This window comes from Quercus suber, unplaced genomic scaffold, assembly GCF_002906115.3.
Source record: "Quercus suber isolate HL8 unplaced genomic scaffold, Cork oak 2.0 scaffold_304, whole genome shotgun sequence".
Taxonomy (NCBI): Eukaryota; Viridiplantae; Streptophyta; class Magnoliopsida; order Fagales; family Fagaceae; genus Quercus; species Quercus suber.
The window spans coordinates 423,501-494,113 of record NW_027069760.1 but is presented as its reverse complement, the minus strand read 5'-3'; the positions used below and the strand labels follow the sequence as shown (position 1 = coordinate 494,113).

Sequence of the window (70,613 nt, the reverse complement as noted above, 5' to 3'; positions counted from 1 at the left end):
AAGTTTATCATAATAGAGCAATTTCATCACCTATAAAAATATATATTTTTTGATGGAAATCTATAAAAATATTTGATATAGAAAAAGACTAAAACATAAATAACCTTCACCTAAGAACTAAACTAATTTCTAAGTTTTATTTCCTATCCTATCTTTACAAACAAAAATACAATAACACAATCACAAAAATTAAAAGGAGAAAAGTTAGAAAATCATTCTCATTAAAGTCACACTAAAGAAAATAAATAGAGAAAGAACACTCTACATTCTATTTTATTTTATTTTTCTCAAAAATCAAACATAGACCACAATAAGAAAACGATGGGATCATGATGTAACTTATTGAGGTAATTTAGTCTAGGTTGGAACAGGAATATGAAAGGTAAAATTCAGTGCAAAAAAGTGAGCTAATGTTATAAGCAACAACATAAATTAACAATTACACTAAAAGTTAATGCTCATAAGTTATATCATATACAATACAAAGTTAATGACTATATGGATGACTATATACGTGTGACAACTAACAAGATTATGGTTTTAGATTTGTGACTATACTATATAGTATGGGGCATTTTTTTTAATACAAGTATAGGGCACATTTAGCAAGATGAGACTTTTAGGAATTTTGTTGCCTTCCCTCAGCATGGTTCAAGATTTAGTAGGATGAGACTTTTAGGAATTTTAGTAGAGGTTCAAGATTTTTAAGCTCAAACTGAGGTTGAATCGTAATGACGTAATAATTAATATAATAATAATTTAAAATATAAATAAATATATTAAATTGATAAAAAAATAGAAAAATTGACTAAAATTTCCAATTAAATGTATTTTTTATATCATAGCTCCCATAAGGCAAATATAAAATATAAAATCCTAAGCAAAAATAGATATTGAGTTTCTTAATTCTTAAAAGTACAAAATACAATTGCATAAAATAAGCAAATAAACTCCAAATTACCTTTTTTTTTTTTTTTGAAAAAAGACACGTATTGCATATAATAATAATAATAATGATAGAAGTAGATAACTAGATAACTAAATATGGGGCGTTTTATTTTGTTTAAGAAGTATAGTAGTCCTATTTAAAAAAAAAAAGTACAGTAATTAGTAGATAGTTAGGGTTGGGACCTCTATAGCTACTGAAAAAATATTATAAATAATTTCGGGATGGCGAGGAGGATCCACTAAAGAGTCTCATCTATCAAGACTGAAGTCGTAAGCCATGGCCCAAGGTTTGTTTTCTTGATAACCACCTAGGCAATAAAGCTTATTGCCAAGAAAAAGGGCATGTGCTGATGACATGCCATTAGGCATTGGAGGACAAAACTCTTGCCTAGATTTTTTGGCATTGGTAAGGTAAAAGCAAGACACTAAATTGCCACATCCAGAAGCACAAAGACGGTGTCCAGTTATATGGTATAAAGTGTTGTTGGATCCTAAAACGGAACACTTCCTTCCTGAAGGTACAATCACTGCGAGTTTGATATGCTGCTACTGGTAGGAGTTTATAGTAAAATGATGAAATATTGCTTGTAGAAATAGACTAGGAACAGAAGGAGGAAGAGCCTAATTGTGCTCAACATTGTTGAAGATGTTAAAGACGTACCACTCCAAAGCCACACGAGAACCTTGTACGAGAATACAAGTAAATTTATGGTATGGAAGAGACTCTTCATCACTCGATGGTAGTGAGAATGAAGATGAAGAACATAAATAACCTTCACCTAAGAACTAAACTAATTTCTAAGTTCTATTTCCTACCCTATCTTTTCAAACAAAAATACAATAACACAATCACAAAAATTAAAAGGAGAAAAGTTAGAAAATCATTCTTATTAAGGTCAAGCTAAAGAAAATAAGTAGAGAAAGAACACTATCCATTTTATTTTCTCTTATTTTTCTCCAAAATCAAACATAAACCACAATAAGAAAATGATGGGATCATGATATAACTTATTAAGGTAGTTTAGGCTAGGCTAGAACAGGAGTATGAAAGCTAAAATTCAGTGCAAAAAAAGTGAACTAATGTTATAAGCAACAACATAAATTAACAATTACACTAAAATTTAATGCTCATAAGTTATATCATATACAATACAAAGTTTTTTGAGGGATGTACAATACAAAGTTAATGACTATTTAAGTGACTATATACATGTAACAACTAACAAGATTATGGTTTTAGATTTGTGACTATACTATATAGTATACGGCATTTTTTTTTTTTTAATACAAGTATATGGCACGTTTAGCAGGATAAGACTTTTAGGAACTTTGTTGCCTCCCTTAGCATGGATCAAGATTTAGCAGGTTGAGACTTTTAGGAATTTTAGTAGAGGTTCAAGATTATAGTTTGTTTAAGAAGTATAGTAGTCCGATTCTTAAAAAGAAAAGAAAAAAAAGAAAAAAGAAAAGTATAGTAGTCCTATTAAAAAAAAGTATAGTAGTTAGTAGATAGTTGGGGTTGGGACCTCTATAGCTACTGAACAAATATTATAAGTATTTTCAAGACGACGAGGAGGATCCACTAGAGAGTCTCATCTATCAAGACTCAAGTTGTAAGCCATGGCCCAAGGTTTGTTTTCTTGATAACCACCCAGGCAATAAAGCTTATTGCCAAGAAAGAGGGTATGTGCTAACGACACACCATTAGGCAATAGAGGAAGAAACTCTTGCCTAGATTTTTTGGTATTGGTAAGGTCAAAGCAAGATACTAAATCGTCACGTCCAGAAGCACAAAGACGATGGTCAGCTATATGGTATAAAGTGTTGTTGGATCCTAAAACGGAACACTTCCTTCTTGTAGGTACAATCACTGCGGGTTTGATATGCTTTGTTGGTAGGAGTTTATAGTAAAATGATGAAATATTGCTTGTAGAAACGGACTAGGACCAGGAGGAGGAAGAGCCTGATTGTGCTCAACATCGTCGGAGATGTTAAAGACATACCACTCCAAAGCAATACGAGAACCTTGTACGAGAATACAAGCAAATTTATGGTATGGAAGAGAATCTTCATCACTCGATGGTAGTGAGAATGAAGATGAAGAATATAAATAACCTTCACCTAAGAACTAAACTAATTTCTAAGTTTTATTTCCTACCTTATCTTTACAAACAAAAATACAATAACACAATCACAAAAATTAAAAGGAGAAAAGTTAGAAAATCATTCTTATTAAGGTCACGCTAAAGAAAATAAGTAGAGAAAGAACACTATGCATTCTATTTTCTCTTATTTTTCTCAAAAATCAAACATAGACCACAATAAGAAAATGATGGGATCATGATGTAACTATTGAGGTAGTTTAGTCTATGTTGCAAGAGGAATATGAAAGGTAAAATTCAGTGCAAAAAAGTGAACTAATGTTACAAGCAACAACATAAATTAACAATTACACTAAAATTTAATGCTCATAAGTTATATCATATACATTACAAAGTTTTTTGAGGGATGTGCAATACAAAGTTAATGACTATATAGGTGACTATATATGTGTAACAACTAACAAGATTATGGTTTTAGATTTGTGACTATACTATATAGTATAGGGCATTTTTTTTTTTTTAATACAAGTATAGGGCACATTTAGCAGGATGAGACTTTTTAGGAATTTTGTTGCCTCCCTCAGAATGGATCAAGATTTAGCAGGTTGAGACTTTTAGGAATTTTAGTAGAGATTCAAGATTTTTAAACTCGAACTGAGGTTGAACGGTAATGATGTAATAATTAATTTAATAATAATTTAAAATATAAATAAATATATTAAATTGATAAAAATAGAAAAATTGACTAAAATAGTCCAATTAAATGTATTTTTTATATCATAGCTTCCATAAGGCAAATATAAAATATAAAATCCTAAGCAAAAATAGATATTGAGTTTCTTAATTCTTCAAAGTACAAAATAATACAATTGCACAAAATAAGCAAATAAACTCCAAATTACACATTATTTTTTTCGAAAAAAGACACATATTGTGTGTATATATATATATATAATAGTAATAATAAAAGTAGATAACTAGATAACTGTAAGCCTTTTTTTTTTTTTTTTCTTTTAATAATCTATTAATCATCACTAGATAACTAAATATCGAGCTGTTTAGTTTGTTTAAAAAGTATAGTAGTCCTATTAAAAAAAAAAAGTAGAGTAGTTGATGTGCATGAAATATAAATAATAAAGTACTCTCACATTTACATTTTCAACCTTATTTTTATGCTATTTTGTGGCTGATTATAAGTTGTCTAGGTAATTTTACATACAAAGTGGACAAGGCCAATTGTCAAGCTAACTTGAGACCTAAATGTGAGGCACGAAAGGAAAATTCAGCCCAAAGTAAAGATCTAGCCTAAGCGTGAATTCAAGATAAGACCGAAAGCCCAAAAAAAGCCCAAGATTCAATCCAACGTGGATGTAGCGTGCAAGGAAACAAAACTTAAGTCAAGCAATTCTTACACAGTCAACTTGGTGGGCTTTAGAGTCCAAATCAATATTTGTACTGTTGTTGTGGGCCTCTTGCTTTGTTCACCGAAAGATCTACCTAGTAGTACTTGGGCCACGTCGGTTTTAATAAGAAGCTTTTACGTCTTACCCACATAGCTGAATGTAGGTATAAATAGTGGGAAATAGAAACAGAGGGGCAGCCGAGAAGGAATCTGAAACCCAGGCGAGAAGAGAGCTGAAACAGGGGACGGCGAAGGCTGAAAGGCAGGAGCAAAAGGGCAGTGCCGCATGTGGCTTTTTCTTCACCCTTTCTCTATGCGCACTGTAACTTTTCTCTTCCACTCTAGTTAGCAGTTTAACTGTCTAGTTTAATGTTTAATATTTATTTTGTGTGTTTTATTTCAAGTCTTACTAGTAGCTAAATTTTCAATTAAGGTTGAGGATGAAACTTTGTTAAAGATTATTAGTAGTATTTATGTAATTTGATTTTTTTCACAATAGCTCTTTTTTAATAATTTAAATTGTTTTCGCATCAATCCACTAAAATAAAATTTTAGATATGAGTTCAATCATTTTTTATAGATATAATTGATGATTTGATTTTAAACTTAAGAAGCGAAGAAGAACATGTTTTTAATTTTTAAAATAAAAATTTTAATGATAATATTTTTAATGATAACAAAATTAATTTTTAGAGTATCATATAGTGGTTGAGAAAAATTAATGATTATAATCATATGCTGATATGAATTAACAAGGCAAATTTTAAAACCTTAATTTATTTTTTCTTTTACATCTTTTTATTGTTTTATATCTTTTGCTTAGTGTATCTATTTGCTTAATTTTATTATTTTCTTAATTTATTTTATTTCAAAACAACTAATTTTTATTAAACTAAATTAAGATTAATTTAATTAAGATTTGATTAATTTTTCCATATCCATACACATCTTCGTAGGTTCGACCTCATTCTGCAACAATATTTTGGTATGATTCACAGTACTTTAAAATTTCATAACAGTTACTAGGTAACCAAATAAAAATTTACTCAAAAAAAAAGAAAAGAAAAGAAAAGATAACCAAATAAAAAATATTATGTAATGGAAGAAGACAAAGACAAAGTTTTGAAAGCTACTTTAGCATCAATAAAAGCTATTTTATAATTTTACCTATCTAGCATCAATAAAAATTACTTTATCTATTTTACCTACACACATACTGCAGCAGTGGTTCTATTTTAGCTTTCAACACAATAAAATAATATAAATATCACAATAAAATAATACACCCCTACAATAAAATAATATATCACATTACCCCAAAAAAATCAACAAACCAACCACAACCACCTCTGCCATCACCACAGCCACAGCCACAACCCCAACAACCACCACCACCACCGGCCACAACCACCACTCTACTTTGGCAACCACAACACAACATAAAAAAAAATAAAAAAAAAAAAAAAAAAAAAAAAAAAAAAAAAAAAAAAAAAAAAAAAAAAAAAAAACAAAACAAAAAAACAAAACCACAACCACAATCACAAATTCCACAAACACCATTTCTATTCTCAATTCATTGAATCAATCACTTCTAAACAATGATTCCAGGCACTGAGCTCTCGGCCGGAGCTGTGGGACCCAGATTCTCGATCTTAACCGTGGCGGAGGAGCTCAGATTCTCCGTCTTGATCTTCATGTTTCGAGCAGAGCCGAATCGGAGCCTCCACCTACGTTGGCGGCGTCGAGGCGAGCTTTGGGGAAGGTGCGAATGGAGGAGTCGTCTTCATCGGAGTTTCAGCGTTTGCGGCTTCGAGGGCTTCGTCGTCGAAATCAATGTGGGCGATGGGGCTTGGGGTGGGTCGGCGAGCTGGGTTGGGGGAACAGATCGGCGATGAGGGAGTTGACCGGTGAGCTGAGGGATGTGGGAGATGAGGGAGCTGGCCGGCAAGCGAGAGAGAAAAAAAATTTGAGGAAGAAAGAAGACAGAGGAGAAGCCGGAGAGAGAGAGAGAGAGAGAGAGAGAGAGAGAGAGAATAGGAAATATGTATTTAATGAGAGAGGAGAGAGAATTGTAATAAAAAAGTTTTTTTTTTTTTTTTACCTGTGTGCTACAGTTTTAGATGTGCACCGTAGCTGAGGAGCTAAATCTTTTTAGATTTAGCTCCACTGCTGCATGGTGTTTTTTGTGAATAAGAGCTAAAAAAATAGCATTATACCTTTATAGCACCACTGCTGCGAATGCTCTAACTTTAACTCAAACTTCTTAAACATGTTTAGGAGTTAATAAAAGCCGTCTTTTCAATTGACGTGTAGTGGTAGACTAGTGGGTAGGTGGCGGATAAACCGATAATTAAAAAAAAAAAATTCAGAGGGAGACTGAGAAGAGTAAAAAATAAAAATAAGATCGTAGAAAATGGGTCTCACTTATGTCCAGTGATTAGTGATTACTAGATTCATTAGAATACGGACACTTATTCAATTTTAGACATGTACTCGCATCGCAATATGTTCAATGGCACTGGCCACTAGACACAAGCTCCACTGGAAAAAATTGAGTCTATTTTTAGAGGTAGCGGTAGAAGTGTTGTGAAGAAGAGAAAAAGAAGCAACGTTAGGGAGAGAAGAACATGCCATAGAGATGACATCAACAACGTGGTAGTAATCAGGTAGGTGATGGCAAGCGACGACGACTTTTTGGGCTTTTTTTACTTGGGCATTTCATATATATATATATATATATAGGTCGAAATACCCAAATTTTCCACAGAAAAAGGAACCGTTCAAACCACAAGAACTGGGCATGGTTCTCAAAACCATGTGGTTGGACCTCGATTCCAATGGTTCTTTTTATTTATTTATTTATTTATTTATTTTTTCATAAAACAAGTTTTTAGATTAAAAGAATTGTTTTTAGAGAGGTTTTTGGTTAACTCGGTCGGACCGTACGGTCCGGTCCAGGTTTGAAAACCATGTCCCCCGGTGGAATCAATTGCAAGGTAATTGAATAGTAATTTACTAATTTCCACTCAATTACATACTCCTATTAATAAATCTGAACAAGAGGTAGGTATATACCGTATGTTGACAATAATTTTCTTTCAAATCCAAATCCACTTACTAAAAATAATAATAAGAAAACTTTTTCAACAACTTCTTTTATTGAGATTAAAAGAGCTTGGCTATCGGAAAAGTAATAAAATTTTTTTTTTGATTAATTGTAATAGTATGTATTATTGAGATTAAAAGGAGTTTGGCTATCGGAAAAGTAATAAAAATAATTTTATTTATTGTAATAGTATATACCACAAGAAAATTAAGTAGGTAAATTGATACCTTTGTATGTATATATATATATATATATACAATATAGAAATTCTGCTTTAGAATAATTTAAGTGTATATGTGTGTGAAGCTCACTCTTGGAGGTTTGAACCCCGGCCTTTGCTCTCTCCAACATCTCATAAGCAGTTATACTTATAAAGTGATCATCGCACCAAAGATGTACAGTGAATTATTAAAAGTATGATGACTAACATAAATACGTAATAAACATTCAATGTATATGTTTTTTTATTCTAGATTCTAGTAGTCACCAAGGGCATTGTAGCTAAATTGGCATATTCTCATATATAAGGTGCTTGGGGGTTTAGAAGAAAAAAGGTTCGAACTTCGGGTAATAGCATGTTGTAATTATTTCTCTCAAAAAAAAAAAAAGATTCTAGTAGTCATATAAACTGAGAAGGAAAATATCTAGGTAGTTCAAAATTCAAATTAATTCCAGTTCCCCGGTTTTCTTACCTTAATTTGTTCAAGAGAATTAGAATAATAATTTTTTTTTTAAAAAGAACTGTACGGCACCCTACACCAAAGCCCATTTGGGCCTGGGGACCCAGTATGGGTGAATGGCCTATGGGCCGCGACCCTTTTCTGCCGAGAATCACGTCCTGCAGCCACACAGGTCGCAGGCCCATAATATACCACTTCAAAGTTTCTCGGCAAGTTGTCTGTCCCGTTCCCCGAGCATATATGGACCACCGACATTTGCCCGACCGTTGCATGTTCGGTGGTTCAGACAGCACCTCCGCCGAGGACACATGCAGATGGGGAAGAGCAAGTTCCTAAGTCACTTGCACCGCCTCCCACTACCACCTAACCACCCACTTATGAACGATAGCATTAGATCGCTTGGGGCACTAAACCCGAAAGTAATCATAGCCACTCCACACAGTATGAGCTATAAATAGAATGGACAAAGGAACGAGAAGAGGTTGTTGAAGGTGGAGAAAAGGGAGCCAAGTAGAGAAAAGAGAAAGAGAGAATAAGAGAAGCAATAAAAAGAGGGGAGTGTTTCTGGCAGGACAAGAGAGAAAAGTGACCTCATTGGGTCTTAGTATTGAGAACTACCCCATGTAGGAAACCCAAGCCCACCACACAAATAAGTTGTCAGCCCAAGTGAGCCTCAGCCTAGTCCAGTGGTCTTGCTTTCGGTACGCATAATTGGCGTCGTCTGTGGGAATCTCCTACAAAGCCGTAGTTCCAACGAGACTCGCGCGAGGAAATGGCCGGGAGACATTCCGTAAGTGGTGCGGAAAGTGGTTCGACGGGATCTTCTCGGGGATCTTCCTGGCGAGAACGAAGGCAGAAGCGACTAGAAGATAGAAACCACGAACGGGAGAAAGGCAGGTTCGGTCTCAGTGAAGGATCTTTCCAAACGCAGCGAACGGCGTCAGTAGCATTAGCGCACAGATTGCGTGATGACAGAGACGAAGAGCTTGAACAGTTGCGCAGGTTGGTGAGGGATTTGGAGTTGGAAGTAGAGAATATGCACCGCAAAAGGGCTCGGGATGACCAAGGAAGAAGGTCTGATGTCGGGGAAAATAATCAGGGGGCAGGGTCCAATCAGTCTAGATCCAACCACCGCCGCGAGCGGTCCCATTCATGGGAATCTCGTCAGCGAAGAGAGCGTTCACATTCGCAGGAATCCTATAGCCATCGAGATCGTTCGCGGTCGAGGGGATATGCGGATCGAGGCTCGAACTCCCTCGAAGAGCGACGTCCCTGTAATGCAGCCATGGACATAATGAGTCGTGCGCTACGGAAAGCTACAAGGTCACCATTTTCGGCTGGCATCGAACGGGCACCAATGCCGGACAGGTTCATGCGACCCCCGTTCAACTCATATGACGGTAAAATTGACCCTATAGAACACGTTAGCCACTATATCCAGATGATGTCCTTGCATACTCACAATGACACGCTGATGTGTAAGGTTTTTCCCTCGAGCCTCAGCCCTACCGCATTGAGGTGGTTCAACGGTTTACGAAAGGGATCTATTCACAACTTTGCCGAGTTGGTACAAGAGTTTAGGATACGGTTTGTGAGTTGCAACCGAGTCCCACAACTGATGGATGCATTATTGTCCATGAAGATGAAGGTAGGAGATACCCTCCATAACTACGCCGCCCGGTATTGGGAGCTTTACAATGAGATTGGTGGAGGGAACGAAAAGATTGCCGTAAGCACTTTCAGGATGGGCCTGCCCAAAGACTCTGATCTTCGGGAATCATTGACCAAGAAACCCCCCAAAGATATGAGACAACTGATGAGGCGCATCGAAGAGTATAAATGACTGGAGGACGACTAGCTTCAAAGCAAGGGAAAAGCGCCTGTGTTGAATCACCCTCGTCAGAATGTCTATCCACCCAGAACCAAAGGAAACTTGAGGATATAGGAACCGGAAGCACAAGTAGGGGAGGTAAATCTAACGTTTAAAGAGCCAGTGCATAGGATCGTTGACAAGATTAAGCATGATCCGTACTTCAAGTGGCCGAACAAGATGGGAAAAGACCCGTCTAGGAGGAATCAGAGTTTATATTGCACTTACCTTAAGGATAAGGGCCACACCACTGAGCAATGCCGAGTGTTGAGGGACCATCTCGGACAGCTGGTCAAGGCTAGACACTTAAAGGAGTTCGTAATGGACGGAGGAGACCGAGGAGCAGGGCAAGGCGCCCCACAAAGAGGCAATCTCCTTCCACCTCCTCTTGGGATAATCGAGGTCATCCACGTTGCCCCTAAGGGCCTCACTGCAACTGGAGGAAAGGGGATGTTGACCGTGGCCTCCATAGGAGGAAGCTCAGTCGCGCCTCTCACGAAGAGGATAAAACTGACCCAAAAGCTGATCGTTTTCGACGATAGCGATTTGGAAGGGACGATTCAGCCGCACGACGATGCATTGTTGGTCACGGCCCGCGTAGGAGGGTTCGTTGTGAAGAGAATAATGATAGACTAGGGAAGTGGTGCTAAGGTTATGTACTCGGACCTATTCAGGGGGCTCGGGTTAAAGAATGAAGATCTCTCGAAGTATAGCACGCCGTTGGTCGGGTTCGACGGTAAAGTGGTGGTTCCCGAGAGGCAGATATCCCTGCCCGTCAATATGGAAGGCAAGGAGGTGGTGGTGAAGTTTATAATGGTTGCTTCGTTCTCTCCATACACAGCGATACTGGGAAGGCCATGGATTCACGCGATGGGGGCCGTCCCATCCACTTTACACATGAAAGTGAAGTTTCCTACTGATCATGGTATCACTGTGGTGCGAGGAAGCCAATGGGCAGCTAGGCAATGCTTAGTCGTCGTAGTCAATTGTAAGAAAAAGCAGACCAACCAAAAGGAGGAGGCTGAGAGTAGCGACCCTTCTTCAGGAGAGCCCTTATAGCAATTACAGAATTCACGGGAGAGAGGGGAGGCATGTGCCAGGAGATGCTCAAGGTGAAGATATTGCCGGATGGAGACAAGTACTTCCGCATTGGGGAAAGCATGGATGATCGGGAAAAGGTAGAAATGTTGTTGGTCCTAATACAAAATGTAGACGTGTTTGCTTGGAGCCCGTACGAAGTACCAGGAGTAGACCCCGAGTTCATAGTCCATAGACTTGGGGTCGATCCCTTGTTCACTCCTAAGAAGCAGAGGTCGAGAAGGTCATCCTGAGAGCACCTACAAGCAGTGAATGAGGAAGTCCGAAGGCTGAAGGATGCTGGGGTAACAAGGGAAATCTTCTTCCCAGATTGGTTGGCTAACACCGTGGTGGTGAAAAAGAAGAATGGCAAGTGGAGGGTTTGCGTGGACTTCACCGACCTGAACCGGGCATGTCCAAAAGATCCTTTCCCTGTGCCAAAAATTGATCAGCTGGTGGACGCCACGTATGGGCATCCAAGGATGAGCTTTCTGGACGCTTTTCAAGGGTATCACCAAATCGCCTTGGCTCCTGAGAATCAAGAGAAAACGGCATTCATCTTCCCAGAGGCCAATTACCATTATACGAGGATGCCTTTCGGACTAAAGAATGCCGGGGCCACGTATCAACGAATGATGAAAAGAATGTTCCGGGGCATGATAGGGCAGACGGTTGAAGTATACATTGATGACATGGTGGTAAAGAGTAAGCAAGTAGCCCGGCATGTGAAGGATCTTCGGGAAGTATTTGAGGTTCTCCGGCGGCACAAGTTGCATTTCAATGCCGAGAAGTACGCATTCGGTGTAGGGGCGGGAAAGTTCTTAGGGTATCTAATCACTAGCCGAGGAATTGAGCTCAACCCCGACTAGATCGAAGCAGTAAGAAGATTGAAGCCACCGAGCAGCCCAAAGGAAGTGCAGGTGTTAACCGAAATGCTGGCTGCCCTGAACCGATTCATCTCCAAGTTCGCGGACCGCTGCCGACCATTTTACCAACTTTTGAAGAGATGGACCGGATTTCACTGGAGTGAAGAGTGTAACAAAGCCTTTAGAGACCTTAAGGACTATTTGGTGAAGGCACCCGTGCTTACGGTGCCAGAGCCCGGTGAGGATTTGTTCATATATCTGGCAGTATCCAAGCACGCTGTAAATGCTGTGTTACTGAGGGATAAAGGAATACAGCAACCTGTGTACTACATCAGCAAGACTCTGGTCGATGCGGAGACGAGGTATTTACCCTTGGAAAAGCTTGTATTGGCCCTAATACATGCCACCAGGAAACTGCCGCACTACTTTCAAGCACATACGGTATACGTCTTGACCGAGTATCCCTTACAGTCATTATTGAAAAGATCAGACTTCACGGGTCGAATAGCAAAATGGGGGACTAAGCTTGGTTCGTTCGACATACGGTACAGACCACAGAGCTCGGTGAAAGGCTAGGTCCTTGCAGATTTCATCGCCGAGTTTTCACCAAAGGGGAATAGGTAGATAGTATGCCAGTTGGAAGTTCGCCCATGGAGGGTGTTCGTGGACAGTGCATCAAACTACACGGGGGCTGGCGCAAGGGTCATAGTGATCACCCCAGAAGGAATACGGCTGAAACACTTGTTTAGATTGTGTTTTAAGGCGTCCAACAACGAGGCAGAATACGAAGCCTTTTTGGCAGGGCTAAGGACAGTTTCGAGCTTGGGTGCACGGGAAGTGGAGGTGTACTCAGATTCGCGTCTGGTGGTCAATCAGGTGCAAGGCAGTTTTGAAGCCCGTGATCCCCGGATGAAAGCATACCTTGAACAAGTGAAACAGGTCATAACCAGCTTTAGCATAGTAAAGGTATCCCAAATAGCTCGGACACAAAACCGACACGCCGACTCACTCACCACGATGGCATCATCTGTGGCCGAAGAGATACCCCGACTAGTTAAGGTCAAGCTTGTTTGTGAGCCGAGCGTCAAGGTGGTGAATAGTTTGGTAACTGCGGGAATCCATGTCTCGGCAGTCACAACCCTAGAGCCGTGCTGGATGGACCCCATCATTGACTTCCTTGCAGAAGGCTGGATCCCAGATGATGAAAAGGAGGGCTGCAAGGTACGTAGAATGGCTCCCTGATATTGGCTGTCTGAGGACCGAATTTTATACCGAAGATCATACGGAGGACCGTACCTATTGTGTTTACACCCCGAGAAGGTGGGTGAGCTTCTGGCGGATCTACATGATGGGGTGTGTGGTAGCCATGTAGGGGGACGTTCATTGGTGTACCGGGCAATGACCCAAGGGTTTTGGTGGCCTCAAATGCAGAAGGATTCTGCCGAGTACATACTTAAGTGCGAACAATGTCAGAAGCATGCACCTTTTGATCCATCAACCCGCCGGTTATTTAAACCCGATCAGCAGTCCCTGGCCTTTTGCACAGTAGGGGCTAGATATCATCGGCCTGTTCCCCCGAGCGACGGGAAATCGAAGATTCGTTCTTGTAGCCGTCGACTATTTCACCAAATGGGCAGAGGCGGAAGCTTTGGCCAACATACAGGACGTTGATGTGAAGAAGTTCATGTGGAAGAATATAGTAACAAGGTTTGGGGTGCCGAACTCCCTCATATTAGACAACGGGCTGCAATTCGACAGTTGGGCATTTCGAGGGTTCTACCATGAACTTGGTATAAAAAACAGGTACTCGACTCCAGCTTATCACTAGAGTAATGGTCAGGCCGAGGCAGTAAATAAAGTGATTGTGGACGGGCTGAAGAAGAGGTTGGTGGGTGGTAAAGGGAACTGGGCTGAGGAGCTGCCCAAAGTCTTGTGGGCTTACCAGACAACTCCCAGAAGGTCTACCGGGGAGACTCCTTTTTCTCTCGCATACGGAGCGGAAGCTGTTATACCAACTGAGGTAAGCTTGTGCAGTGCACGAGTCACAGGGTTCGACCTTGCCCGGAACGACGAGGTGATGGTGGGATGCCTAGACAAGTTAGAGGAATACCGTGAGATGGTGACCATACGGCTCGCTGAATATCAAGAGAAGCTCGGCCGGAGATACAACCGAGATGTAAGAACGAGGGAATTCGTAGCTGGGGATCTGGTTCTCAGAAGAGCCATGGGGAACATGCGAGATGCTAACGCCAGGAAATTGGCGCAGACATGGGAGGGGCCTACAGGGTGATCGCGGTGGCCGGCGCCGGGGCCTACTACTTAGAAGACCTAGACGAGAGACCATTGCCTCGACTGTGGAATGTTCATAACCTGAAGAAGTACTATCACTGAAGGTGTGGTGTCTTGTGTGTATGTGCTTTGTTAATAAAAGAAAACGATGTTTGTCCATGCATATTGGCATTATTCTACATTAAACTCTCGGTTCGATCTCACCGAGTAGGTTGAACCTAAATTACTTCCAAGGACAGAAACCTGACTCTCGATTCGATCTCATCATTGAGAAGGTGGAAACCTAAATTATTTATAAAGACAGAAGCCTGACTCTCGGTTCGATCTCATCACCGAGCAGGTTGAACCTAAATTACTTCTAAGGACAGAAGCCTGACTCTCGGTTCGATCTCATCATCGAGCAGGTTTAAACCTAAATTATTTCCAAGGACAGAAGCCTGACTCTCTGTTCGATCTCATCACCGAGCAGGTTGAACCTAAATTACTTCCAAGGACAGAACCCTAACTCTCAGTTCAATCTCATCACCGAGCAGGTGGAAACCTAAATTATTTATAAGGACAGAAGCCTGACTCTCGGTTCGATCTCATCATCGAGCAGGTTGAACCTAAATTACTTCCAAGGACAGATGCCTGACTTTCGGTTCGGTCTTATCACTGAGCAGGTGGAAACCTAAATTATTTCCAAGGACAGAAGCCTGACTCTCGGTTCGATCTCATCACCGAGCAGGTGGAAACCTAAATTATTTCCAAGGACAGAAGCCTGACTCTCGGTTCCATCTCCCCACCGAGCAGGTGGAAACCTAAATTACTTCCAAGGACAGAATCCTGACTCTCGATTCGATCTCATCACCGAGCAGGTGGAAATATAAATTATTTCCAAAGACAAAAGCCTGACCCTCGGTTTGATCTCATAACCGAGTAGGTGGAAACCTATATTATTTCTAAGGTAAGTTCTTGGCTCGATTCCTATCACCGAACAATAAAGAAATGACTGGCGAAAATAGGTCGCTCGGCCGAAATGAAAACATCTGATAATAAAGCATTCATAAACATAACTCAGGACAATATTTAAAGATTAAACTGATGTCTAGTTGCCAAAAATCGGGCGGCTCAGAAGACAAATAAAAGTGTAAAGGAAATAAATTGTTCTGTCACCACAGCCCGGTGACATAGGCAATTCAGTTCGCTTAAAAACGGTAAAGGAAAAATAAAATAAAATAAAATGGAAGAAACCCGGTACGGTTGTCAACATCATAGATCTACTACTTGAACAAAAGATGGATCCTCGGGAGCTGAAGATGCTTGCAATTGGGCATCCCCTCCAGCCTGAGGATGGCTAGTCACCTCCATGTCAACTAGCTCCGCGTGAGAATCGATGGCGTTCACCAGTTCCCTCATGCTAGTTGTCTCTTCCTTATTAATCACCAAAAGGGCGTTCTGCGCAGCAACTGAGGGGTTCGGGAAGGGGATTTTGCCGCGATCCCTGAGGGAAGAATCCTCGGGAACTCCCATGGCTTGGAGGGCAGCGAACCAGCCTTCTTCGAAACCGAGCAGGTGAGCCTGGCGAATGACTAGCTCTACCGAGTTCTCCGCATCGGCGAACCCTTCATTGTACCACTTGCTTTCGTAAGCTTCCAACGCCGCCTTCGAATCGGCTAGTTGTCCCTCCAGCATGACGTTTAAACTCTGGGCTTCGGCCAACTTAAGCTCGGTCCCTCCCAACTGCACTTCAAGCTCCGTGGACCTCCCTTCGGCTAGAGCCTAGGCCTTCTCTGCAGCAACAACTTTTTCCTCTGCGTCCTCGGCAAGTTTCATCTTCTCCTTGGCCGTGGCCTCAGTAACATCTTTCAAAGCTTTTTCCCGCTCAGAATCTTCAGCAAGCTCCTTCATCCGCCCGTCCACAATATATAATAATTGCGCGGCTTGCCCACAATAACGATATTTATAAGGGGAAATAAAAAGTACAAGATTAGTAGTAAACCAGGAACGATAAAAAGGACGGGACAGTTACTGCTTTAGTGTGCCACTGCAACCGCCTTCCTAAAGACTCATCCGTTCCTTCCGAGAAGGCGTGCAAGGCTTCGGGCAAAAGAAGGCCGCGTGCCAGGCTTTAAGCAACACAACCCCCGTGACCTTTTTCCCACATGCGAACGAAGGCTGTCGCAGGAAGGGGCTTGCCGTCTAGATGGAAAGGGGGCTGCATTCTGCCGAGGCTCGGGACGAAGATGCCAAGTTCCCCGAGGTGGGTGTTGTCTGCTCTCGAATTACGATGCCAGATGGCGGCTGGAGAAATGGCCTAGAAGGCGCATCGCCCGAGCTTGTCTGAGTTTGCTCGGTTGTGCGCTGCTTCTTTCGGGCACGGCCCACGGGGGCAGGGGGAGGAGTGGGATCTGGGCCAAGGGATTACTGCTGCTATTGCGCGGGTTGGGTGCTCGAGATGAAGCGGTTGATCGTCATTCTTTTCCTGACCACCATGGCGTTGCCCTGGTCGGATTCTGTTTCGGATGAGCTTATTGATTCTACTGCTGCACCTTCAACCTCCTGAGCAAGAGCCCTGAGTTCTATAGGGTCCTCGGGCGGAAGGGGATTTTCCTGCTGAACTTGCTCGCCAGCTCTCTCTTGACGCGCTCGCGACACGCGTTCGGCGGATTTGTCACGAATGGGCAGTCATTCGTCCAAACAAATAAACCTGGGACCGAGAGCACGTGCTCCACCAACGGTAAACTTGGGAGGGAGGAAGTTTGCGTGCCGTACGTCTACGTATGGAAGGAGCGGGTTGTCCACTAGCAAGGCTTGGCTAAACCCCTGCCAAGTCAAGTAAACGGGATCTACGCCGAGGATAAGGTGAGATGCCCATAGTTGCCCATCGGTGTGAACAAAAATTTCCGACCTGAGAATAAAATTTAGGTCCCGAACATGTACCACCTTGAGATCTGGCTTGAATCTTTTACTCTCTGCACGGGAAATAAGAGTTAGACGGCAGTTATACACAGACCGAAATCAAGAGATAAAATGAATAGTGCATGGTACCGACCAACATCGCGCGGCAAAAATGCGCATGGGAGTTCCTCGGCAAACCAGTTGCCGCTCACCCGAGCAAAGTCTCTAGCCGAGTTTCTATTTAAGTCCGGTAGGCACGAAATGAGCCGTACCCTTACGTCTCTTGTTTTTAGGTAATAATCTAATTCAATATTGCCACATAAACTATACATGAAATTAATGTCATGGTGATTTAGTTGTAACCCGTACAACTGGTTCAACCTACTCACACAACTCACTACCCGGTAAAAGTTTGGAGGGAGTTGGTTCGGGCAAAGGCCATGAAACCTAAGGGTACTAAGGATCAAGAGGTCAACCGGGAACCTAAGTCCGCCCTTTAAAATAGCCATCAAGGGAAAGAACACCGTATTTACACCACGACGCCTTTGAATGTCAATATCGCCCATTTTACAGTAGGTAATGTCAACGTCCCTAGGAACATTAAAGGCATCCCTAAAACTAGCCAAAGCATTGGCAGAAGAAAGGAGGTGGGAGTAACCCATTCTACAAGCAAAGATGCTAGGAAGAAAAGAAATAGAGTATTGAAGAAACAAAATGAAATGGAACAAGCAGGAAGAAGAGGAAGAGGGAAAGGAACTTACTGGGCTCTAAGGAGGAGGTATGTTCTGGGCTGGGAAATGAACCTTGAAGGAGTATTGCTCTACAGAGAAGAAGGATGAATAGTGAGAGATGCAAAAGTGAATGAAAGAGACAGGAGTGGTTATTTATAGGGATGAAGGAGCAAGGCGAGATGCATTAAATGATCCGCTAATAGGGAACCACGTGAATCGCCGTCTTAATTGCCACACACATGACGCCTCGATTCACGAACTGTCAGACAATAATGACGGCTATACCATCAGTCAGGTTTGGACGCGTCTTTTGATAGGCGCATTAACACGTTCCTTAGTTGACGGACGCAGACTCTTCGGTTTCCTGGGAGGATTACCACCCTTTGAGATCCTTGATTCTCCCCGAGAGCGGGGACAAATCAAGGGGGGGCTAATGTACGGCACCCTACACCAGAGCCCATTTGGGCCTGGGGACCTAGTATGGGTGAATGGCCCATGGGCCGCGACCCTTTTCTGCCGAGAATCATGTCCTGCATCCACACAGGTCGCAGACCCATAATATACCACTTTAGAGTTTCTCGGCAAGTCTTCTGTCCCATTCCCTGAGCATATATGGACCACCGACATTTGCTCGACCATTGCATGTTCGGCGGTTCAGATAGCACCTCCACCGAGGACACATGTAGATGGGGAAGAACAAGTTCCCAGGTCACTTTCACCGCCTCCCACTACCACCTAACCACCCACTTATGAACGATAGCATTGGACCGCTTGGGGCACTAAACCCGAAAGTAATCATAGCCACTCCACACAGTATAAGCTATAAATAGAATGGACAAAGGAACGAGAAGAGGTTGTTGAAGGTGGAGAAAAGGGAGCCAAGTAGAGAAAAGAGAAATAGAGAATAAGAGAAGCAGTAAAAAGAGGGGAGTGTTTCTGGCAGGACAAGAGAGAAAAGTGACCTCATTGGGTCTTAGTATTGAGAACTACCCCATGTAGGAAACCCAAGCCCACCACACAAATAAGTTGTCAGCCCAAGTGAGTCTCAGCCTAGTCCAGTGGTCTCACTTTCGGTGCGCACAAGAACAGTAAACAAACAGGTTCCAAATAAGAATAGTAACAAAACACATGAAATCCAGTTAACTATCACGACCAGAACTAGAAGAAATTCATCATAACATAAAATAATAATAATAATAATTAAAAAAAAAAAAAACCAAAACTCGATCGTTACCTCTATTACGACTGCTGAATGCTGGCGCCATGTTCAGAATTATTTGTAATCTCTCAAAGTCGTTCTCCTCAAATTTTCTTTCCATTGCCACACAATCACAATCTCTTCTACTACTACTATAGAGAGTTAAGTGCGCAACAAGTTAGTTTAACTCAAAACAAAAACACACAGAGAGAGAGAGAGAGAGAGAGAGAGAGAGAGAGAGAGAGCGAAGTAAAACAAATAAACAAAAAACAAACAACATTACTCAGTACCTTTGAATGGCGGTGTTACTTTGGCTTAGAGAGAAGAGATGATTGTTGAATGTATGAGACTATGGGTTTGTATAGAGTGGTGGCCTAATAACTACGTCAGTCCCGTTGTCCATAACAAATCCTAATAAGTTTTGGATTTTAGTCCAAATAATAAGTTTTGTATTGTGGGCAAAAAAAGAAATTTCATTAATAAATTTAAATAGAATTATTAGCCAAGACTTTGATCACACTTTCACAATAAATCTTAATAAATTTAGGATTGTGGGCAAAAAAGCAAATCCTAACACTAACAGGTTTAGGATTATGGGCAAAAGTGTAATTTTACTAATAGATTCAAATTAGAATCATTAACCTAAACTTGAGTCCTCACCTCACAAGAACTTATATTTGTAGAATATCATCACACAAAAAATGCACAATAGTATAAGTGGACAAAATGTTTTTTTTTTTTTTAATTGATCCAGTATTGCATGTGATAACATAACAGAGGAAATCAGTTTGCACACTAACTTAAGACAAATCTTTTTTAATCAGACAGATATTGCATAACACCTTTTATTAGCTCATTTTAAATATAGAAAATTTTTAAGGTAAACATCGTTACTGTCGATTTAAAATTTCCAAAACTAGCAGTACTAAACATATATTGATCTAAGGTCAATTCTAAGCAAAAAAGAAAAGCCTTGCTACATAACTTATCCAATGATAGCATTGGATACAAACTTAGAAACTGTACAAACTTTCACCAGGCAATGTCACGCATACAGATACAGCCATGTCAACTGTCTAACTTCCAAAAAAAACCTTTCAAAAAAAAAAAAACTTCCATAAAAAAAGGCCAGCCCACACACCCTTTCACGTTCACGCATGAACACAAAAAGACACTGCAGTTCTGAGGGTGATTATTAAAGCGTCATCATGGGGTTGGATGGTTCCAATCTTGTCTTCGTCCGAGAACCCTAAAACCGGTTAAGTATGCGGTCTAGCTCTCTTCGGACCTTGGCCAAAGTCCCCTGCAGGTAACCCAGCTACCGACATAACCTTGGACGGCCAGGATCCTGTTCTCCCTAGTACGGCGAAGATGACGTTGATAGTTCCCAATGGAGGCTTTGAAGAGTCATCTCTTTGGGGATCCAAGTTCATCTGACTTCCTCAGCCACTGGAGTGATGCAAGAGGTTTCTCAATTTACCTTCGCGGACTAGTTGGTCCAAATGATCCCACAGGCTCCTGCAATCCTCTCTGGTATGCCCATGATCTTGGTGGTATTGGTAATAGAGATTATGATTACGCCTCTCAGGGTTCCCCACCATCTTATTTGGCCACTTAAAGAATGGTTCATTCTTAATCTTTTCCAAAACCTGGTGTACTGGCTCTTTGAATACAGTGTTAACTGCCTGAAGGTTTGTTGATCCTGACTACCCAGCAAAATCTCTCCGTGGTTTGTTGTTATTGTAACGGTCCGACCTAAAATCCCTCCTCTCTTGGGGGATAACCTTATCCTTTCCCTTCCCTTACTGTTGATTTTCTTCAACTCTTTTATATTTTTCGATACGGTTTATGAGCTGACACATGTTAGTAACTAGCTTACCAGTTAAGGACTTCCTTAACCCATGGTCAGTGGGGAGGCCGAGCTTAAACGTGCTAAGGGCCATTCCATCAAAATTGCCCTCCATATTATTAAACATCTTCCAGTACCTGTCTGGATATATTTTCAATGTCTCACCCTCTTGCAAGCTTAAGGATAGCAGTGAAGACAGAGGCCTGGCCACTCTTTGGCATTTGACAAAACGGGAACCAAATGCTTGAGTGAGCTCTCTGAAGGAGTCAATGGAGTCTACTTCTAGGTTGTCAAACCATCTCATTGCAACCGATCCAAGACTAGAAGGGAAAACTTTACACATCAGAGCTTCATCTCTGGAATAGACAGTCATTCTTTGATTGAAGTGACTCACATGTTCCACAGAGTCCGTTTTACCATTATAGATGGTGAAGATCGGCTGGTTAAAACGTCGAGGAAGTCTCGCTTCTTTAATCTTGCGCATGAAGGGTGACCTAGAGATTTGATTCAAGGCCTTACTCATAGCATCGTTCCCTACGCCTCTACATGATGGGCTTCGAGGTTGCCTTTTACGATGATGCTCTTCTTCATAGGAAAAGGATTCGCTGATTGGTGTCTGAGATCTCTGCTTGTAAGTGACATCCTGCTCGTCACCGAAATCTTTATCAGAATGCAAAGAAATCCGTTTCCTTTTTGCATGGCGCAACTCCCTCTTTAGCCTTTCAATTTCTAGTTGCATATCCTAGTTCTTCTCTGCATGAGACACGTGACTTTCACTATGTGCTGGCTTCGATCAGTATGCGTAGTATGCATACTACCTTCACGATATTGTCTCTGTTCCAAATTGAGAAAAGGGTCTACATGTTGGGATGCCCTAGATTCTGCTAGTTGTTGCCCTGGTTCAGCTATTATCAACTGTTGCTTCCACTTTTACTCAAGCTCTCCCCACAAACGGCATCAATTGTAGGGTCAGTTTTTGTAGCCCAAGCCCAAAAGGTTTGGATTATGAGCCCAACGAACCTAGAATAATGAATTTGTAGAGAGTGGGCAAAAGAGCTAGGCTGGTTATGAACTAAACAATAGTTAACTATAGTGTTTAAGAATGAACTGACATAAAAACACACTTAAAAGCCCTTCAAATTGATGTCCGAAGAGGTATATTCTTAAATGAAAGATGAATACAATTCTTAGAGCTACAGTGAACTTCCTTTCTTTTTCTTCCTCCTTTTTTCTCTCTTCATATCAAAGGATTTTTTCCTTTACATAGCATCCTTCCCCCTCATCTTCATCGTCCGCTTGTTCTTCATCTAAGTATCCACTTGAATATATGTCACATCAGGTCTCCTCTTTAGCTTTCTGTGAGTGGTAGTAGCTAAGATTACATTGTTCAGGGGTCTTCTCCACATTAATGCGGTCAGAAAAGCAGATGCAGTGCATTTAATGTGGTGGTAGCAACTTTTTCTTTTAGATATTTCTCCGTTCTTACCATCTCTAGGCATACCTAAAACTTATCATTATCATTGAAATTGTTAGGAAGATCATTCGAATCCTCCAAATATTTGCTTGACTAAGAATATTTGCATCCGAGGAGAATGACCTCTTCGGACCACTGGTGCTCTCTTCGGACTGTACCCCTTCATTTTTAGGTATCTTTCTTTCATACGGACTCCTTCTTAACCGCTTTCATTTCTTCGGACACACAGTAACCCTTAAATAGGGCCCTAAGCCCAATACATAAGGTTGGGCTTTCACCCCCCACAATAGCCCCTCAAAATTTTAATTTTTCCTTCGTATCGAAGGAGAAAAAATAGGATTTTGATTTGTTACGGAATAAAAGCTTAAAGTACAAAAATATCTGAGTTCACACGTGTATGGGCATACATTTAGGTGCTTCATAACTGCTGCTACCGTTTCAATATTCCCAAAGCACTATTAATTACTCTAGGCGGCGTTTTGTCTTTGGTATCCAATGGTGGACTACTGGTCCAACGGATGTGGTTCTTCCTCAGAATTTAGGCAAGATGACTCCTACCCCTTCATTTGTCCCTATATAAAGCCCCAGAAGAGGTTTTTTCTCCTTTACTTTGTAGATTCTCAGATATTCCAACGAACTAAAGCACTCAAATCCATCGAGCTCTTCAATCATCAAACCTAAAATTTGCAAGAATCTCTACGAGTTTAAAGATCATTCCCTGACTTAGTTTGTGTAAGTTCTCATTTATTCAAACCTTTCATCTTCTCCTCAGCTTGTTTCCTCAGCCTTCGAGTAGTCACTCCCCAGTCATTGCATTTAGAGTTTCCTCTTTCTTGTTTAACTGAGATGGGTAGATTTCAGTATATAGTGGATAGCCCTGCCCAGATGGAGGAATTTAGGGCCACATATTGCATATCTCAAGATGTGGGTTTGAGATATTGCCTTCCAGAAAGAATACTAACAGATCGAAAGGCAGGTGAAGTTATAATCCCCATCATCACCTTCTTGGAAGGAGGAATGACTATCCCTATGGGCCTCATCACCAGTAGTTACCTTCAAAACCATAGGCTTAGTCCTGAACAATGTGCGCCTAACGTCTTTAGAATCTTAGGAGTAATTGACGATTTGAACTGTCATCTAAGATTGGGACTCACTTGGCTCAACGTGGTACATATGTACAAGTGTCATAGTAAAAAAGGAGCAGGATATTATCTTAAATCCTGATCCGACGCTGTTAGGCTCGTCTCCTGCCTTCCCAAATCTAACAAAGGGATGAAAGACGACTATCTGATCGTCTCAGGCATGTGGCATGACGGTCTTCACTGCCCAACTCGACCAGGAGAGCTAGGTGGGGACATCCTAGATTTATGTTTGCTAACAGTAGATTTAGGATCTCCGTTTTTTAACAATTTTGTCCTCTCTTTGTGTCATTATTTTCAAGTTTTTGATTAAGTTCTGTTGTGATGTTGACAGATAAAGAACATGTTTCTCCTCGGCTGAGTCTCACAAACACTGCCGCGCTCAATTATTTACTACAATCAGAAATTTTTGTAAGTGAAGGCGGGCAACTCTGGTCGGTTCCTCTTATTCTTGGTTACATGCCTAAACCGACTGATTTTCAGCCATTTGGTAACGCGATAAGACAGGGAGATTATCGCATCAACCGCATAGAGGTTGCTCGAAAAGACTTTTTGGCTTCATTTGATCTTCCCCCCGTGCCATATCCAAATCTGCAAGGTGTACCGTTCCTCATCCAGTCCGTTCAACAGATTCCCCTCGAACCAGCAGCAGAAGGCGAGGGTGTTGCTTCTTCGAGTGACACCTTCGACTTCTTCACTCGAAGAGCAAATTGATAAATTTACATTTGGAGGAGAGGCTTCAGAAGAGGTTCGAGAGATACACGTTTCGGACGCCGAGGAGGAAGTTGACAGGCAATCTAGTGTCCGCCCTCCTGTCTTGATAATAGCTCTTCCAGAAGACTCTTCGGAAGAAGAAGAAGACATGGCGAGCTTGAAGGATTTGATGAAGAATAGGGATAAAAAAGCTGGGCCCAAGGAGACTGGTACATCTTAGCCAGTTGTTAGTCTTCCTCCACCACCTCCTCAAGTTCCTTTGGATCTCGGTGCCAAGCCATTGCCAGATCCGAAGAAGAAAATACCCCTCACCGACAAGGAAGAAAGGGAGGTAGCACCTACGAAAGGAACCAAACAACAGAAGGTGGCCAAAGACCACCGAAGTAAAAGGGCCTCGTCTACAGAGAGCCGTGATAACGCCCTCGTGGTTGATGTGCGTCGAGGACCTCGCACTTGGTCCCCGAGGCTGGAGTTGGATGATGCTCCAATCCCCTAGGAGACTTCTCTCAGAAATTATGATGGAGGGAAGGCAGGTCTCGTTGCTGAAGCTTTGGAGCAACCACTGCTCCTCCCACGAGACATGGATTCCTACAAGCGTTTCAGCCAATACGAACTCTTTCTATCCCTAAAGAGGGATTTAGCCATTGTAAGTAAATTAATCCGCTTCTTCGGCTGATGTTTTTTTTTTTTTTTTTTAATATTGTAATTTTTCCTTCTGTTACGCAGCTTACCCAATAGGTTTATGTGGTCGAGGAGTGGAACAAAAAGGTCTACACCGAAGCCCTAGCAGAGGCCCACTCCCGATTTGAGGCAGAAAAGACGCTGGGTAATTTAAAGGACGACTTTGCTCACCTGTCCGAGCAATTAAAAGAGGTGACTAGGGAGAAGAACAGCCTAGATGCTGGTCTCCAAAATGCCATGAAGCAAGCCAAAGACCAACGCCAGTTGCTGAATTTGACCGAGATCAATCTGGAAACAGAAAGAGTGCTAGTGAAGGATCTGCGGATTGAGCTTCAGAAAGCCAAGAAGACTGCCACCTTGGCCAAGAAGAAAGCTCAGTTGGCCAAGGAGGCGGTCGAGGCTGAAAGGCAGGCAGCGTATAAGCTAGGGATGGAGGAGACCCAAACCAACCTCACTGAGCAATTTGTCGCAGTCTGCCGAGAGTACTGCGATGTAACTTGGGGAAAAGCATTGGATGTTGCTGGGGTTTCTGCGGACTCTGACTTGAGGCAACCTGGGAGTATCTATTATGATCATGATATTCGTGAACTCCCAAAGTCTGACTCCTCTCCCCCCACACAACTCCAAGAGACCTCGGAGCACTCCTTGATCGGCCAAGTCCCTCTTATCAACCCTGAGGCCCCCAAGGAGTTTGGTCAACCTGGTAATTAGAGCAAGCCAGTTGAGGCTCCCCAGGATAAGGGCAAAGGCTTAGGAAAAGAGAAGTCCCTTCCAAAGTCTAAGGAACAAGCCTTAGAAGTTGCTGCTGCTCAGTCCAGTCAGGCTGCTAACCCTTCAGTTCCTTAGGAGAAGGCTTAGACATTTAGGAGTTTTTATTTCATACTTGTATTTTTTTTTTATTATTATTTTTTTATGTAAGGAATTGTGAACTGCCTTCTTTTGATTAATGAAATCGTTTTTCTTTTATTCTTAGTGTCTTTGTTGCATACCTTATGATACTCATTATTATTGTGAATAACTATAACTTGTAACTATAGTAATATAGGCAGACTTAACAATGATATCATGCCAGTGATGCAAACACCTTATTCAAATACTGGAAGAAGTAGGTCATACAAGAGTTATTAACAAACATAAAATGCAATGAATGATGTGAATGTATTACATGTTTTCTTGGATATCCACAAGGAGTATTGCTAAGCACTAATTTCGAATATTCCAATATTTAAGACTACGAGACGAAGTTATTTATGATGATTTGTTAAATTTAAACTTTGATAATGACTACAAGACAGTGTTAACTAACCCATATCATTTGGTCCAAGAACTTCGAGCATAAGTAGATTTAAGTTTAAACATTTAGGCGAAATATGAAGAAGTGTCAACTAACCCAAATCATCTGGTTCGAGGACTTCAGGCATGATTGGATTTAAGTTTAAATACTTAGGAGAATTGTAAACGAGTGTTAACTAACTCAAATCATCTAGTCCGAGGACTTTAGTCATGATTGGATTTAAGTTTAAACACTTAGGAGACTTGTAAACGAGTGTTAACTAACCCAAATCATCTGGTCTGAGGACTTCAGGCATGATTGGATTTAAGTTTGAACACTTAGAAGACTTGTAAACGAGTGTTAACTAACCCAAATCATCTGGTCCGAGAACTTCAGACATGATTGGATTTAAGTTTAAACACTTAGGAGACTTGTAAACGAGTGTTAACTAACCCAAATCATCTAGTCCGAGGACTTCAAGCATGATTGGATTTAATTTTAAACACTTAGAAGACTTGTAAACGAGTGTTAACTAACACAAATCATTTGGTCCGAGGACTTCAGGCATGATTGGATTTAAGTTTAAACACTTAGGAGACTTGTAAACGAGTGTTAACTAACCCAAATCATCTAGTCCGAGGACTTCAAGTATGATTGGATTTAAGTTTAAACACTTAAGAGACTTGTAAACGAGTGTTAATTCACCTAAATCATCTGGTCCGAAGACTTCAGGCATGATTGGATTTAAGTTTAAACACTTAGGAGAGGTCCAAAAACTTTACATAATAAATTGGCATAATGATTAAAGTAAAGACTTAATTAATAATAATACCTTTTAAGGTTATTTACATTCTAGGGGCATGATATTACATGACTATCCAAATTTTCCAAGAAATATGCCCCAATGCCAGCTCCTGAAGTAATACGATATGACCCTTCCCAATTGATTCCTAACTTTTTTCAAGTTGGGTTCTTTGCAGTGCGCACAACTTTCCTAAGTACCAAATTGCCCAGGTTCTAGAGGCCTTAGCTTCATGTTGGCATCATAGCCCTACCTGAGCTTTTGTTGGTAATGTGCTAATCGGACCATTACATTTTCTCTCATTTCTTCAATCAGATCCAAACTCTTTTCTAGTTGCTCATTGTTGCCGGTTGGACTGAACAAACTAGTTTTCATAGTTGGGAACCCAGTCTCCAAAGGTATGCCAGCCTCAGCTCCGTAGATCATTGAGAAGGAGGTCTCTCTAGTAGACCTACGAGGTGTAGTTCTGTATGCCCACAGTACGTGTGGCAATTCTTCCACCCATTTGCCCTTTGCATCGTCTAGTCTCTTTTTTAATCCATTAACTATGACCTTGTTAACTGTTTCTGCTTGCCCATTCCCCTGGGGATAGGTAGAGGTGGAGTATCTATTTGTGATTCCCAGTTCACTACAATAATTCCTGAATGCTTTGCTATCGAACTGTAGGCCATTGTCCGAGATGAGAGTATGAGGAATCCCAAACCGAGTGACAATATTCTTCCACACAAATTTCTGCACATCTACGTCTCTGATATTGGCCAGAGGTTCAGCTTCGACTCATTTGGTGAAATAATCTGTGTCGACTAGAAGGTATTTCCTGTTTCTTACGGCTTTAAGGAATGGACCCACGATATCTAAGCCCCATTGAGCGAAATGCCACGAGCTGGATAGCAGATTAAGGGTTCCCCCTGGCTGATAAATGTTTGGGGCAAACCGTTGACATGGGTTGCACTCCTTAACATACTCATGGGCTTCTTTTTGCATATTTGGCCACCAATAACCTTGGGTAATGGCTTGGTGAGACAAGGACCTACCTCCAGTGTGGCTTCCACAGATTCCTTCATATAGCTCTTTCAGTAGTAACTCAGCTGTCTTAGGATGCATGCATAATAAGTACGGTCCTAAATAGGAGCGTTTGTATAGTTTCTGGTTCTCGGATAGCCAAAACCTGGTCGCCTTCCTCAGAACTTTGTCAGCTTCGCCCCTTTCCTCAGGTAAAGTATCCTCCTTCAAGAATTTAATTATAGGATCCATCCAGCTAAGTTCGGCCCTGATTTGGTGAACTTGTGCTACCTCTCTTCTTGCCTCTATAGGGCCATGCAGGTCCTCAACAAGGATAACCCTCAGCAAATCTTGCACCAAAGAGGTAGCGAGTGTGGCTAAAGAATCAGCATGTGCATTACCGTTTCTGGGGATGTGCAGAAAATTAAAAGAGTCGAACTCTGACTGCAAACGTTTAACTCAGCTCAGGTATCCCTGCATTCTTTCATCCTTCGCCTCAAACTCACCTTGTACTTAACCAACGATTAATCTCGAGTCCGAGAACACCTCCACTGACTTTCCTCCCATTCTTCGAATCATAGCCATTCCCATCAGTAAAGTTTCGTACTCGGCCTCATTATTTGTGGCCGTGAAGTTTAGTTTCATTGATTTTTCGATAACGATCTTCTCTGGAGATATTAACACTAGCCCTACACCAGAACCCTTCTGATTCACTGCACTGTCTACATATACTTCCTAGGGTGATGGGCCTCGTTGAGAAATCATGCCAACCGATTTTTCATCCATGTCCTTCTCCACCATTACTTCTGTTAAACTAGGCTCTGTGAACTCGGCCACTAGGTCTGCGAGAACCTAGCCCTTGATCGAAGTGCGGGGCATGTATTTGATATCAAAAGCCTCTAAAATAGTGCCCCATTTAGCTATCCTCCCCGTGTAGTACGCACTTCTAAGTTGTGTGAGCACAATGATCGTATGTGCTTGAAAATAGTGAGGCAACTTTCGTGTACCAAGTACTACAGCCAAGATGGCTTTCTCCAGCGGTAGGTACCGAATCTCAGCCTCATGTAATGACTTACTCACATAATAAACTGACATTTGCACATCTTGGTCCACTCGTATCAATACCAAACTTACAGCACAAGGAGCTACCACAATGTAGGCAAACAAGACCTCATCTGGTTCAGGATTGGACATAATTGGTGGCCGAGTCAAATAGTCTTTAAGTTGTTGGAAGGCTGAAACACATTCTTCAGTTCACTTAAACCCTTTCCATTTGTTGATCAATGCGAAGAAAGGTTGAGAGATGAATCGGATTAAGGCAGCAATCATTCTGGTCAATTTCTGAACTTCTTTGGGATTTCGAGGAGCCTGTAAATTGTGGATGGCCTTTATCTGATCAGGGTCAACTTCAATTCCCCTGTGAGTCACATGTACCCCAAGAACTTGCCTGACCCCACACCAAATGAGCACTTGGAGGCATTTAGACGTAGCTTATGCCTTCTTAGAACTTCAAAAATGTTTTCAAAATCTTTTATATGTTCAGAAACGATCTTGCTTTTTACCACCATGTCATCTATATAAATTTCTATACTTTTGCCCAACTATGGCTCAAACATTCTCGTCATCATTCTTTGATAAGTGGATCTTGCATTTTTCAAACCAAAGGGCATCACCTTGTAATGGTAGTTACCGATAGGGGTGACAAATTCAGTCTTCTCCTGATCATCTAGTGCTAACGGAATTTGGTGGTAACCTTGGAAGGCATCCAGGAAACTCATCCGAGGGTGGCCGACGGTGGCATCTACTAACTGATCAATTTTTGGCATAGGGAATGGATCCTTAGGACAAGCCTTATTTAAGTCAGTGAAGTCTACACACACTCGCCTTTTTCCATTCTTCTTCTTCACCACCACAGTATTTGCTAGCCACTCAGGATAAAAAAAAATAAAAAAAAAAAAAAAAAAAAAAACCTCTTTAATAGCTCCGGCTTGTTTGAGCTTTGTTACTTCTTCTCTTACTACATCAGCATGCTCCTTAGATGGGCTCCGAAGAGGATGCTTCTTAGGTGTGATTAATGGGTTGACCTTCAGATGGTGACAAATGAATTCTGAATCCACTCCTGAGGCCTTGTAAGCGTTCCAGGCAAATACATCAAGGTTTCTTTTAAGGAACTCTATTAGCTCCTCCTTCTCCTATAGAGGCATCTGAGATCCGACTCGAAAGAACTTTTCGGGATTGTCTCCAATAACAACTTTTATTAGATCTTCACATCTAACGCCCTCGTCTGGATCTTCGACGGGCGATACCTGACTTTTTAACTGCTATAAACCCCTTTCGGCCTTGGCCGAGGACTCCATTTCAGGCTCGTTCTGGATGGACTCCATGAAAGACAACAATAAAAAATGCTAAATGCAATATTAGAGTGCCACATGACAGGATCTCATACACTCTCCCATGAGCTCTTTACTTTTATATATATATATATATACTGATGTATTGACCAAGTCACATAAGTAGCAATCCCTCACAACTCACAATTCAGATTCAACAAAATTAAAAAACTACTCACAAGTTACCGATTAGTCAAATAGTGAAAGTAATAACTCAACTTTATATCAAATCATCAAAACACTCACAGCAACTCTGCAACACGCCAACACCCAACAGTAAAGAAACTCAAACCCAAGTACTGAACAACAATAAAACACTATAAACTAATAAAAGTAATAAGTCCTATAAATCTAAAACCCACTAACCCCATAGGCCCACACACAGTCACACACACGGTCAGACTTTAGAGACTCAAAACTCAAGTCTCAAAAACAAATATCAGAAGTTCAGAACATGGTTCTAACGCCACAGCTCCCACAGACAGTCACACACACGGTCCAAGATTCAAAAACTCAACCAAAAAAAAAAATCAAAAGATTACACCACACAGGGGTGGCGGTACAAAACACTATAAACACATTCACACAAATAGCATATCAAAACACTATAAACACACTCTCACAGTGAAAGAAAGAGAGAAAGAGAGAGCTGAAATACCAGATTAAGCGGCGACAGAAGGCAGACCAAGCGGCGGCGGCGGCGGCGGCAAATTTTGTGTGTGAAGCAAAGGCAATCTTTTTCCTTTTTGTTTGGAGAGTGAAGAAGGATAGTGAGAGATTTTAGAGGTTAGGCCGTTACAAATTCTTAGGTTTTATTTGCTTTTTTTTTTTTTTTTTTTTATGATTTTTCAAATTTTGATTATGGGCTTTTTATTTCTAAGATTAAAGACCAAAATTTTCTTTTGGACTTCTATTTTTTTGGAGTTTAAGTTGGGCTTTAAAAAAATAAAGGGGTTAGATTGACGGTGAAGGGGTGCAAATTTGTATTAAGGGGGTTCAAAATAATTTTTTTTTTAAATATTATATATGTATATAAATTTTCGGGTCAGGGGTTCTGACTAGAATGTGTCGCCGCCCGTGTCAATGGCCTTACGGGTGTGGCCATAATGCATGAATGATTTAACAAATGTTAGTCTATTGCTCTATCAGATGGCCTTAAGACATTACAATGCAATAATACGTGCCTTACATTTCAAAAAAAAAAAAAAAAAAAAAAAAACGGGTCTTTTACAAATTGGCTTGCACAATTACCAAGTCATTGCATTTCAAACTAAAGGCATTTGGTATGTGTACAAGTCTACTTCATGCTCAAATTGACAGGTGGGTACTGGGTTTTGCTAAGCCATACGTGCCTTCTCTCTGTTATTTACAATTCATGAGGAGTTTGACTCATTTTGAAGCGAGCATACTTTATTAAAAGAGCTGATGCATTGAAGAAGTACCACGAAATAATCAAATCTCATGAGGAATTTCTGTCACTTCGAAGTGGCCTTTAATTCAAGTTTCAACATTTAATCTTTGCTAATAAGTCATATTTTCACTTGCAAGATGTGTCTTCCTGTTATTCATCGAAGTATCACGCAGCCATAGTTGCACATAACGTAGTGACAAGAGTGAGTCCTTTAATAGATTTAACAGACAAACAAAAGTTCATATAAGTAATGGCATCACATGCATGTAAAAATTTGAAGTTTTTCCATGGAAGTATGCAATGCTATTTGAGCATTCCCTTGAAGAAGATGGTTGGCGTATGCAATGCTAGTTTATGGCGTCAAGTAGTAACTCAATACCAAAAGAAGACAGTTTTGAGTATTGAAAGGGAATGGCATTGCTAAGAGCTATCAGTGATGTCTTAATGCTTTTATCAGATGCTAGATAAAATGTTTATTCTTTACACTAGTGTTACATTTTGATTCCAAGGTACCAGACCCATACTAGCTAGTTAAAAGTTTTGGATTTTTGGGTGATTAGGCATATTCTATTTGTGAGAAATGTTCTATATGTTTTAAACAATATACGTTTAGATATGATCTTCTGGATTATATGCATCCTTTTCACAATCCACATTGTTTAACCCCTGATTTGTCTCCTACTGTATCTCCAGCAGAGAATCCATGTGTATAGGTATAGAGCTGCCGAGAGAAGAACCTTGCATGGGGGTTTTGGAGTGGGCCCTGGACAAAAGAATTCAAAGTTTGATGAAGATGAACAGTCATCATCATATGCTTCTGCCAATACAGAAGAAGTTGCAGCCGAGGCCTTGAATATGTCGTTTGGAGCTGGTAGTTACGCCAGAAAACTTCTGGAAGGCATGGGCTGGAAGGAGGTATGTTCTAATCACAATATTAGCGTTTTTTTTTTTTTTTTTTTTTTTGGAATTCTGCTTTGAAGAAAAGTGTAACAACTGATGATATTCTTGATTTTAGGCAAATAGTGTCACTTGGCTGACACTAGCACACATTATTACTGGTTTTTGATTGATGATTGGGGTTGGGGGTTTGGTCTTTGATGAAGGATAAGATGACTTGAACGGATGGAAATGGTCCTCCAATTTGACATCTAAGACAATCTACATGCTGATTTTGTTAACTCACTCCCTATGTTGACATTTCATTTTGTAATATCTGCAGGGGGAGGGACCTGGCAGCACTACAAAGGGGATGGTGGAACCAATACAAGCAGTTGGAAATGTGGGTAACGCTGGATTCGGGTGGCCTCAGGGAATAGCAAAGCACCATTGAGATAACAGGACACATCCAGCATATACAAGTGTAGTCCCAATTGTTAAGGCTGTTACAAGCGTTTAGCTCTTTTTTTTTAGCTCTCTCTCTCTCTCTCTCTCTCTCTCTAGTTTATAGTAGTCCTTTGCCAAATCTGCTTATTGTTCTCAAATCTTTTTTTAAAGGATGAAATCCTACCATATTTTACGGTGGTGTGGTAGTCTATTTTAGTCTTGGTAAACAATGCATACATTTGTGGCATACATGCATAAACATTGCTCTCCTTTTCTAATGGGCAGGAAGAAATCTACTTAACAATGCACCAGTACCTGATTCTAATACTACATTTTTTACTAGACTTTTAAAAATGGGCAGTGAGACTTACAACTGCCAAACAGGGCAGGCAGGTGTTAGACCCATTCGTGGTTCAACCGGTCCAACTCACTGGTAAAATCTTGCATTTGGGATGAGGGAACCTAAAATTCAAGATGATGTTACCTCAGCCACTAACCTGGTGGTGGTGCAGATTGAAAATGAAAAGCATAAATGTCACCAAAAAGAATTACATTAATGTTTAATGTACAAATCACAAATGGAAGGGGAATAAATTAATTAAATCCTACAAAATTGCATTGAATAACTCAGTTGTTGGTTTCCCCATCAATCATCTCTTCATCTCTCACTTTCTGGATAGGAGCCGAATCAGTTTTTTCCTCCTCAATTACGCTCTTTTGTTGCGCCACATTCTTCAGCCTTTCAATCTCTTGATCTTTTTCTTCAAGCTTTTCTTGCAAGATAAGCGCCTGCAATAGATGCACAATATTTTTTATGATCACTCATATAACACGGTTACATTTAGATCACCTTTACCAATATTTCATTTAGTTCAAAGCATCTAAAGCCAAATCACAGATTAACCTAAAGATTCAGGCTATAATTGATTATCCTATAAATGTCAAACAAAGACAATCATATAGCATCAATCATCAACAACATATTTGACCCAGAAAATTGGTATAATACAATTATGCAATCATGATTCTGTGGGGAAACATGTCTATTTTCAGTTACCCCTGAAAATATGTTATATATAAGCATATAAACACTAACATAACAATAAACTGCAAAATTTACTCCAAGTAAATTAAGAAATGAAAGAAAGATGAAAACCATTTCATTTGATCTTTCCACATCATTCGTAAGCCCCTCCATATGTTTGTGCAGTCCTGCACGCAATAGAACAAAGAGAATCAATATAGCATGAACTTTGAAAACCATGGTATAGCAACATTGGTTTCAACATAATGTACAAAGAGAATCAATATAGCACGAACTTTGAAAAGCATGGTATAGCAACATTGGTTTCAGCTTAATGCACAAAACGATTAAGTGTACCCTTAACAATCTCCCTTATTTTCTTTTGGACAAAAAAGCAGAGGGAACTAAATGTTTGATGTCACAGAAACGGAAAGTGAAGATCAATTGTGACGACAATTTGAGTTCTATCCGGATTGGAATTGTGGTAGGATCATAATTCTAGCAATTTGACAAAGAAAAGAGAAAGAGGGATGCACCTTATTCATTAGAAATGAATATTCTATAGGTCTTTTACAAACAGAATGTCTTCCCCTCAATAAGGATTGATTACATTAAGATATTCGCATGAAGACTTCAATAAATAAAAAATTGTATAGTTACTAATAAGTTATATTAATTTTGATAAGTAGAAAAGAACTCCTAAAATGTTAACTATACAGTATCTGAAAGTTAAAAAGGTATTTTCCTATGTAACTGTCAATGATTGGAGTCTTTTAATTTACTTGATACATAGGCATCTATTATAATTGAAACCCAGCCAAGGAAATAAATATACATACAGTCGATACATACTAAGTACTAACCTTCAAATTGGCTTCTGAGTTCTGCATTTTGAGATTTCTGCAAAGCAAGTTGCATTGCTAACTCATGCATCTGACAACAGAATGTAGAGAAAAATCAAGTTAACCAAGAGTTTAGCATAAGGAAAATCAATCACTTCTGGAAACATAAGATAACGTCATACTATGAACTGTATTAAATTGGTTTACTTAAGTTTGTGCATAATCCTCCTTAACCATTGAGAATCAGGAGTAAAAGTGTTTCTTATCGTATACCACCTATCCCCTAACCCCCACACCCGGAAAACCGCCCTTAATGCCAGCTCATGCACGAAATCATGTCTCCGTTTCTCATAGAAGAAACATAAATATAATAAGAAACCTAGAAAAAAAAAAAATTCTCAAGGCCAAAATGAAAAATGATACAAACTGAGAAGTATAATGACAGGAACTATAATGCAATGCAGCTGCAGCACCTTTCCTTCGGAAGCTAGATTTCCAATCTCCTCATTTTCCTCTTGCAGAGTCCTGCACTTAGCCATCAGCATCTTACCCATCTTGCTTTGTGGAGTGAAACTGAGTGCAGAAATAGTATCTTGTTTCTCCTTCAGCTCTTTCTCCTTCTCCTCAACCAAATTCTAGCATTATGGCATCACAAGAAAATAAACAGACTTTCTAAAAGCAGAAGACAAATACTTTGCCACTTTGGGGTGCTCTAAAGTAACAGAAAACAAAAAGAGTATAACTTCAAATCAGAAATCTTATTAAAACAATTAACAGCAATCACAATCAGATATGGTAGAAAATGGCATGAAATGTAAACAAAGAAATTATTACCATTTTCTTTCTAATTGCTGATACTTTGTGTGATTTCAAGTTATGGTCTCCAAAGGACTAGAAGCAAACCTTGGGTTATTAATGGAACCCCTGCTTTTATTTCATTTATTGCCTCTGCTTTCTAAACTTTGCATCTGGAAACTTAGTGTACTTCAACATATAAAAAGGTCCAAACTGAAATTTTATATTTGACCTAGGAGCGGAGCATATAAATGCCCTCCATCAATCTGTGAGATGACCATGAAGAAAATTTGGTCAAAGCCTTATTATTTGTTCGGATTTAAATATGATCCCTATTCCTTTTTACACAAATCAATTCACACAGCAAATCCAGCAGTCAATTGAATGTAAAACAACATGGACGTTAGTCACAATGCCCTACATCAATGGATCAACAAATGATCATATCTTAGACATGAGCATTGGTCACAGTGACTGTCTTCCTTTTCGCAATAAAGTCACTGCTGTTCATAACCAAAAAGAAAGGAGAAGGAGCACGTCCATACTCAGGGGTAATAACACCCATATCTAATGAAGGAGTTTTACAAACCTTTAAACGTGTAAACTCTTCATGAATTGCAGGATCTAGTAATAATCTCCTAGCCTGTCAAATCAAACACCATACCAATTCTGTTAGTTAATTTAAACAATTAACAAAAAAGAGAACACTTCTTTCCCAAAGAAACCAAATAAGGAAACATTTATCTATGAAATTTCCAATTGATAGAGGATAAAAATTTTTAGAATCAAGAAACCATGAAAGAGTAAAAGCAAGGATTATATTGATGTTATCAGAAACAATACTGTCACAGCAGTAAGGTAACCAAATAGAGGAATCAGGATGACTAATATTGTTGGAAATAGTGGCAATTAGCCATTCAAGATCAAGAATGCGGATGACATTTGGAAATGTATTGTTACCACACACATATTTTCATAAGACTACATATGATAAAGACAAGGCAAACAAAAATTGCCTGTATGCAAGCCTAAGAAAACACAAATTTCTACGTATAACTAGCTCAGAATTTCCACACCGATGCCTAACCAATCCCATTAACTTACAAAGATGCACCTAGAACAGGTTATATACTTCAAAGAAACATTGTCTGAGCCTCAATAAACAAAGGAATCTAGTTCTCAGTTTGCCCATCAAGTACCATCCCACAACCTTAAATATGACCACCAGTTTTCAAAGCTGAAAAGCTTGGCAAGACTGCTTTCAATGCCAGTATGAGCATCACTATAATCTTAATATATTTAGGTAAGTGCATATTTAATTTGCTATTAAATATGAGTTTTTAAAAAGTAGCAAATTATTTCTGTAGTAGGACATGCACAACCATAACAGATTTTAGCAACTTTTGTGACACAAAAAGAAACTGAATTATAACATTTGAAGTTTAAAAACAGTTCATAATTAAGTTTTTACCAGAGTACAGAGAGTCACACTAGCAAGCTAAACATATTTGAAAGTGTGGAGACATGAACAAGTTACAAGATACAATCCAAATTTTTAAGGACATGTTGCTACACAGTCCTATAACATCAAACACGTGTCCCCTTATGGCATCTTATCCTCGTCTCCAAGCATATTAGCAAACAATTGTAAGGATAATATAACTTGCAAGGAAAACGTTATTTTCATAAGTTTGTAGGTCATTGAAAATGAACAAAAGCACTGGCTCTCTCTAGAGAAAGTGGGGAAAAAAGTTAGCAGTAAATTTAACCACACTTCCAATGTTGAACTCCAGCAATTGCACCATGAACTCAAAATGAGTACTCAACAAGGGATGATCTTGAGGAATTAGGCCAGGGAACTTGCACTGTGACCATCTTATCTTCATAACTAAATTCCACACCTACTCCATCAATCTTGTAACTCATAGGTTTCTCTGATGCAAACACTCTCATTTCTCCACTTCCCCTGACTCCAACTCTTACCAAATTCTCATCATCATCAAATTCAACTGACTGAATTGCACCACCACATTTCAGCATGTCGACTAATCCAATTGGAGCAAATTGGATTGTTTGTTTGGGCAAGACTGTCACTGGAGAAACAATGGCTCAAGTGAAATCTCTAATGTCTCTGATGACTTCAACAGCTTCAGCTTCTTTTCTTGGAGCATATAGACTGCAAATATATCCACCCCTTTTGTGGAAATGGGGTGCTTTCCATTGTTCCATTCAATATCTTTAGGACTAGTAACACAAGTCACTAAGTGTGAAAACTGTGAGGCACTCTTGTTTTGCCTGGATTGAGGGCACCACCCCACTCACCACCCCCTCCTTGACAGTTGAAAAGTCCTAAAACTCCTGTGTGCTGTGACAAATTTCACAATACATAAATCATATGTTGGATTGCATATTTGGTCTCTCAAAATTTCTTTGTACTTTAAAATATTCCAAAAGGTTCTTACTATCATTCAATGGATGAAAAATGCTGACATAACAAACGAAATTCAGGAAACCAAGATTACTTTGATGACATGATATGAGTTCCATTTGCCACTTCAAAATCTTCCATCCATTAGATAATGATAATGACATTTTAAAACAATTTTGAAAGAATATGTATTAAAGTGAAAAATTTTAAAGTATAATTTTGAAACAAATTTCAAAATTGAGAACTAAATATGCAGTCTAATCTAAATTGTATTATATTATGCTTTAAAAATATACTTTTAGGTATGCTACAATCAAACTTGCTTGAACTTGTAAATATTAATGGCTTACTTTGTTAAGGTTCCAAATCTTGAGCATTGTTTTCCCATCATGTAAAGGGTCTTCAAATAGGCAATCTCTAGTAGGAAGTGCATGGTATTGGCATCGCAGATAGACCCATTTGGCAACACTAGGCTTTTGAGTAACTTAAAGTTGTGTTTTCCAATAGAGTCGCTTACATAAATTGGTCCACCAGAAATAGCTCGGGATGCAGTATGGAATTCAGCACAAGGATGAGTGGATTGGAACATGTCGCAATCTGGACGTATAAAATTTCCCATCCACAAGCTATTAAGGCACAGTGCATCATGTGACACCCTTGTAGCCAAAATATACCATTTGGATCCCCCAATGGGTCAGTACACCAAAAATCATCTCCTATATGCATCACAAACAGTACTCAAAAATTTAGCTTAAAAGACCATTTGCTAAACCGGATATGAGTGTTCTTATCAGCTCAGCATCTGAACTGTAACTTAGAAATTAGTCATTGGACCAACTGAAACATAGATTAGATAGTGACATGGTGCCATTCATCACTCTTGTGTCTGCTTTTCTATGAATGATGGGGTATAGCAAACACAAATGAATGAGAATAGACTAAAAACTTTATAAAACCTGATGGCAAATAACAAAAACAATGCCTGGATTTCCACCCCCCACCCCTCATTGTTTTGTAATGGAAGCTTCTGCGGATTCATGTAGTGGAAAGCATGAGAACAGTTTCACGCAAGAGTTTCTATCTATGCTTTGGCTTATCAATTCTATTTCTAGAATTTGGCTCAACAAATCTATGTGAAGAACTAATAATCTGCCTGAGGGTTTACTTTGCAGCTTCATTTGGTTGAAAGGGAAACATAGAAAAAGGAATGAAGAAATAGAATCTGATTAGATTTCCAGTAAAGCATGACCCCGATTAGATTAGGACATAGTACAAAAATAAGTGTCTGAAACAATCAAATAACTCATGATTTATAACTTAATGCTTTTAAAACGAGTTAAAAGAATAATGGCATTGAAAAATCATAGAATTAAGTCAAAATTTTGACTTCAACTTCTGCTGTATACAAAAGTAATGAGTATTCAATCAAACCAAATTGTCTATATCACTAGACCACTTATCTGCAATCTCACTAAACCCAGCCATCTTATATCATACAAAATCATATATTTCAATAATTCCATGATTTTCAGGAAACTCTAACTAAATCAAGTAGTTAAAACGTATTTAAAAAAAAAAAAAAAAAAAAAAAGCTCAGTCAACTAAGGGTGCAAAGAATATTAAGCCTTCTGTGATATAGTGAAATATAAAATTAGTGTTGTTTATTTATTGCTTACCACCAATAAATCAACTTTCTGCAACCTGGACGGATTGCAGAAATTAAGCCCTTATACTGGTGGGGGCTGAAGGCAAAGAGATTAAGCTCGTCAAATTGTTCATGAGGGCAATCACATGTGATAGGATTATTTTAGTTAAGCATGTATACAGCACCATTACATTGCCATCTTTGTGGTTGTGAACAATGTTATTGACACAAATATCAATTGGGAAATAATAGCCACAATCTCCATTAAGATTTTTTTCATAATAAATTAATACCTCTGATGTTCATGTCATAAACAATAAGAAGGAAGAAAGAAACAACATAACAAGAGCTCGAATTCAAATTGCATATTTGATACCAAAAGACTTGTTATTGAACTTCACAAAAATAGCCACCTTCACAAAAACAATCTCTTATTAATCATGGAATGGAGATGCTAAGGGGCTGGGCATCAAAGTGGGTGATCACTATGTCCCAATTCATTATGGGTGTATTTTAAATCCTTCTTTGAGGATTTGATGAATGCTAAGAATGTAAATTGATGAATGGTGCACATAAACCTTGTTTTGCTCTTATCTGCTTCAATTTTAAAATTTGAGGATTGTTGATCAAAAGAAAGAAATAAAAAATTTGCATACAGATTTCATTAAAAAAAAAAAAAAAAGTATTTGCATACACAAGTAAAAAAAAAAACCTGCTTAGTATATGAAATTTGAATAAATTAATGCCTGATTCTTAAAAAGTTATCTATGGAATACTTCAGTTCATCTTTCTCTAATAATGGATGTTTTGGGTTGTTTGCAAATTATTTTGGCAGTCGAGAGTGTAATCGCCATGCTCAATCATGACAGGATGCTAAGAAAGCTATCCACAACAAGGGTGCAGGATGGTAAAATTTAAGCACTTCTTTTCTTCTAGTACTGTTCATGCAGCCCCTAAATACCACAGAATCATCTCCATTTCCTTATTTCTTACAACCCCTAATCAATCCTTTCTTTTATCCATCAACACCTTAAAACTCTGCATACTTTCTTCAATCAAATAATCATCAAATAACTCATCTACCCACCTTTTAATTCTTAATATAAACCCATAACCCTCTATTTAACAACTCTAAATCAAAATTTCCTCATATCCTCCTAATTCCTAAATGTAGGGGGTAATGACAGGGTTCAAAGCGATTTAAGGTGTTGACAATAGCATAAGAATGCACAAGTCAGAGTTTGTTCAAACAAGTGTTCTTAATCTTAAATTGAAAAATTCTTCTCAAAAATAAATCAAACATCACCCCCACCATACCCCAAATAAAAAGTGTCATAAAGCCATGAAAAAGGTATATAAATCCCATTTTATCGATACTAAAAACAACAATTAATCTATCATTGGGAAAAAGGTTTGCATCATTTTAATGGTCAAGCAAATAGGAGATTGGAGTTGACATAAATATCAATTCAAATACATGTTTAAAGTTAGGGAGTACCAAGGGCCTTCCATTTTTGTGAAATTTTATCTAAATTCCATACACAAATTAAATGAAGAATATATCTACCTCACATTAGTATTAGTCAAGTAGAATGTTTACACCTACATCACAGCATTTACTCTAGATATTGAGAATTGTCCATTTACCATAGTTACAGTTCATTACAGTACAAACTTAGTACACAATAGACCATCTAGAAAAGTTACCTTGTGCATTGCACAACTGATAATATTTATTAACCACTGTAGCAACACTCAAATAAAAAATTCTGAGGTAATCCTCCTCAATCCACACCCTCTCCTTCCACCAACAACGACAAACTCATGAATTTAGAAAAGAGCAGGTAGTAAAGAAAAGAATGCAACTATATTCTATCAAAAGAATAAAAGGAGGTTACAAAAGGATTACCTCACTAATTAACAAAAAAAAAAAAGGATTACAGCACTAATATCTTGTTCCACATAATCAAAAGGGGAAAATGAAAAAAAGGTCAACACAAAAATACCACTCATGTTGTCAAACTTCCAAGCAGTTGTATCCCAAATCCAAATGACCATCCCTGCAGTATCAACACTCTTCAATTAGCATGACAATTATAAAAATAACAAATATATAAAATTAGAGTAAAAGAGGCATATAAATTACAAAAAAGGAAAAGTCATAAATAGAGAAAGAGATGCATACTTACCCCACGAAGCCATCAAAAAAGAGCTTTACCCCAGGCACAACGTAGGATTGGCATGACAGAATAGAGGTATCCAAGCAAAAAGTTGATCCTTGCTTTGGGTAAAGTTTGGAAATACGAAACTTCAGGCAATGAAGGCGAGATGTGATGCTTTCAAGAGGGGTAACAGGATCGTAATGCTGGTAGGGGGATCCCCAAAACAAGCAGAAATCATCACCAGCTAGATGAGCCAAGCGCGGAGGAGAATCAATCTCTCCATCCAATAGACATTCATCACTATCATGTATAGGGACATAGGCTAATGACCACTCGTTTGTGATCACATCAAATGCAACTAGGCATTGATAGTTGAATTCATACCAATAAAACTTGCTATCAACAGCCACAGGTTGTCCCCGAGGGAAAAGATAAAAGCCATCCTTGTTTATAAACTCTTGTTGTCTCCAACACTTGGTATGCACATCATAGATTTGGAGAGGACAAGACTGCAAAGTTGAACCTACCACTATAGTTGGGGTTGGGACCTCTATAGCTACTGAAAAAATATTGCAAGTATTTTTGGGACGACAAGGAGGATCCACTAGAGAGTCCCATCTATCAAGACTCAAGTCGTAAGCCATGGCCCAAGGTTTGTTTTCTTCATAACCACCTAGGCAATAAAGCTTATTGCCAAGAAAGAGGGCATGTGCTGACGACACGCCATTAGGCATTGGAGGAAGAAACTCTTGCCTAGATTTTTTGGTATTTGTAAGGTCAAAATGAGACACTAAATCGTCGCGTCCAGAAGCACAAAGACCGTGGCCAGGTATATGGTATAAAGTGTTGTTGGATCCTAAAACGGAACACTTCCTTCCTGAAGGTACAATCACTGCGGGTTTGATATGCTGCTGCTGGTGGGAGTTTGGATGAAATATTGCTTGTAGAAACGGACTAGGACCAGGAGGAGGAGGAGCCTGATTGTGATCAATATCGTCGGAGATGTTAAAGACATACCACTCCAAAGCCATACGAGAACCTCGTACGAGAATACAAGCAAATTTCTGGCATGGAAGAGAATCTTCATCACACGATGGTAGTGAGAATGTAGATGAAGAAGGTGGAGACGACGAAGACAAAGAGGACGGTGATTTCGGTGTTGAAAATCTGGTATTCGACATGGCCAACTCTGGATAAAACAAAACAAATCTCTCAGAATATAAGTCAGAACCGTAACACTAACCCTAACCCTAACCATGGCATAAACTAACAACCGCCAAATAATCAGAGCCTTAAAATACAAGAATCAAAGAATTCCATATATACGAAATTAACAAATGTAACATGGAATTCAATATAAACTAATCAAAGCAAAATCAATACCCCTAAATTACAGAAAATCGAATCAAGAGAGAAAGAGAGAGAGAGCTTACTTGCAATTTGCTTTGCGAAGAGAGGATCCGATAGAAAACGGAGAGACGCAAGCCAAACAAACGGACGACTATGAAAAAGAGAGAGAGCAGAGAGCGTATTGCTTGTTTGTGTTTGTGTTTGGTGTTGTTATCTATTAGGAGGGAGGCGGTGGACAAATACCCTAACCCACCGCCGTTTCTCTTCTTCTCCTTTCTTCACGCAATCCATCGACCTTTCCTTTTTTTTTTTTTTTTTTCCTTTTTTTGAGAAACCCGTGGATAATAACCCCATTAAGCGTTTGCACCATGCAAACGCAGGTTTTTGAATTAAAACGCAAAATTTCCATCTATTGGCATTGCGATTTTTTAGCAATTGCGTTTTCAAAAATGCCAAATTTGGCGTTTTGGAAAGGAAATACAGTCGAACTTTTGCGAAACCGCAATTTTAAAAACTCACCACAATCCAAATTTGAAGGGGTCAATACTTAAAATATCCTCAAATTTTTGCTTAATGACGAAATTATTGTTTAATGACAACTTGTACCTGCTACTTCTCGTTGTTCTCTATGCAAGTTGCAGAACAACATCACAGCAAAGCTCCAATCAGTGGCGGAACTAGGATTTCAATTCAAGGGGTGCAAGATTAGAAGTCAATATTAAAAATAATAAAAACAAAAAACAATGACAACTATAAGTGTCATACAAAGACTAATTACAAGTAAACTATAGTTAGACATTTAAGTTAATACTATAAAATAAATTGTAGAAATTAATTAATTTGAAAAATATTAAAAATATAGTAATTTATTTACAAAGTTGTATACACGTCTCACTATCTTTTCTTGATTGTTTTTGAAACTATAAGTGAAATTCCACTTTCTATTTATTTTTCAAAATAATTAAAATTTTTGTTCATAACATAAACCCACAATTTTAAACTGAAATGTCAAGAAATTGAGAACAAAAAAAAAAATGTAAAATATAGGACTATCAATTGAAATGTCATAAGAAATACACTTTTTTTTTAATTATTATTATTATTAATAAAAGCTAACAGCTGACAAGTCAAAGCTTGTGTGTTATTGTGCCTAAGGAAAATTCTTCCATTTATTTTTGCTTGTGTCAGGAAACTTTTTCCCTTTTTTTTTTTTCTCCCTTACACGGTGTCATTGACTTATTGGGCATTAGGTAAGCTTGTCATTTTCCCTTTATTTCAGCAGGACCAGGAAGCTATTTTCCCTGATTTGGATTTAGTTTTTGCATCAAGGAGGGTAAAGCATTTTAAAAAAATTCCTTATTGTAATACATATGGAATATTTTTGGAGGAGTCAGGGGGGGCACTTGCCCCCTCTCGCCCCCCCTTGGCTCCGCCTCTGGCTCCAATGGTAGCTAAGACACACTGGGTAGAGGCTTCCAGACCTAGTGTATCCAAATCGCATGTAGCATTATATATTGGAAGTAGAAAGAAGACGCACTGGCAGAGCCTCAACTGCACCATCTGCAAGCTCAATCACCACAAATAGAGAACGCCATGCTGCAAGCTCTTTATTTCTCCCTCTCCCGTTAGTTTTTCACTACGTTATTTGTGATTTGGGTTTCAACTTTTCAACTCTATTTTGTTTTTGTGGTTTAGAATAGATGGCAGGCTTGATTTGGGAAAGTTATATTATTATTATTGAGTGGTGAACCGCCTAACGAGTGGTGGGACTATGAGTGTATGGGTCCAGTTGTCCGTACGTAACAAATCGTAATCAGTTTTGGATTGAGGGCAAAAGAAAAGCAAGTCCTAATAAGCTTAGGAGTAAGGATTACATTTACGGTAAAAGAGTAATTTCATTAATAAATTTAAATTAGAATCATTAGTGAAGATTTTGACCACATTTCCGCACCAAATTCTAATAAGTTTTAGGATTGTGGGCAAAAAAGCAAATTCCAACACTAATAGGTTTAGGATTGTGGCGAAAAAGTAATTTCACTGATAGATTTAAATTAAAATAATTAACGTAAATTTACAATAACTTATTCTTGTAGCGTGACCACCACACAAAAAATGCACAATAAAATTAATTTATTAAAGTTTTTTTATTAAATTGTTCCAGTACTGCATGTGATAACATTGCAGAGGAAATTCTGCGCACCAACTTAATACATATCTTTTTTATCAGGCTAATATTGCACAGCACCTTTTATCTCGTTTCAGGTATAGAAAATGTTTAAATTAATCATCATTACTACTGATTTAAATTTTTCAAAACTAGCACTAAACATATATTGATATAAGGCCAACACTCAAAAAAGAAAAGCATTGCTACATAGCTTACCCAATGATAGCATTTAATACAAACTTAGAAACTTTAAAACCTTTCACCAGGCAATGCCATAATGTCAACTATCAAGCTTCAAAAAAAAAAAAAAAAGCCCCACCCACACTTTCACGTTCATGCATGAGCACAAAAATACAACTTGAATATCAAATTAGTTTTATTACCAATTAAATTTCAGATTTACACTAATATTATGTTTTTTGAAAAATTATTGAATATTTCTGTAATACTAAAAATGCATACTCCCCCTCTAACATAAATTGTAGGTCATACCATAAATTTAAGGCGAAAATCATATTTTTGTTCCTACATTTTTAGGCGATTCCCACTTTAGTCTCTAGATTTTATTTTTACTGCTTTTAGTTCTTATCTTGAAAAACGCTTCCCGTTTTGGTCTCTGCAGTTACGTCAAAGACAGAAAATATACATGTGGCAAATGGCAGAAAAAATAAAATAAATTATTGTCCACGTGGCCTATTTGCCCCTAAAAGGACCCAGCCCAACATAATGGGCCGAAAGCCCATAGGAGAGCTATTTTGCGACCGAGAAGAAGGAGATGGAAAGGGCAAGGCCCATCTGGAAGTGGGACCCTCAGAAGGAAGAATTATTACAATCCGAAAAGGATATCTCCTGTCCGAAAAGGTTGTAATCCTCTAACTCAAATATTATAAATCAATTGAGTGTGTAAAAGGCTAAAATGACCTTCCGAGAACTCCACCTGATCAAGATAAGCTCTGAGTAAGCTGGGAAATGATAAGAATGGAGAAATATCTAAAGGGAAAGCTGCTACCACTGTATTTAATACTCTGCAGCAACTTTTCTGGCCGCATTTATGTGGAGAAGACCCCTGAACAGTGCATCCTAACCTACCGCCACTCACACAGAGCTAAAAGAAGATGCTTAACGTGACATGTACTCAAGCAAACTCATAGGTAAGGAACAAGTGGACGATGGAGATGAAGAGAAGTGTGGCTATATAAAGGAAGGAGGCTCCTAACGAGAGGGAGGAGGAAAAAAGAACAAAAAAGAAAGAGAGAACTTGACTGTAACCCTAAGACCTTTGTTCATCAGATAAACAATAATATAACTCTTCAGATTTTCAGGCTTTACGCGTAAATTCATGTTGGCTTGTGTTCGAAAGTTGTGATTCGTTGTTGTCAATCCAATACTTAACCTAGCTCTTTCACCCATACTCTACAAATTTATTGTTTTGGGTTTAGGCCACAAATCATAACCCTACAATTGGCGTCGTCTGTGGGAAGAGCTTGAGTGTAAAGGGAAGTAGTAGCAGTTGATCATGGCTGAACCAGGGCAACAACCGGTAGAGTCTGGGGCGTCCCAACATATTGATCCTTTTCTCAATTTGGAGCGGAGGCAAGACCGTGAAGGCAATGTGCATACTACACACACTGAACGAACTCAACCTCGTGGCAGGAGTCATGTTTCTCATGCAGAGAAAAACAGCATGAAAATAGAGATTGAAAGGTTAAGAAAGGAGCTACGCCATGCGAAAAGAAAACATGCTGCCTCGCACTCCGATGACGACTCAGGTGACGGACAAGACATCACCTGTGAGCAGAGGTCTCGAACTCCAATCAGCGAATCTTTTTCATATGAGGATGAACACCCTCGTAAGAAGCAACCTCAAAGGCCACCACATGGAGGGGTGGGCAATGATGCCATGAGCAAGACTTTGAATCAAATCTCCAGGTCACCTTTCACGCGTAGGATTGAAGGAGCGAAGCTTCCTCGGCGTTTTAACCAGCCAACCTTTACTATTTACAACAATAAAACTGACCCTGGGGAACATGTGAGCCATTTTAACCAAAGGATGACTGTCTACTCCAGAGATGAAGCTCTAATGTGCAAGGTATTCCCTTCTAGTCTTGGACCCGTGGCCATGAGGTGGTTTGATAACCTGAAAGCAGACTCCATCGATTCTTACCAAGAGCTCACTCAAGCTTTTGGTTCACGTTTTGTCACATGCCGAAGGGTGGCCAAGCCCTTGTCTTCTCTGCTATCCTTAAGCATGCGTGAGGGCGAGTACCTTAAGGCGTATTCGGATAGATATTGGGAGATGTTTAATGATATGGAGGGCAACTTTGATGCAATGGCCTTAGACACGTTTAAGCTGGGTCTCCCCACTGATCATGGTTTAAGGACATCCTTGTCCGGCAAGCTTGTCACTAACATGCGTCAGCTTATGGACCGTATTGAGAAATATAAAAGGGTTGAAGAAGATCAACAGCAAGGGAAGGGTAAGGATAAGGTTACTCCCCAGGACAGGAAGGACTTCAGGTTAGATCGTTATAACAACAATAAGCCGAGGAGAGATTTTGCCAGGCAGTCAGGCTCAACAAATGCTCAAGTAGTCAATACAGTGTTCAAAGAGCCAGTTCATCAAGTCCTAGAAAAGATCAAGAACGAGTCATTCTTTAGGTGGTCGAGTAAAATGGTAGGGAACCCTAAAAGACGCAATCACAATCTCTATTGTCAATACCACCAAGACCATGGGCATGCCACTAAAGACTGCAGAAGCTTATGGGATCATTTGGACCAGCTGGTCCGTGAAGGCAGGTTGAGGCATCTTTTGCACCACTCCAGTGGCCGAGGAGGTCAAGCGAATTTTGAGTTTGAGAAGAGAGATTCTACGAAACCTCCATTAAGTACTATTAACGTCATTTTCGCAGCGCCAGGAAGAACAGGGTCCTGGCCGACTAAGGTTATGTCAGTGGCTCGACTACTAGCAGGGGATATTGGCCGAGATCCGAGGAGCTCTCAACAGGCTGCCCCGCCCGTTTTAGGCTTTTCGGACGAAGATAAAGCTGGGACCATTCAGCCTCACGACGACGCTTTGGTAGTCACACTCAGGATCGGGGGATATGATGTGAAGAGGGTGATGGTAGACCAGGGTAGTGCGGTGGAGATCATGTATCCTGACCTCTTCAAAGGGCTGAACCTTACGCTTGATGACTTAACTCCATACTGTTCTCCCCTGGTCAGCTTCGAGGGAAGGATGGTTACTCCGAAAGGACAGATACGGCTGCTTGTACAGACTGGTTCAAAAGTAGTTGAGGTGGACTTCATTGTGGTAGATGTTTATTCCCCTTACATGGCGATTGTAGCCAGGCCTTGGTTATATACGCTAGGGGCTGTTTCCTCCACTTTGCATCAGAAAGTCAAATATCCTTCCGAAGGGCGCGTTTGTGAGATCCGTGGAGATCAATCCTCGGCTAGACAATGTTTGGTGGCTGCCATACGACAAGAGCCTGAGATTGAATCCTCAGCCAGGACGGAGGGAGACCTATAGCAGTTAAAGGGTTGGTTGTCACCTGTCGAGGGTCATGATGAAGGCGTTAAATGCGAGGACCTAGTGCTGGTTTTAATTGGGACCAATCCTGAGAGATATTTTCAAATCGGATCCCAGATACCTCAACCAGAGAAGGAAAAGCTAATTGACTTCCTTAAAAGAAATGTTGATGTATTCGCCTGGAGTACTTATGAAGCCTAGGAGTGGACCCGGAGTTCATTTGCCATCATTTGAGGGTTAACCCTTTGAGTGTACCAAAGAAGCAGCCTCATCGGCGGCCATCCAAAGAGCATGCTGATGCAGTCAAGGTGATGAAGCTCAAACAAGCTGGGGCTATTAAAGAAGTTTTTTACCCCGAATGGTTGGCAAATACTGTGGTGGTAAAGAAGAAAAGTGGAAAGTGGCGAGTTTGTGTGGACTTCACGAACTTGAATAAAGCTTGTCCTAAGGATCCTTTCCCTATGCCGAAGATTGATCAATTAGTAGATGCTATTGTTGGCCATCCTCGGATGAGTTTCTTGGATGCTTTCCAAGGTTACCATCAGATACCGTTAGCCCCAGATGACTAGGAGAAAACCGCTTTTGTTACCCCCATTGGTAATTATCACTATAAAGTGATGCCGTTTGGTCTGAAAAATGCAGGTTCTACTTATCAGCGAATGATGACCAAGATGTTTGAATCACAATTGGGCAAAAGCATTGAGGTCTATATAGATGACATGGTGGTAAAAAGTAAGGTTATTTCTGAGCATTTGAAGGATCTTGATAACGTTTTTGAGACCTTGAGGAGACATAAGTTGCGCTTGAACGCGTCAAAGTGCTCATTTGGTGTGGGATCAGGCAAATTTTTGGGTTACATGGTAACACACAGGGGAATTGAGGTCAATCCTGATCAGATAAAGGCTATTCAAAATCTGCAGACTCCTTGAAATCCAAAAGAGATACAGAAGTTAATAGGGATGACAGCTGCTTTGAACCGATTCATCTCTAGGTTCGCAGATAGATGTAAACCCTTCTTCTCGCTGATCAACAAGTGGAAGGGATTTAAATTGACTGAAGAATGTGCCTCGGCTTTCCAACAACTTAAAGACTATTTGTCTCGGCCACCAATTATGTCTAGCCCTGAACCAGATGAGGTCTTATTTGCCTATATTGCAGTGGTCCCCCATGCTGTAAGTTTAGTGCTGATAAGAGTGGATCAAGGTGTACAAAGGCCGGTCTACTGTGTAAGTAAGTCTTTGCATGAAGCCGAGATCAGATACTTGCCATTGGAAAAAGCTATTTTGGTAGTAGTACTGGGAACGCGAAAATTGCCCCACTACTTCCAGGCACATACTGTCGTTGTGCTCACGCAACTCCCACTTAAGACCGTACTCCGGAGTGCCGACTACACGGGAAGGATAGCTAAGTGAGGTACCATTTTAGGAGCCTTCGATATCAAATATATGCCTCGCACTTCAGTTAAGGGGCAGATCCTAGTGGATTTAGTGGCCGAGTTCACGGAGCCCAGCTTAGAAGAAGTAACAACAAAGGAAGACATGGATGGAAAATCGGTTGGCATGATTTCTCAACGAGATCCTGCCCGTTGGGAAGTGTATATGGACGGCGCTGCAAACCGGAAAGGTTCTAGAGTGGGGCTAGTCTTGATATCTCCGGAAGGAATCATCATTGAAAAGTTATTAAGGCTGGATTTTGGTGCAACCAATAATGAGGCAGAGTATGAAACCCTATTGATGGGAATGGCTATGGTCCGAAGAATGGGAGGAAAGGCCGTGGAGTTGTTCTCGGATTCAAGATTAGTTGTGGGCCAAGTACAAGGGGAGTTTAAAGTGAAGGATGAAAGAATGCAAGGATACTTGAATCGAGTCAAGCATCTGCAGGTGGAATTCGAATTTTTTAGCTTGCTACATGTTTCTAGAAGCAGTAACGCGCATGCAGATTCTTTGGCCACACTAGCCACCTTTTCGGAGCAAGACTTGCCGAGAGTCATCCTCGTCGAGGATCTCTATGAGCCCACCGGAGCAGGAGGGGATGCAGTCCGAGTGCACCAGATTCGAGAAAGTTTCTGCTGGATGGATCCCATAATCAAATTCTTGAAGAATGACACCTTGCCAGAAGAGCGGGGAGAGGCTAACAAGATCCGAAGGAAGGCTACCAGGTTTTGGCTATCCGAAGACCGAAAGTTATACAAACGTTCCTACTCAGGACCATACCTATTGTGTATTCATCCAGAGGCGGCTGAGTTGCTACTAGAGGAATTGCATGAAGGAATTTGTGGGAGTCACACTAGAGGCAGGTCATTGGCCCACCAAGCCCTTACTCAAGGGTATTGGTGGCCGAACATGCAAAAAGAAACCCATGACTATGTAAAGAAGTGCGATCAATGTCAACGATTCGCATTGAACATACACCAACCAGGTGGAGTCCTCAACCCACTATCTAACCCGTGGCCGTTTGCCCAATGGGGTTTGGACATAGTGGATCCATTCCCCAAGGCTGCAGGAAACAGGAAGTACCTTTTGGTCGGCACAGACTATTTCACGAAATGGGTCGAAGCCGAGCCTCTAGCCAATATCCGAGACGTGGATGTGCAAAAATTTGTGTGGAAGAGTATTGTCACCCGTTTCGGAGTTCCTCATACTCTCATTTCAAACAACGGCTTACAGTTCGACAGTAACGCATTTCGGAGTTATTGTAGCGAACTGGGAATCACGAACAGGTACTCTACCCCTTCCTATCCTCAGGGGAATGGACAAGCTGAAGCAGTTAATAAAGTCATAGTTAATGGGTTAAAGAAGAGACTGGACGACGCGAAGGGTAAGTGGGTCGAAGAGTTGCCACACGTGCTCTGAGCTTATAGAACTACACCTCGCAAATCTACTGGAGAGACTCCTTTTTCAATGACTTATGGGGATGAAGTTGTCATTCCTTTGGAAACAGGTTTCCCAACTTTAAGAACTAACTTGTTCAGTCCGCCAGCAATGATAAGCTCTTAGAAGCAGGCTTAGATTTAATCGAAGAAAGAAGAGAAAATGCAATGGTTCAGCTGGCACATTACTAGCAGAAACTTAGGCAGGGCTATGATGCCAACGTCAAGCTAAGACCCTTAGAACCTGGTGACTTGGTGCTCAGAAAAGTCGTTGGCACTGCGAAAAACCCAGCATGGGGAAAATTAGGACCAAACTGGGAGGGACCATATCGCATTACTTCATGTGCTGGCATTGGGGCATATTTCCTAGAGGACTTGGATAATCATGTAATACCACGTCCCTGGAATGTAAATAACCTCAAAAGGTACTATTATTAATCGAATTATTTCTTTGTTCATTATGATAACTTGTTACCCCTTACTGGTTCTCTAAGTGTTTAAACTTAAATCCAATCATCCCTGTAGTCCTCAGACCAGATGATTTTGGATTAGTTAACACCCCTTACTGGTTCTCTAAGTGTTTAAACTTAAATCCAATCATGCATGGAATCCTCGGACCAGATAATTATGGATTAGTTAACACCCCTTACTGGTTCTCTAAGTGTTTAAACTTAAATCCAATCATGCCTATAGTCCTCGAACCAGATGATTATGGATTAGTTAACACCCCTTACTGGTTCTCTAAGTGTTTAAACTTAAATCCAATCATGCCTGTAGTCCTCGGACCAGATGATTTTGGATTAGTTGACACCCCTTACTGGTTCTCTAAGTGTTTAAACTTAAATCCAATCATGCCTGTAGTTCTCGGACCAGATGATTTTGGATTAATTAACACCCCTTACTGGTTCTCTAAATGTTTAAACATAATTCCAATCATGCCTGTAGTTCTCGAACCAGATGATTTTGGGTTAGTTAATACTCCTTATTGGTTCTCTAAGTATTTAAACTTAAACCCAATCATGCTTATGATCCTCGGACCAGGTGATTTTTAGTTAATACTTTTATGCTTTCATTGATACTGAAGGTTATTTTTAGAATAAGTCTTGCCTAGCATTATTAACCTTGTTTAATGTCAACTCTATCCAACTTTTATAATACTTGGTCATCACTTAACAGTAATCTTTCTGTACTGTCCTCTTCGGAATCAATTTTAGTTATATATATATATATATATTATCAGCGAGGTAAAGTGATTATGCGTGCCTACATTATCATAATTACGAAATGAAGTTACTTGTGACAAAGGAAAACCATATAGCATGCAATAAAAACACCAAAGATAAAATAGAAACTGCTTCATTGATTGAAATCGAATAATTTACAATCCTTTGTATGAAGGGGGAACAGTAAAAAAAAAAAAAACAAAACAAAACAAAACAAAAGAGCCTACAGTCTAAGTTTCTATTGGGGCTTGGTCTTTGGGTTCCGAGGGTGCTTCCTTTTCTCCCAAGCCCTCGCCTTTTTCCTTAGGTGGCTCAGTAGGGAGGCTTTGATCACCTTGCTGGCTGGAATCCTTGGTAGGCTCAAGGATGACTGGGGGAGCTTGGTCGACCAAAGGCAGCTCCAAGACTTCTAGGAGTTGTGTTGGAGGAAGGGCATTAGCCTCTGGAAGCTCTCGGATATCTGGGTCATAGAAAATATTCTTAGACAGCCTCAGCTCCGAGTCAGCAGGTACTCTAGCAACATCCAGCGCCTTGCCCCAGGTCATGTCGCAGTAGTCCCGAGCGATTGAAGCAAATTGCTCAGTAAGACCCTTTTCCGTCGTCTCCACTCCCAGTTGGTAGGACGCTTTCTTTTCGGCCTCGGTCGCCTCCTTGGCCAGCTGAGCGTCCCTCCGAGCATTCTTGGCAGCCTCATTGGCCTTCTGGAGTTCGGCGCGAAGCTCCTTCACAAGCGCCTTCTCAGATGTCGATTTGTTCTGAGTATCATTTAGCAGCTTGCGTTGGGCCTCGGCTTGGGTCTCAGCATTTCTCAGACCGGCATTGAGGCTGTCCCTTTCCTGGGTCACCCCTTTTAGTTGGTCTGAGATCTGAGAGACCTCCTCCTTTAGGCTGCCCAATGCCTTTTCAGCCTCGGACCTAGAGTGGGCCTCCGCTTGGGCTTCGACGTAGGCTTTCTGATTCCACTCTTCGGCGACGAAGACTTGCTGGGTAATCTGAACAAATAAAGTAACAAAGTTAGCATAAAATATATAAATTTAGAAGTCTAACCGAAGAGTCAAGTGAGTATGCTTACCATGGCCAGGTCCCTTTTCAGGGACATGAAGAGATCATACTGGCTGAAATGCCTGTATGATTCCATGTCGTGGGAGAGGAGTAGCGGTTGCTCCAAAGCTTCGGCTATCAGCCCCGCTCTGCCCCCATCATAGTTCCTGACCGAGGTCTCCCAGGAATATGGAACCCCATCTAGTTCCAGCCGGGGAGACCAAGTATGCTGCCCTTGGTGCACGTCGGCTATAGGAGGCTCTTCCCTGCTCTCAACGGAAGTGGCCCTTTTATTGCGGTGATCCTTTATCACCTTCTGCTGCTTAGTGGTTTTTGTTGGCAGCACCACCTCCCGGTCCTCAGGCTCAAGAGGCCTCTTTTTCTTCAGATCCGGAATCGGTTTCAAGGCCGGATTAGAGACTTGAGGTGGGGGTGGGGGTGGAGGTAAGTTCACCGCTGGCCGAGAGGTTCCCATCGCCTTGGACTCAGCTTTGTTACCCCTTTTCTTCAGAAGAAACTTCAAGTCAGACATTTCTTCTTCTTCGGAAGAGTCCTCAGGGACTGCAGTCAGCAAAAGTGGTTGGCGGACGCAGGACTGGCTGTCAGTTTCCTCCTTGGAATCAGAAGAGGGTATTACCTGAACCCCCCCCTGAAGTGTCCCCTTCAAATTTGAATCTGTCAATCTGTTCCTCTAACGAAGCGGATGAAGAGCCTACTCTTTCTCCTACTGCCACCGGTTCGAGAGGAACTTGTTGAACTGGTCGGATTAGCAGGGGGATGCCCTGTGGATTGGGGTGTGGAACAGGTGGGAGGTTGTATGACGCCAAAAAGTGTCGCCGAGCGACGTCTATTTGCTGTAATCGGTGATCACCCTGTGTGATAGCGTTGCCAGCTGGCTGGATGTCTGCTTTCTTAGGCGTGTAGCCGAGTATGAGTGGGATGGACCAGAGCTGTCCATCTTCACTTACGAATATCTCCGAGCATAGTAGGTAATTAAGGGCGGGGGCATTGATAAGGTTGAGCCGAGGAGCAGTGTGTGCCTTATCTGTAAAACAAACAGACAGACAGATCGGGTCAGAAAATTGAAATAAGATGACAGATCCTAAGACTATTGTTAGAGATCCTAAGTCTAAGAAGTCACACCTAGCTCTCCTGGCTCGGTCGGACAGTGTAGACCGTCGTGCCATGCGCCCGAGACGATTAAATAGTCATCTTTCATCCCTTTATTAGATTTGGGAAGGCAGGAGAACAATCTAACAACGTCGGATCGGGATTTAAGGTAGTATCCCGTCCCTTTTTGGCTATGACATTCATACATGTATGCTAAGTCATGTCAGGTCAGCCCTAGTCCTAACTGTTCGTTCAAGGCATCGATGGCCCATAATATCCTAAAGGTGTTGGGCGCGCACTACTCAGGTGAAAGCCTGTGGTTGCAAAGGTAATTTAGTGTGATAGAGCCCATTGGGAGGGTCATTCCCCCTTCAATGAAGGCTATCATTGGGATTATGACCTCTCCCTCTCTTCGGGCTGTTAGTATCTGCTCTGGAGGGCAGTATCTCAGATTTATCCCCCACGAGATACCGTAATTTCTCTTAAATTCCTCTATCAACGCCGGACTATCGACGAGATGTTGGAATTTGCCCATTTTTTAAGTGACTGAAGCGATGGACAGGAAAAGGGTGTTGAGGGAAGAAAACGATAGCCGAGAAGAAAATAAAGAATCAAGAGGTGCCGAAACTTACACAAACAAAGTTGAAGTACAATCCCTAGATTCGAGATGGATTCTTTGTAGACCTTGGAAGCAAAGAACACAAAAATCCGAAGAGGCTTGAAAGGTTTTGAAGGAAAAAACTCTCTGGGTACTTTGAGAATGCGTAAAGTGAAGAAAAATAACCTCCTCTAGGGGTTTATATACAGAGACAGATGAAGCGATGTCATTCATTTCGTCCAAATACCGAAGAAGAACCCTGTCCGTTGGATCAACAACTCACCGTTGGATGCAAAGGACAAAACGCTGCCTGGAGTAATTAATACAGCACTTTAGGAATACGGGACTGACAACGGCAATAATAAAGCGCTCGTCTCTATGCCCGCGCGCGTGTAAATGGGGGTATTTATGACTTCCCCCTTTGAAATTTCTTTATTTTTATTTATTTTTATCTCTTTTTTCTTGCGTGGCAGATCAAAATCTTACTTTTTCTCCTCGGATGCGAGGAAAAAATTAAAATTTTGAGGGGCTATTGTGGGGGGAAAAGGGCCAGCCCAACATAATGGGCCGAAAGCTCATAGGAGAGCTATTTTGCGACCGAGAAGAAGGAGATGGAAAGGGCAAGGCCCATCTGGAAGTGGGACCCTCAAAAGGAAGAATTATTACAATCCGAAGAGGATATCTCCTGTCCAAATAGGTTGTAATCCTCTGACGCAAATATTATAAATCAATTGAGTGTGTAAAATGCCAAAATGACCTTCCGAGGACTCCACTTGATCAAGATAAGCTCTGAGTATGCTGGGAAACTATAAGGATGGAGAAATATCTAAAGGGAAAGCTGCTACCACCGTATTTAATACTCTGCAGCAACTTTTCTGGCCGCATTTATGTGGAGAAGACCCCTGAACAGTGCATCCTAACCTACCGCCACTCACACAGAGCTAAAAGAAGATGCTTGACGTGACATGTACTCAAACAAACTCATGAATGAGGAACAAGTGGACGATGGAGATGAAGAGAAGGGTGGCTATATAAAGGAAGGAGGCTCCTAACGAGAAGGAGGAGGAAAAAAGAACAAAAAAGAAAGAGAGAACTTGACTGTAACCCTAAGACCTTTGTTCATCAGATAAACAATAATATAGCTCTTCGGATTTTCAGGCTTTACACGTAAATTCATGTTGGCTTGTGTTCGAAAGTTGTGATTCGTTGTTGTCAATCCAATATTTAACCTAACTCTTTCACCCATACTCTACAATTTTATTGTTTTGGGCTTGGGCCACAAATCCTAACCCTACAAGTTCCATTCCTGCCCTTAGTTAGTCACGTGGCCCTCATGTGACATTCCCTAAACCAAAAAACCTCAAATCAGTTCACATCAACAAAAAACAGAATAAAAAAAACCCCAAATTAGCGACCACAATCCCTAATCTCTTACCCGTTGCTCATCACATGACTATAGACTTGCACAAAAAAACCACAAATCAGCAAGCACAATCTCAGATAGCGTTAGAGTGTTTGTGCTAAGCAGATTGCGAAGGTTCTATCTCTCTCTCTCTCTCTCTCTCTCGTTATGTCTCCCTTTCTCTCTTTTATGAATGACATTTTTAAGTGCTGGGTCTAAATCTCAGCTTTTGGGTTTTGAGATTTTGGGAATTTTGAGTTATTGTATTTTGTTATTGCTCTGGAATTTCAATCTAAGGCACCGGGTTCTATCTCTATTTCTTTCTCGTTGTGTCTCACTCTCACTCTCTCTCTTCCTCTCTCCCTTTATAGCTTTTGTAGTGGACATAATATTAACTATAATAGTGGAATATTTTTGGGATTTGCATTGTTTGGTTGTTGTGTGTTACTTTTGTTTATAGCTTTTGGTATTTGCAGCTCTATTTGTTTTACTTTTATTTATCAGGGGCCACAATACTGACTGTGATAAACAATGGGATATTTTTGTTGGTAATTGCATTGTTTGTCTGTATTGTGTGTCACTATTGTTTATCAAGGGCCACTATATTGACTTTGATAAACCATGAAATCTTTATGTTGGTATTTACATTGATTGTCTATATTGTGTCATACTTTTTGAGAAGTGCTTGGGTCCATGTGTTCCCTTTTTTTGTATTGTATGTAGTTTTTATTTGCTTATTAGTTTATTAACCTAACAAAGTATTATTAATTTCAAAATGTGGATATCTATTTTCATTATGTTTTCTTTCTATGACTTACATGCAGTATGGATGAGCTTTTTACTCTGCATGTCCACTATGGTGGGCATTTCATGTGGGACCCTCAAGTGTATGTGGGAGGGATAGTTGATATAGTGGATAATTGTGACCAAGATAAGTTGTCAAAAGTAGAGGTTGAGAGTATCTGTAGGGAGTTTGGGTACACTGCAGTGGATAAGTTATGGTTTAAAATGCTTGGTGTGAACCCAAAGCAAGCAAATTTCCATTAAGTGGTTGATGATAATGCTACAATGTTCATGACTGACTTGGTGAAGGGATATGGGGATATTCATGTCTTTGTGGAGCATTCAATGCATGAACCACTTGAGCTACTAGTGGAGGATTTTGAGTCCTTAACTGCTAGACAACCTAGTAGTGAACTAGAACGTGTAGATGCTAAGGCCTTAGAGGTTTTTGTTAGTGACAGTGAGCTTCAGAGTGATCACTACTATGAGTATGTTGGGTATCATGATGAAGAGTACAGACCTGATTTTTCACAATTTGGAGGCCATGATAATGCTGAATTTACAAATGTTGACTATGGTGAGCCACATGAGGTAGATGTTGAGAAGGTTTGTGCTAGGAGGGCTAGCAAAGCACCAGCTGTTGATGACCAAGTTGAGGAGAGTAGTAAGGATGAGGGGAGTGACTCAGAAGAAGAGCCAGAAATGCAACCAATGAACATTGGTGAAGATAGTATCTTGGCTAGGCATATGTTCAAAAGTGATGGCTAGAGTAACATAGTCCTGAACAACATGTGTGAAGGCTTCAACAGCAGGATAGTTAAGTTCATAAGCAAACCTATAATCACCATGGTAGGCTGTATCTGATGGTAGTCAGCATTTAGTATGCATAAATGTGCATTATGATCCATAGAAATGTGTGATTCATGACCAATTAATTCTCCCTTTCTCTCTATAGATATTTTGATTAATTATATTGATTAATTATATGTTAATTAATTATAGGTTTCCCCAATAGATATGTTGATTAATTATATTAGTACAGTGCAAGTCTTTGTGTTTCTCAAGCTATTTCAGCTAAAACAATGCAATTTGATTAACCATTTTTATTGGTTTTTTGTGTTATGAAGTATAAATTGGAGTTTTTTTTAAAAAGATTTAAATTCTCATATTTTGAAGCATCTTCTAATCTCTTGGAATAGTCTTGAGATATCTTTGTCCAACACTCTTAGCATGCTACTAAAGATGTTGGGTATACTAGTTTATTAGTTTCAAAATTCTCTAGTTAAAATACTAAGTTCCTTTAAATTAATGTGAAAGTGTCTCCATAAACTTCAAAAATGAAAGACTTAGTGACTTAGAAAGATAATTGAATTTTGTTTTGATATTTGTGTTTTGCTATAATATAGATTTTGTAATATGTGATTGGACATTCTGGCCTTTTGCCCTTAATTTTAAAAAAATTTAGCAATATGCCCCTGTTTTGAAACTATATAGGTTCGTGCCCCTGTTTCGATACTCGATGACCTTAAAATCAAGTTACTTAAAGTACTCGATTGGTTTAAAATCAAGTTATGCCCGATCAAACTTAAAAAAAAATTAAAAAAAAAAATTTGCATGAAACTCGATTAAATGGAAATCGAGTTCTAAAACGCCACTATAGGGCTTAAAAACGCCACTATAGGTATAAAAAACGCCGCTATAGGGCCACTGAACGTGGTATTCAGACTTATAAAATTTTTTTTCTAGAAAAACGCTACTATAGGTATTAAAAAACGCCGCTATAAGGCCACTGAACCTGGTTTTCAGACTTATAAAAAAAATTTTACAGAAAAACGCTACTATAGGTATTAAAAAACACCACTATAGGGCCACTGAACCTGGTTTTCAGACTTATAAAAAAAATTTCCAGAAAAACGCTACTATAGGTATTAAAAAACGCCGCTATAGGGCCACTGAACCTAGTATTCAGACTTATAAAAAAATTTCCTAGAAAAACGCCACCATTGGACTTAAAAACGTCACTATAGGGATTAAAAAACGCCACTATAGGACCCCTGAACTTTATATCTTATAAAAATTTACGTGAAACTCGAGTTCCTAGAGCTCGAGTTCTATGCAAATTTTTTTTTTTTTTTTTTTTTTGAGTTTGATCGGGCATAACTCGATTTTAAACCAATTGAGTTTCGCGTTGAAACTTGATTTTATGGTAATCGAGTATCGAAACAGGGGCACGAACCTATATAGTTTCAAAACAGGGGTATATTGCTAAATTTTTTTAAAATTAAGGGCAAAAGGCCAGAATGTCCATATTTGATTCTTTAAAGTACATGGAAAAAAAAAAGAAAAAAAAAAAAGAAAAAAACCAACTTTTTTGTGGGGTCCCTTGCCGCTTTGTTTTGTACTTGGGTTTGTTGGGGTTGTTTGTTAATGAACTTGCAGGGCAAGTTAGTAAGTTCCTATTTGTTACTAACCTATTTAGACATGGTTTGGTATCTTAAAACTTTCTACCCTCCATGACATGGTTTGAGAATAGGGAGAAATCTTGGGAATGAGATCGAGACAATTCGGTGATTTGCTTGTTCATGAACTCCGATAATCTCATGATTGTGTATTTTTTTTTTTTTCTTAATTTTCCCAGATTCCAAATAAAGGCTTACGGGGGGAGCTGTAATAAGAGATTCTAGCTGAAGGATTGGGAATCAATTGCCACATGTTGCCACTAGGAATCTATGAACTGTGATCTACTTTCCCATATTGCCAATTGTAACCTTTTATGATTAAAAAATTGCACTTTTTAACTTTCTGTTTTTTAAGTGAAAAAAAAAATCTTTTTTTTCTTTTTTTAAATGGCCTAACATAGATATATTAATTCAAAAGTAGCAAATTAAAAAATGAGGATGCATAAAGAAAAAAAAAACATTAATATATTTAGGTAAGTGCATATTTAATTTGCTATTAAATATGAGTTTTTAAAAAGTAGCAAATTATTTATGTGGGAGGACATGCACAGCCATAACAGATTTTAGTAACTTTTGTGACACAGAAAGAAACTGCATTATAACATTTGAAGTTTAAAAACAATTCATAATTAAGTTTTTTTCCAGAATATAGAGAGTCACACTAGCAAGCTAAACATATTTGAAAGTGTGGAGACATGAACAAGTTACAAGATACAATCCAAATTTTTAAGGACATGTTGCTACACAGTCCTATAACATCAAACACGTGTCCCTTTATGGCATCTTATCCTAGTCTCCAAGCATATTAGCAAACATTGTAAGGATAATATAACTTGCAGGGACAACGTTATTTTCATAAGTTTGAAGGTCACTGAAAATCAACAAAAGCACTTGCTCTCTGTAGAGAAAGTGGGGAAAAAAAGTTAGCAGTAAATTTAACCACTCTTCCAATGTTGAACTCCAACGATTGCACCATGAACTCAAAATGAGTACTCAACTAGGGATGATCTTGAGGAATTAGGCCAGGGAACTTGCACTGTGACCATCTTATCTTCATAACTAAATTCCACATCTACTCCATCAATCTTGCAACTCATAGGTTTCTCTGATGCAAACACTCTCATTTCTCCACTTCCCCTCACTCCAACTCTTACCAAATTCTCATCATCATCATCAAATTCAACTGACTGAATTGCACCACCACAGTTCAACATGTTGACTAATCCAATTGGAGCAAATTGGATTATTTGTTTGGGCAAGACTGTCACTGGAGAAACAATAAGAAGCTCATAACAAAATGGCTCAAGTGAAATCTCCAATGTCTCTAATGACTTCATCAGCTTCAACTTCTTTTCTTGGAGCATATAGACTGCAAATATATCCACCCCTTTTGTGGAAATGGGGTGCTTTCCACTGTTCCATTCAATATCTTTAGGACTAGTAACACAGGCCACCAAGTGTGAACATTGTGAGGCACTCTTGTTTCGCCTGGATTGAGGGCACCACCCCCCTCCTTGACAGTTGAAAAGTCCTAGAACTCCTGTGTACTGTGACAAATTTTAAATAACAAAACATTATATTAAAATTACTGTATATAAATTGTATGTTGAATTGCATATCTGGTCTTTCAAAATTTCTTTATACTTTAAAATGTTTGAAAAAAGTTCTTACTATCATTCAATGAATAAAAAACACTGACATAACAAATGAAATTCAAGAAACCAAAATTACTTTGATGACATGACAAGAGTTTCGTTTGTCACGTCAGAATCTTCCATCCGTTAGATAACGATAATGACATTTTAAAACAATTTTGAAAGAATATGAATTAAAGTGAAACATTTTATAGTATAATTTTGAAACAATTTTCAAAATTGAGAACTAAATATGCAATCTAATCTAAATTGTATTATATTATGCTTTAAAGATATACTTTTAGGTATGCTACTATCAAACTTGCTTGAACTTGTAAATATTAATGTCTTACTTTGTTAAGGTTCCAAATCTTGAGCATTGTTTTCCCATCATGTAAAGGGTCTTCAAATAGGCAATCTCTAGTAGGAAGTGCATAGTATTGGCATCGCAGAATAGATCCATCTGGCAACACTAGGCTTTTGAGTAACTTAAAGTTGTGTTTTCCAACAGAGTCGCTTACATAAATTGGTCCACCAGAAATAGCTCGAGATGCAGCATGGAATTCAGCACAAGGATGAGTGGATTGGAACATGTCCCAATCTGGATGTATAAAATTTCCCATCCACAAGCTATTATAGGCACAGTGCACCATGTGACACCCTTGTAGCCAAAATGTACCATTTGGATCCCCTGATGGGTCAATGCACCAAAAATCATCTCCTATATGCATCACAAACAGAAAGTTTAATGCTTGGATTCTCTTATTAGTATATCCAAACACAGTTGAGTTAGATTTTACATACCAACTCGTCCAAGTGTTATGGCCTCTGTTCCGAGGAACATGAAGTCATTGCAGTGTTCCATGCTAGCAATGACACCATTCCCTTTGAAGTGTTTCTTCACAGAAGCAGTCAAGGCCTGGTAATAAGCTTTGGCTAGCTCAACTCTGCCACCATATTCCTCAGATAACATCTCAAGCAACTGCAAGCGTCAAATGTTCACCCAAGATCAAACATTATTTTTGTTTGTTTGTATTTTTTTTTCCCCCTGAACAAATTCACCAATTCCATAGGCCCAGGCATAATAATATAAAATAACACAAGATCAGCCCAAGTAGCCCAGCTCATATGGGCCTCTTTACTAAATAGTTGAGCCCTGCAACCATATCAGGACCATCTTTCTCTCTCTCTCTCTTCTTCTTCTTTTTTTTTTTTTTTTTTTTTTTTAATCTTATATGATTATCTCTTTTGAAGTTAAGAACATTGTGGCTATACATTAATTTAATCCAATCAGCCCCAATATATATATATATATATATATTCCCTATCACAATAAAAGTTTTAATCTTAAAAATAAAATAAAATAAAAAAGAAGAAGAAGAAGAAGAAGAAGAAAAATATTACTCAAGACCATCGGCTTATATACAATTTGATTGTTTGACATATCTTTCCTTGATTTATTATAATAGAATTGATAAGAAACTCTGATACATCTCATCCATAACAATCAGAAAACCAAAATTCCAAGTTGTTCTGTCAATTTAATTATCCCTTCAATTCAAATGCAAGTAAGATGGAAGAGAAAAGATATCACGCTTGCTTATGATAAACTAATTTTTCATAAACCTAGTTCTTGACACAAGAATCCATGATAGATACATACACGATTGAATTTGTTTATATGCTATATATATGATGTGAATATGGTAATGATGATCCTATCACTCACCTGTTGATACTAGTAGAGGACACGTGCCAAGAAAAGGATAGAGTTGCAATGACAAAAGATTTCTGGATGAGAAATGTGGCTTTATCTCCTGCAATTGCAATTACAATCGCAATTGTATATTTGGGTTCTCCTTCTTTCCAAATAATAAACAAAGAGTACGTGCCACACATCTAAGGGATCGACTACAAGCAAGATTGTCATTTATTTATATTCTTCTATTTTAATTTGAATATAGTTTCTTGCTCTACTGTACTTATGTGCTTTCTTTTTTTTTAAATAAATATATTTCATATTAATTTTTTTTCTAATTCAAATTTTTGAATCGAATGTGGATGCGCACACACATATACATATATATATATATATATATATATATTATCAACCATCATTTCTTTTTTAATTGTGTCAGAATAGTTAGTAAGGATTCCTATCAATTTGTTTAATTATATAGTAGATGTATTTTTACTATAGGATAAGCATTTTCAGTCATAAATATTATTAATACTAAATGTTGCGACCAAAAAAAAAAAAAAGATGATTTATTTGTACAAAATTATTTGACCTATTGCTAATCTTCAAGCCTTTAAGTAAATACCCTTTTTTAAGTATAAAAAATTTTAGAATCACAAAAAAAATCACAACTTTTATCATAATTGTCTACATAACAGACGGTAAATAATAGAGAAAAAATTATAAATTTATGTTAAAATAATAAAAATGGTAAAATTTTATATAGTACTAAAATTACTTTTTACGTATCCAAATTTTATAGTCAAAACTATAACGCACGTCCAAAACCACACCATACTCAAATTAAATAGTTTATGCATAGCAAGAAGAATACAATTTCTGAGGATAAGAAAAAGGTTTCCAGAACTTACGTGAATGACATCGACCTTCACACCGTCAATCCCCACCGACGCAAGATGAGAGTGAAGCCCCTCGTACATCTTGTGGACTAGCTCCGGTGGTACCAACCCAATTCCATTGTTCACAATCTTGTCCACAGCCAAATCTTCCATTGTCATCTGCAATCCCTGTGACAACTTAGGAGTAATGACCTTACACTCAGGCATGCCCTTAACATTGGGTCTAACCCCACCCCAATATCCACAAAGTGCATGCCAAACATACACATGTTCTATGCTACTAAACTCATCTTTAAGGTCTCTAACAAACCCACCCATCCCTTTATTTTTAGGGACCTTAGGACTTTGATAGTCCCTAAATTTATAATTTTCCTCATATTTTACTAGCCTACATGGCATTTGTTCACCTGCGGCCGTTCGATTCATGCAATCTTGATCAGTGATGGGGTCCTCATCATGTGAAATTGATTGCCACCCATCATCAATCAAGACCATTCCTGGTGGGCACCCACCTTCAACTAAGCCCTTGACCCCATCATAAACCCCTTTGGGGTGCACCTTAAGATAAAATGCATCCCATGTACACCAACCAAATTTGTCTACTATACCTGGTGGGTTTTTCTCTTCAAGAAGCTTAAAGGTCCCCAAACGGAACTTAATAACCTTCATAGCCTCCTTAACAAGATCAAATGGATCATCACCTACATGCATGTACAAAGGGCTTCTGAAGCTGGACCCACATACACTTGTGGACCCACTCTCCACACACATTTCCACATAGTCATCGACACCATGTTGGAGACAAGCTCTGAATGGACCTTCAATGAGTGGAAGTAAGAGAACATAGGGGCGCCCCAAGTCATTCTTGTCCAAAATCACCATCTGGGTTTCATTCTCTATATCTTTGCCATTGCTTCCAATCCAGTGGGTAGTCCACCAGACTTTGAACCTGAATATACTCATGAACCTTATGTTCTTGAGCTTGCCTATGGGAACAACATGCTGGCTCTTTGGCTCGTCGGCATCAAACCCAACAAAGCAGCCAACTGTGTTCTTGGTCTTGTCTGAAGTGATAAAGGGTGATGGTGTGGATATGATGTTCAAAGGGACTTCAGTGAGGACTGGGTGACCATTAGCTAGAAAGTTTGATCCTTCTAGGGTTATGGACAAGGTTATATTGCTGTCAAGGAGCCCCATTACGTCTGGGGCATTTTTGCTTAGGCTTGGAGCCATGGGAACTTGGTCTTTGCAAACTAGCTAGCTTGAGAGCTTGGAGAGAGAGAAGGTTTGCCTGCTATGGTTGGTGTGCCCGAGGGAGGAGAGATTTATACACAGAGAGAGAGAGAGAGAGAGAGAGAGAGAGAGAGAGAGAGAGAGTATGAGATAGAAAGAGAGGAGGCTTGGCTACACTGGTTGGTGCCCAAGACAGGCAATGAGGAGAGGTTTATATAGAAGTTTTAGAAAGATACTGCGCAACATGTAATTAATACGTTTTAAGAAACTATATTAATTTTTAGTAACTATGATGTAATCTATTATGATTTATGAGTGGTGGATAATAAAAATGACCGACATGCTATGTTATTTATCCAAAATTCATATTCTTTTTGTTCACATCAATTTGAGTATTATAAAAAAAAAAAAATGTAAAATTTACACAGTTTTTCCTAAAAATAACTTTATTATATTTTTTTCGTAGCCTAACACTATTTATTTTGTATTCTGTCTATTTATTTTGTATTCTGTTATTTATTATTTCTTTACGTATCTCAAGAAAACAAGAATAAAAGAAGATAATGAATAGTGGTTGTTATGCGTAATGAGTGAAGCGTGAAGAAAGAAAAACAATTAATAAAATCAAGAAAAATTAATATTTTAATAAAATATAATATAAAATAGATAATCTAATGCATTTATAAGTGAGTATATAAGAAATTATAATAATAATAATAAAAAAAAAACCCCTTATACTAAAATAGATAAATTTTTTTTGTACAAATCGATGAAAATGCTCTTCTAACTTGTTAGTCATATAATTCTGATGAAATCTTGGTTCTAGTATATACGAGAATGCATCGCAATGGGTCCAATGCACCCAATCTCTGTCCTATAGGAACAAAACAACGTACAAGTTGGAGTAAATTTTGCTTTGGGGAGGACATTCTAGTAACACCGTTTAAGGGTATGAGGACCATTTGGTTGGTTGTTTAACTTTCAATTCCAATTTCCAAATAAATTGGACGTAGAATCTAGTAATGCTTGTTATGTGAAACGTATTGTTATATTGAGGGTACTGGTGGTATTGTCGTGTGTGTCTTTTCCTCTCAAAGGTTGTCGGCAACTATTTCTATGGAATAATAGGTCTAAATTCTGATAGCATTTCTAGCTAGATAGAGTTGTACATATAAAGGCCAAATGTGGAATATTGTCCTTGAATTCAAAGGGCAATTGGGAATGAATGTATCACTGCTAAACCTGTCAAGTAAATACTAAAGATGTTTAAGGAAGAAGATTGCTCAGAATAATAAGCTCAATGGGGACAATATTTCTCAAAGTGGAGTGGATAAAGTCATTTCAAGGGGTCTACCACATGCTTTCGGAAGACACTGCTAAAGTTTTCTTTATTCCCGTTGCTACTACCACTGTCTTTATTTGGGAAATCTCGATACTTCGTCACTTTTCTAGATATTTCTTCAGCATGCTTTACCACAATTTAACCTGAATTTTAGGCTTGGACCTTGAAGTTGAACCAAGCTATTTCTTTCTCAAAATGGGTTCAGTGGCGGCTCTGAGGAATTTTGTTGAGGGAGTCATTAAGAAAGTTAAATTAAACAAATTTTAATAAAAAAAGAATTTGAATATATTATGTTATTGAAAAAAAAAAAATACATACATGAAATTTTACAACTTTTTTTTACGAGTTTTCATATTTTTTTCATTCTTTAAAAAAAAAATTCATATTTTGAAATCGTCATATGATAGTTTAGTATCAATTGTCATTATCTATTGTCAATATAGATGTGATCATTTTACTTTGTTATGTTTGTAGTATAACATTTTTATTTTTATGTAGTTGTCATTATTTATTTGTTATTTTTTTTAAAATAAATTATTGACCCATATAATCACACTCATCTATACATAAATAATACATTTAACAATTACTGACTTTACTATTTTTTTTCCCTTGAATCACTGGTTTTATTACAAAAAGTTATTATAACATGATAACAATATATACATGTAACAAATTCTCTGTATTTATTTGTTATTAAATTATATAAAGTTGTAGTATATTTATATTATACATGTACATATTCATACAAAATTAGTATCAAACACACGCACACTTGCTCTCTCTCTCTCTCTCTCTCTCTCTCTCTTCTCTCTCTCTCTCTCTCTCTCTCTCTCTCTCTCTCTCTCTCTCTCTCTCTCTCTCTCTCTCACACACACACACACACACACAAAATATAAATTTATAATAAAAAGGGACACTCAGAACTCACAAATACTCACATTTTACTCTTAAAGTCGGAGATACGTAAAAAGTCAAATAGAGAATAAAGATGAGATGAGATTCATGAGAAAGGGAGAGTGATTTGTGTTGTTAATTAGTTTTGAGATGAGCTGATCTATATTGTTTGATTTTGGGCTAAATTGATTTGTGATCAGGGTGTGCAAGATTTAAACCAAGTTGTGCAAAAATATTTTTAAGGGTAATTAAATTAATAATAAATATTTTTTATATCTAAATATATCAACCGATAATTCTTCTAAATATTATATTATTTCCATGTCAAAAGACTCAAAACAATATAAAAAATATCAAAAGTCTTGTAGCTCAAATAGTATTTTCTAATGCTTTTAATAGAGATGTCAAGATAAACTTTTGAAACAATCGATAATTTAATATGGTATTAGAGCAAAAAGCCTTAAGTTCAATCCTTATCTCTTGCACTTTACATTCCATTTAAAATCTCAAGCATATGGTTAAATGATTAAATTTATCATATCTTAAGATTTTAGACTTTTGGTACAATCGATAATTTAACACTAATCTCCTTAATTATTGAATTTAAAAAAGAAAAGAAAAGAAAAAGAGGTGGACAATACTTCCTATGTATCACTCCAATGTAAGGAATCAACTAGGAACAATAATTCCTCAAAAAACTATGAACATCCCTATGTCACATCAAAGCCGAACTTATCTTGGTAATTTTAATAGTCGATCGACACTTTCTTAGTCATGCAAAGCTGATGTGGTTTGAATAATGATTCCCAATTTATTAGTGATGCGATTTTAACCATATAACCATGCCAATATGCTCCTGATTATTTGGTTCTCTTTGTGGGAGTATCTAGATTTGAAACCCTCACCCCACCTGTTATTAAAAAAAAAAAAGCCTATGTAATTATTTTCTTGACAAATTTAAAAAAAAAAAAAAAAAAAAAGGTTCTGACTTAGAAATAAATAAGGACTAAATATATTTCAATGTCATTCGGTCATTCCTCATATATATAGCGATTGGTTGGGGTACGTGGGTGGAAGAAACTTTTTCTTATTTTAATTTTTTTCCTTTATAATAGTGGGTTTGTTTTATATTTTCTTTTTGAGTAGGAACTTTCAATTCACAACCACTCAGAACTCCCATTGAGGGGAAAAAAAAACTAGAAACTTCTAAGGAACTCTAGAATAAAGAGTAAGCAAAGCCACAAAATAGTAGATCCATTCAAAAAATTCAACAGTAAAAGAAAAAGATCCAAGGAGCTACGCAAAAGCAAAGCCACAAATATATTCCTGGCTATATTAACAGTAAAAGAAAAAGAGAAAAAGAGACAAGATTGCAGTCCTATAATTCAGGACCAGAAATCATTCAATCAGAGAGTCCAAAGTATCCTCGACCACATAACCAATTGAGAAATCTATACTCATTTCGAAGATACCTTATGGATACTCTTCAACCATTAGTCATCTCTTATGACTTGTTTGGAAGTTTAGAGAGGGAGGAGAGTAGAGGGGAGTAGAGGGAAGGGGAGTAGTGGGGAGGAGAGTAGAGGAGAATGATTTACCTCCACCTTATTTGGATGTTTTAAAATTAGTAATGGGGGAAGTGAGTAATTAGTCATTCCCCTTGTGTAATTTTGTTAATATAATAAGGATAAATTAGGTAATTTACTTTGTCAATAGTTTATGTCCTTTACTCCCCCTCCAAATCTCTCCAATTGGGGAATTAAAATTGGGGCTAGAGGGAGTCCAAATCCCTCCAAACTCCTCTAAACCCTCCCCTCATTCTTGAAAAAACTTCCAAACAAGGTAATTGCATTACTCTCCCTCCCTCTACTCTACTCCCCCTCCTTTTATAAACATCCAAACATGCCATTAAGATTTTTTTTCAATGTGGGACTTTCTAAGCTAAAAATAATTACAAGTGTAACACTTGATCTTAAGGCAAAAATTGTCCCCACAGGTAGTATTCTATATCACTCATCAATTTTAATTTCTTTCATGTTTTCTTTTAGATTATAAAATAAAATAGAACATAAGAAAGTGATCGAAATTATGCTACAAAACGTCGTTCTCTTGAGTTGCCATATAATAATTTAAAGAAAACTTTGTGTTTTTCTTAAATAGATTTTTTTTTGGCTTATTCTTTAATTTGTTTTTTCTTTTGGCTTTTCTCCTAAACAATATAGATTCTCATTCGCTCATTTCATAGTTCTTACAAGTCTAACCAATATGGTGGATT

At 39.0% G+C, this 70,613-nt stretch overlaps 8 protein-coding genes and 1 non-coding gene across 9 annotated transcripts; 4 read left to right on the top strand and 5 right to left on the bottom strand.

Moving 5' to 3' along the window:
• Positions 1-10,288: 10,288 nt before the first annotated feature.
• LOC112017163 (uncharacterized) lies at positions 10,289-10,744 on the top strand. The gene has a single exon (XM_024049621.1). It carries the CDS (start codon positions 10,289-10,291, stop codon positions 10,742-10,744), a length of 456 nt encoding a protein of 151 aa, XP_023905389.1.
• Positions 10,745-20,951: 10,207 nt separating this feature from the next.
• On the bottom strand, positions 20,952-21,737 carry LOC136071339 (uncharacterized). The gene has a single exon (XM_065782488.1). It carries the CDS (start codon positions 21,735-21,737, stop codon positions 20,952-20,954), a length of 786 nt encoding a protein of 261 aa, XP_065638560.1.
• Positions 21,738-27,330: 5,593 nt separating this feature from the next.
• Positions 27,331-29,277, bottom strand: LOC136071338 (uncharacterized). The gene is made up of 4 exons (XM_065782487.1): positions 29,091-29,277; positions 28,630-28,772; positions 27,910-28,527; positions 27,331-27,813 (listed from the first exon to the last, which is right to left on the bottom strand). Exons 1-4 carry the CDS (start codon positions 29,275-29,277, stop codon positions 27,331-27,333), a joined length of 1,431 nt encoding a protein of 476 aa, XP_065638559.1.
• A 2,716-nt stretch (positions 29,278-31,993) lies between these two features.
• Positions 31,994-33,485, top strand: LOC111991482 (uncharacterized). The gene is made up of 2 exons (XR_010632629.1): positions 31,994-32,799; positions 33,104-33,485. It is a non-coding gene; the product is annotated as an uncharacterized LOC111991482 (transcript).
• A 255-nt stretch (positions 33,486-33,740) lies between these two features.
• LOC111991484 (FKBP12-interacting protein of 37 kDa) lies at positions 33,741-38,905 on the bottom strand. The gene is made up of 6 exons (XM_065782506.1): positions 38,647-38,905; positions 36,458-36,511; positions 35,547-35,708; positions 35,095-35,164; positions 34,364-34,419; positions 33,741-33,996 (listed from the first exon to the last, which is right to left on the bottom strand). The coding sequence occupies exons 1-6, from the start codon at positions 38,671-38,673 to the stop codon at positions 33,835-33,837; spliced, it is 531 nt and encodes a 176-aa protein (XP_065638578.1). The 5' UTR covers positions 38,674-38,905; the 3' UTR covers positions 33,741-33,834.
• A 2,731-nt stretch (positions 38,906-41,636) lies between these two features.
• On the bottom strand, positions 41,637-43,784 carry LOC111991469 (uncharacterized). Its single transcript, XM_024023238.2, has 3 exons — positions 43,537-43,784; positions 42,131-43,292; positions 41,637-42,001 (listed from the first exon to the last, which is right to left on the bottom strand). The coding sequence occupies exons 2-3, from the start codon at positions 43,282-43,284 to the stop codon at positions 41,959-41,961; spliced, it is 1,197 nt and encodes a 398-aa protein (XP_023879006.2). The 5' UTR covers positions 43,285-43,292; positions 43,537-43,784; the 3' UTR covers positions 41,637-41,958.
• Positions 43,785-47,136: 3,352 nt separating this feature from the next.
• Positions 47,137-49,149, top strand: LOC136071337 (uncharacterized). The gene has a single exon (XM_065782486.1). The coding sequence runs from the start codon at positions 47,137-47,139 to the stop codon at positions 49,147-49,149; it is 2,013 nt and encodes a 670-aa protein (XP_065638558.1).
• A 1,445-nt stretch (positions 49,150-50,594) lies between these two features.
• On the top strand, positions 50,595-52,001 carry LOC136071336 (uncharacterized). Its single transcript, XM_065782485.1, has one exon. The coding sequence runs from the start codon at positions 50,595-50,597 to the stop codon at positions 51,999-52,001; it is 1,407 nt and encodes a 468-aa protein (XP_065638557.1).
• A 9,244-nt stretch (positions 52,002-61,245) lies between these two features.
• On the bottom strand, positions 61,246-66,282 carry LOC111991499 (galactinol--sucrose galactosyltransferase-like). Its single transcript, XM_024023273.2, has 4 exons — positions 64,879-66,282; positions 63,073-63,250; positions 62,622-62,989; positions 61,246-62,181 (listed from the first exon to the last, which is right to left on the bottom strand). Exons 1-4 carry the CDS (start codon positions 66,097-66,099, stop codon positions 61,615-61,617), a joined length of 2,334 nt encoding a protein of 777 aa, XP_023879041.2. The 5' UTR covers positions 66,100-66,282; the 3' UTR covers positions 61,246-61,614.
• Positions 66,283-70,613: the final 4,331 nt, after the last annotated feature.

What these genes read in the sequence shown, in the direction of transcription:
- LOC112017163 (XM_024049621.1), top strand. Translation starts at nt 10,289, where the DNA reads ATGGGAAAAGACCCGTCTAGGAGGAATCAGAGTTTATATTGCACTTAC.
- LOC136071339 (XM_065782488.1), bottom strand. Translation starts at nt 21,737, where the DNA reads ATGCAACTAGAAATTGAAAGGCTAAAGAGGGAGTTGCGCCATGCAAAA.
- LOC136071338 (XM_065782487.1), bottom strand. Translation starts at nt 29,277, where the DNA reads ATGTCCAATCCTGAACCAGATGAGGTCTTGTTTGCCTACATTGTGGTA. An exon ending in CATCTTGGCTGTAGTACTTG is followed by an intron (nt 28,773 to 29,090) that starts GTACACGAAAGT and finishes GTTCTGGTGTAG; the next exon opens with GGCTAGTGTTAATATCTCCA. An exon ending in TGGGTCCATTCCTTAAAGCC is followed by an intron (nt 27,814 to 27,909) that starts GTAAGAAACAGG and finishes GTAGATGTGCAG; the next exon opens with AAATTTGTGTGGAAGAATAT.
- LOC111991484 (XM_065782506.1), bottom strand. Translation starts at nt 38,673, where the DNA reads ATGCTCAAGATTTGGAACCTTAACAAA. An exon ending in ATCTAGCTTCCGAAGGAAAG is followed by an intron (nt 35,165 to 35,546) that starts GTGCTGCAGCTG and finishes TTCTGTTGTCAG; the next exon opens with ATGCATGAGTTAGCAATGCA. An exon ending in ACTCAGAAGCCAATTTGAAG is followed by an intron (nt 34,420 to 35,094) that starts GTTAGTACTTAG and finishes TATTGCGTGCAG; the next exon opens with GACTGCACAAACATATGGAG.
- LOC111991469 (XM_024023238.2), bottom strand. Translation starts at nt 43,284, where the DNA reads ATGTCGAATACCAGATTTTCAACACCGAAATCACCGTCCTCTTTGTCT. An exon ending in TTTTTTGATGGCTTCGTGGG is followed by an intron (nt 42,002 to 42,130) that starts GTAAGTATGCAT and finishes TTGATACTGCAG; the next exon opens with GGATGGTCATTTGGATTTGG.
- LOC136071337 (XM_065782486.1), top strand. Translation starts at nt 47,137, where the DNA reads ATGGCTGAACCAGGGCAACAACCGGTAGAGTCTGGGGCGTCCCAACAT.
- LOC136071336 (XM_065782485.1), top strand. Translation starts at nt 50,595, where the DNA reads ATGCCTCGCACTTCAGTTAAGGGGCAGATCCTAGTGGATTTAGTGGCC.
- LOC111991499 (XM_024023273.2), bottom strand. Translation starts at nt 66,099, where the DNA reads ATGGCTCCAAGCCTAAGCAAAAATGCCCCAGACGTAATGGGGCTCCTT. An exon ending in TGAAGGTCGATGTCATTCAC is followed by an intron (nt 63,251 to 64,878) that starts GTAAGTTCTGGA and finishes TGACGCTTGCAG; the next exon opens with TTGCTTGAGATGTTATCTGA. An exon ending in AGATTTGGAACCTTAACAAA is followed by an intron (nt 62,182 to 62,621) that starts GTAAGACATTAA and finishes AATTTGTCACAG; the next exon opens with TACACAGGAGTTCTAGGACT.